At 37.8% G+C, this 69,523-nt stretch overlaps 9 protein-coding genes and 1 long non-coding RNA gene across 20 annotated transcripts in view; 7 read left to right on the top strand and 3 right to left on the bottom strand.

The window, feature by feature from the left end:
* The first annotated feature begins 21,908 nt into the window (after nt 1–21,908).
* Nucleotides 21,909–23,221, top strand: spn-D (spindle D). Of its 2 annotated transcripts, none has more exons than XM_002058303.4 (5): nt 21,909–22,128; nt 22,184–22,290; nt 22,356–22,516; nt 22,588–22,716; nt 22,983–23,221. In XM_002058303.4, the coding sequence occupies exons 1-5, from the start codon at nt 21,974–21,976 to the stop codon at nt 23,166–23,168; spliced, it is 738 nt and encodes a 245-aa protein (XP_002058339.1). In that variant the 5' UTR covers nt 21,909–21,973; the 3' UTR covers nt 23,169–23,221. The 2 variants fall into 2 exon arrangements, with proteins under 2 accessions (XP_002058339.1, XP_015025122.1); XM_015169636.3 differs by having other exon boundaries at nt 21,975–22,106.
* A 182-nt stretch (nt 23,222–23,403) lies between these two features.
* On the top strand, nt 23,404–27,662 carry dor (vacuolar protein sorting-associated protein 18 dor). Of its 2 annotated transcripts, XM_015169638.3 has the most exons (6): nt 23,404–23,780; nt 23,845–24,485; nt 25,405–26,824; nt 26,892–27,043; nt 27,113–27,265; nt 27,329–27,662. In XM_015169638.3, exons 1-6 carry the CDS (start codon nt 23,507–23,509, stop codon nt 27,575–27,577), a joined length of 2,889 nt encoding a protein of 962 aa, XP_015025124.1. In that variant the 5' UTR covers nt 23,404–23,506; the 3' UTR covers nt 27,578–27,662. The 2 variants fall into 2 exon arrangements, with proteins under 2 accessions (XP_015025124.1, XP_070067299.1); XM_070211198.1 differs by having other exon boundaries at nt 23,405–23,780; nt 27,113–27,662.
* A 432-nt stretch (nt 27,663–28,094) lies between these two features.
* LOC6634688 (protein Nazo) lies at nt 28,095–29,010 on the bottom strand. The gene is made up of 3 exons (XM_015169509.3): nt 28,844–29,010; nt 28,552–28,775; nt 28,095–28,496 (listed from the first exon to the last, which is right to left on the bottom strand). The coding sequence occupies exons 2-3, from the start codon at nt 28,751–28,753 to the stop codon at nt 28,276–28,278; spliced, it is 423 nt and encodes a 140-aa protein (XP_015024995.1). The 5' UTR covers nt 28,754–28,775; nt 28,844–29,010; the 3' UTR covers nt 28,095–28,275.
* Nucleotides 29,011–29,248: 238 nt separating this feature from the next.
* On the top strand, nt 29,249–33,438 carry hfw (leucine-rich repeat domain-containing protein hfw). Of its 2 annotated transcripts, none has more exons than XM_032433342.2 (4): nt 29,249–29,329; nt 30,664–31,556; nt 31,949–32,459; nt 32,519–33,438. In XM_032433342.2, exons 1-4 carry the CDS (start codon nt 29,264–29,266, stop codon nt 32,909–32,911), a joined length of 1,863 nt encoding a protein of 620 aa, XP_032289233.1. In that variant the 5' UTR covers nt 29,249–29,263; the 3' UTR covers nt 32,912–33,438. The 2 variants fall into 2 exon arrangements, with proteins under 2 accessions (XP_032289233.1, XP_002058342.2); XM_002058306.4 differs by having other exon boundaries at nt 29,323–29,588.
* Nucleotides 32,547–61,703, bottom strand: LOC6634690 (coiled-coil domain-containing protein CG32809). 6 transcript variants are annotated; one of them, XM_070211197.1, is made up of 18 exons: nt 61,348–61,703; nt 60,250–60,432; nt 59,882–59,935; nt 59,658–59,797; nt 58,985–59,593; nt 51,801–51,891; nt 47,838–47,930; nt 47,412–47,526; nt 46,816–46,914; nt 45,652–45,815; nt 45,316–45,381; nt 45,173–45,256; nt 44,775–44,837; nt 44,134–44,593; nt 43,886–44,068; nt 42,663–42,756; nt 37,099–37,254; nt 32,547–36,787 (listed from the first exon to the last, which is right to left on the bottom strand). In XM_070211197.1, the coding sequence occupies exons 2-18, from the start codon at nt 60,353–60,355 to the stop codon at nt 35,735–35,737; spliced, it is 3,630 nt and encodes a 1,209-aa protein (XP_070067298.1). In that variant the 5' UTR covers nt 60,356–60,432; nt 61,348–61,703; the 3' UTR covers nt 32,547–35,734. The 6 variants fall into 6 exon arrangements, 5 of the variants coding, with proteins under 5 accessions (XP_070067298.1, XP_032289229.1, XP_032289230.1 ...); XR_011417416.1 differs by lacking the exon at nt 47,838–47,930 and adding an exon at nt 40,791–40,834 and having other exon boundaries at nt 36,649–36,787; XM_032433338.2 differs by lacking the exon at nt 47,838–47,930.
* LOC138911775 (uncharacterized) lies at nt 46,215–46,830 on the top strand. The gene is made up of 2 exons (XM_070211200.1): nt 46,215–46,384; nt 46,440–46,830. The coding sequence occupies exons 1-2, from the start codon at nt 46,272–46,274 to the stop codon at nt 46,828–46,830; spliced, it is 504 nt and encodes a 167-aa protein (XP_070067301.1). The 5' UTR covers nt 46,215–46,271.
* Nucleotides 48,286–51,336, top strand: LOC138911773 (uncharacterized). Its single transcript, XM_070211199.1, has 2 exons — nt 48,286–48,377; nt 48,453–51,336. The coding sequence occupies exon 2, from the start codon at nt 48,578–48,580 to the stop codon at nt 51,149–51,151; it is 2,574 nt and encodes an 857-aa protein (XP_070067300.1). The 5' UTR covers nt 48,286–48,377; nt 48,453–48,577; the 3' UTR covers nt 51,152–51,336.
* b6 (pentraxin-related protein b6) lies at nt 53,696–58,601 on the top strand. The gene is made up of 5 exons (XM_002058308.4): nt 53,696–54,364; nt 55,632–55,725; nt 55,841–55,961; nt 57,241–57,462; nt 57,527–58,601. The coding sequence occupies exons 1-5, from the start codon at nt 53,821–53,823 to the stop codon at nt 58,271–58,273; spliced, it is 1,728 nt and encodes a 575-aa protein (XP_002058344.1). The 5' UTR covers nt 53,696–53,820; the 3' UTR covers nt 58,274–58,601.
* Nucleotides 61,704–62,774: 1,071 nt separating the features above from the next.
* Nucleotides 62,775–64,908, bottom strand: a6. Of its 2 annotated transcripts, none has more exons than XM_032433345.2 (2): nt 64,793–64,908; nt 62,775–64,508 (listed from the first exon to the last, which is right to left on the bottom strand). In XM_032433345.2, the coding sequence occupies exon 2, from the start codon at nt 64,504–64,506 to the stop codon at nt 63,250–63,252; it is 1,257 nt and encodes a 418-aa protein (XP_032289236.1). In that variant the 5' UTR covers nt 64,507–64,508; nt 64,793–64,908; the 3' UTR covers nt 62,775–63,249. The 2 variants fall into 2 exon arrangements, with proteins under 2 accessions (XP_032289236.1, XP_002058345.1); XM_002058309.4 differs by having other exon boundaries at nt 64,585–64,906.
* A 2,552-nt stretch (nt 64,909–67,460) lies between these two features.
* The window catches only part of LOC138911779 (uncharacterized), a 103,073-nt gene continuing 101,010 nt past the window's right edge, over nt 67,461–69,523 (top strand). Inside the window, exon 1 of one of the 2 annotated variants that reach the window (XR_011417420.1) lies at nt 67,461–67,907. This is a non-coding gene — a long non-coding RNA (uncharacterized lncRNA). The remainder of the gene's footprint in view (nt 67,908–69,523) is intronic. The other variant, XR_011417421.1, reaches the window with a different exon arrangement.

Raw genomic sequence — 69,523 nt, 5'->3', positions numbered from 1 at the left:
ATTTCATTTTTTTGATGCCAATCGATAGAACTGATCTTTACGAGTCAAAATTTTTATAAAATTCCAAAATCAGACAGTATTTGACGAAAATATTCCAAAAAATCATCAAAAAGATGGAATTTACGAACGAATGGGTTTTTAGTCAGCAACATTTTTTAACCCATCGATGATTCATTTGTTTGAATGCCAATTGATGGTAGGGATCCGTACGCATTCAAAAAGGTAAAACATTTTAAAATCAGACATTATTTACCCGAGATATTAAAAAAAAATCATCGAAAAAGTTTCGATATTCGCACCGACCTCGATCTTGAAAAAAATCGTGATAATTTGGATGGTTTCTGCGAGGAGTTATGTCTTTTCGGAACGTCATATCTAATTTCGATTTTCGCACCGACCTCGATTTTGAAAAAAAAACGTGTCGATTTTTTTTTGTCGATTTGGGTCAAAATTTTCGATTTCATTTTTTTGATGCCAATCGATAGAACTGATCTTTACGAGTCAAAATTTTTATAAAATTCCAAAATCAGACAGTATTTGACGAAAATATTCCAAAAAATCATCAAAAAGATGGAATTTACGAACGAATGGGTTTTTTGTCAGCAACATTTTTTAACCCATCGATGATTCATTTGTTTGAATGCCAATTGATGGTAGGGATCCGTACGCATTCAAAAAGGTGAAACATTTTAAAATCAGACATTATTTACCCGAGATATTAAAAATAAATTATCGAAAAAGTTTCGATATTCGCACCGACCTCGATCTTGAAAAAAATCGTGATGATTTGGATGGTCTCCGCGCGGAGTTATGTCGTTTTGGAACGTCATATCTTCTTTCGATTTCGCATCGTTTTGGAACGTCATATCTTCGCGCGGAGCTATGTTGTTTTAGAACGTCATATCTCCGCGCGGAGCTATGTCGTTTTGGAACGTCATATCTCCGCGCGGAGTTATGTCGTTTTGGAACGTCATATCTCCGCGCGGAGTTATGTCGTTTTGGAACGTCATATCTCCGCGCGGAGTTATGTCGTTTTGGAACGTCATATCTCCGCGCGGAGTTATGTCGATTTAGAACGTCATATCTCCGCGCGGAGTTATGTCGTTTTGGAACGTCATATCTCCGCGGGGAGTTATGTCGTTTTGGAACGTCATATCTCCGCGGGGAGTTATGTCGTTTTGGAACGTCATATCTCCCCGCGGAGCTATTACCCGAGATATTAAAAAAAAAACATCGAAAAGTTTCGATGTTACCCCTTGTCATTTTTTCGATTTGGGTCAAAATTTTGGAAAATCATCAAAAGAGGTTGATTTTGAAAACGAATCAGTTTTTTGTCAATCATTTTTTGTAGCCCATCGATATTGAATTTCTTTGAATGCCATTTTATATTACGCATCCGTACGAATTTAAAAAGGTATAACATTTCAAAATCAGACGATTTTTACGGGAGATATTCAATAAAAATCATCGAAAAAGTTTTGATTTTTGAACCGACCCTGATTTTGAAAAAAAAACGTGATGATTTGGAACGTCATATCTCCGCGCGGAGTTATGTCGTTTTGGAACGTCATATCTCCGCGCGGAGCTATGTCGTTTTGGAACGTCATATCTCCGCGCGGAGTTATGTCGTTTTTGGAACGTCATATCTCCCCGCGGAGCTATTACCCGAGATATTAAAAAAAAGACATCGAAAAGTTTCGATTTTCGCACCGACCTCTATTTTTTAAAAAAAGCGTGATGTTACCCCTTGTCATTTTGTCGATTTGGGTCAAAATTTTGGAAAATCATCCAAAAAGGTTGATTTTGAAAACGAATCAGTTTTTTGTCAACAATTTTTGTAGCCCATCGATATTGAATTTCTTTGAATGCCATTTTATAGTAGGGATTTGTACGAATTTAAAAAGGTATAACATTTCAAAATCAGACGATTTTTACGGGAGATATTCAATAAAAATCTTCGAAAAAGTTTCGATTTTCGCACCGACCTCGATCTTGAAAAAAATCGTGATGATTTGGATGGTTTCCGCGAGGAGTTATGGCTTTTCGGAACGTCATATCTTCTTTCGATTTTCGCACCGACCTCGATTTTGAAAAAAAAAGTGTCGTTTTTTTTTTGTCGATTTGGGTCGATTTGGGTCAAAATTTTCGATTTCATTTTTTTGATGCCAATCGATAGAACTGATCTTTACGAGTCAAAATTTTTATAAAATTCCAAAATCAGACAGTATTTGACGAAAATATTCCAAAAAATCATCAAAAAGATGGAATTTACGAACGAATGGGTTTTTAGTCAGCAACATTTTTTAACCCATCGATGATTCATTTGTTTGAATGCCAATTGATGGTAGGGTACGCATACGCATTCAAAAAGGTAAAACATTTTAAAATCAGACATTATTTACCCGAGATATTAAAAAAAAATCATCGAAAAAGTTTCGATATTCGCACCGACCTCGATCTTGAAAAAAATCGTGATAATTTGGATGGTTTCTGCGAGGAGTTATGTCTTTTCGGAACGTCATATCTAATTTCGATTTTCGCACCGACCTCGATTTTGAAAAAAAAACGTGTCGATTTTTTTTTGTCGATTTGGGTCGATTTGGGTCAAAATTTTCGATTTCATTTTTTTGATGCCAATCGATAGAACTGATCTTTACGAGTCAAAATTTTTATAAAATTCCAAAATCAGACAGTATTTGACGAAAATATTCCAAAAAATCATCAAAAAGATGGAATTTACGAACGAATGGGTTTTTTGTCAGCAACATTTTTTAACCCATCGATGATTCATTTGTTTGAATGCCAATTGATGGTAGGGATCCGTACGCATTCAAAAAGGTGAAACATTTTAAAATCAGACATTATTTACCCGAGATATTAAAAATAAATTATCGAAAAAGTTTCGATATTCGCACCGACCTCGATCTTGAAAAAAATCGTGATGATTTGGATGGTCTCCGCGCGGAGTTATGTCGTTTTGGAACGTCATATCTTCTTTCGATTTTCGCATCGACCCCGATTTTGAAAAAAATCGTGATGAAGGTCATATCTCCGCGGAGAGTTCTGTCGTTTTGAAACGTCATATCTCCACGCGGAGTTATGTCGTTTTGAAACGTCATATCTCCAGGAAAAAGTTTCGATTTTCGCACCGACTTCGATTTTGAAAAAAATCGTGATGAAGGTCATATTTCCGCGGGGAGTTCTGTCGTTTTGAAACGTCATATCTCCTCGAAAAAGTTTCGATTTTCGCACCAACCCCGATTTTGAAAAAATCGTGATAAAGGTCATATCTCCGCGGGGAGTTATGTCGTTTTGAAACGTCATATCTCCAGGAAAAAGTTTCGATTTTCGCACCGACCTCGATTTTGAAAAAAATCGTGATGAAGGTCATATCTCCGCGGGAAGTTCTGTCGTTTTGAAACGTCATATCTCCGCTCGGAGTTATGTCGTTTTACAACGTCATATTCCCAGGAAAAAGTTTCGATTTTCGCACCGACCCCGATTTTGAAAAAAATCGTGATGAAGGTCATATCTCCGCGGGGCGTTCTGTCGTTTTGGAACGTAATATCTCCAGGAAAAAAATTCGATTTACGCACCGACCTCGATCTTGAAAAAAATCGTGATGATTTGGATGGTCTCCGCGCGGAGTTATGTCGTTTTGAAACGTCATATCTTCTTTTGATTTTCGCACCGACCCCGATTTTGAAAAAAATCGTGATGAAGGTCATATCTCCGCGGGGCGTTCTGTCGTTTTGGAACGTCATATCTCCAGGAAAAAAATTCGATTTTCGCACCGACCTCTATTTTTTGTAACCCATCAATTTTGAATTTCTTTGAATGCCAATTGATGGTAGGGATCCGTACGCATTTAAAAAGGTATAACATTTCAAAATCAGACGATTTTTACGGGAGATATTTAATAAAAATCATCGAAAAAGTTTTGATTTCCGCGCGGAGCTATGTCGTTTTGGAACGTCATATCTTCGCGCGGAGCTATGTCGTTTTAGAACGTCATATCTCCGCGCGGAGCTATGTCGTTTTGGAACGTCATATCTCCGCGTGGAGTTATGTCGTTTTGGAACGTCATATCTCCGCGCGGAGTTATGTCGTTTTGGAACGTCATATCTCCGCGCGGAGTTATGTCGTTTTGGAACGTCATATCTCCGCGCGGAGTTATGTCGTTGTGGAACGTTATATCTCCGCGCGGAGTTATGTCGTTTTGGAACGTCATATCTCCGCGGGGAGTTATGTCGTTTTGGAACGTCATATCTCCGCGGGGAGTTATGTCGTTTTGGAACGTCATATCTCCCCGCGGAGCTATTACCCGAGATATTAAAAAAAAAACATCGAAAAGTTTCGATGTTACCCCTTGTCATTTTTTCGATTTGGGTCAAAATTTTGGAAAATCATCAAAAGAGGTTGATTTTGAAAACGAATCAGTTTTTTGTCAATCATTTTTTGTAGCCCATCGATATTGAATTTCTTTGAATGCCATTTTATATTACGCATCCGTACGAATTTAAAAAGGTATAACATTTCAAAATCAGACGATTTTTACGGGAGATATTCAATAAAAATCATCGAAAAAGTTTTGATTTTTGAACCGACCCTGATTTTGAAAAAAAAACGTGATGATTTGGAACGTCATATCTCCGCGCGGAGTTATGTCGTTTTGGAACGTCATATCTCCGCGCGGAGCTATGTCGTTTTGGAACGTCATATCTCCGCGCGGAGTTATGTCGTTTTTGGAACGTCATATCTCCCCGCGGAGCTATTACCCGAGATATTAAAAAAAAGACATCGAAAAGTTTCGATTTTCGCACCGACCTCTATTTTTTAAAAAAAGCGTGATGTTACCCCTTGTCATTTTGTCGATTTGGGTCAAAATTTTGGAAAATCATCCAAAAAGGTTGATTTTGAAAACGAATCAGTTTTTTGTCAACAATTTTTGTAGCCCATCGATATTGAATTTCTTTGAATGCCATTTTATAGTAGGGATTTGTACGAATTTAAAAAGGTATAACATTTCAAAATCAGACGATTTTTACGGGAGATATTCAATAAAAATCTTCGAAAAAGTTTCGATTTTCGCACCGACCTCGATCTTGAAAAAAATCGTGATGATTTGGATGGTTTCCGCGAGGAGTTATGGCTTTTCGGAACGTCATATCTTCTTTCGATTTTCGCACCGACCTCGATTTTGAAAAAAAAACGTGTCGTTTTTTTTTTGTCGATTTGGGTCGATTTGGGTCAAAATTTTCGATTTCATTTTTTTGATGCCAATCGATAGAACTGATCTTTACGAGTCAAAATTTTTATAAAATTCCAAAATCAGACAGTATTTGACGAAAATATTCCAAAAAATCATCAAAAAGATGGAATTTACGAACGAATGGGTTTTTAGTCAGCAACATTTTTTAACCCATCGATGATTCATTTGTTTGAATGCCAATTGATGGTAGGGTACGCATACGCATTCAAAAAGGTAAAACATTTTAAAATCAGACATTATTTACCCGAGATATTAAAAAAAAATCATCGAAAAAGTTTCGATATTCGCACCGACCTCGATCTTGAAAAAAATCGTGATAATTTGGATGGTTTCTGCGAGGAGTTATGTCTTTTCGGAACGTCATATCTAATTTCGATTTTCGCACCGACCTCGATTTTGAAAAAAAAACGTGTCGATTTTTTTTTGTCGATTTGGGTCGATTTGGGTCAAAATTTTCGATTTCATTTTTTTGATGCCAATCGATAGAACTGATCTTTACGAGTCAAAATTTTTATAAAATTCCAAAATCAGACAGTATTTGACGAAAATATTCCAAAAAATCATCAAAAAGATGGAATTTACGAACGAATGGGTTTTTTGTCAGCAACATTTTTTAACCCATCGATGATTCATTTGTTTGAATGCCAATTGATGGTAGGGATCCGTACGCATTCAAAAAGGTGAAACATTTTAAAATCAGACATTATTTACCCGAGATATTAAAAATAAATTATCGAAAAAGTTTCGATATTCGCACCGACCTCGATCTTGAAAAAAATCGTGATGATTTGGATGGTCTCCGCGCGGAGTTATGTCGTTTTGGAACGTCATATCTTCTTTCGATTTTCGCATCGACCCCGATTTTGAAAAAAATCGTGATGAAGGTCATATCTCCGCGGAGAGTTCTGTCGTTTTGAAACGTCATATCTCCACGCGGAGTTATGTCGTTTTGAAACGTCATATCTCCAGGAAAAAGTTTCGATTTTCGCACCGACTTCGATTTTGAAAAAAATCGTGATGAAGGTCATATTTCCGCGGGGAGTTCTGTCGTTTTGAAACGTCATATCTCCTCGAAAAAGTTTCGATTTTCGCACCAACCCCGATTTTGAAAAAATCGTGATAAAGGTCATATCTCCGCGGGGAGTTATGTCGTTTTGAAACGTCATATCTCCAGGAAAAAGTTTCGATTTTCGCACCGACCTCGATTTTGAAAAAAATCGTGATGAAGGTCATATCTCCGCGGGAAGTTCTGTCGTTTTGAAACGTCATATCTCCGCGCGGAGTTATGTCGTTTTAAAACGTCATATTCCCAGGAAAAAGTTTCGATTTTCGCACCGACCCCGATTTTGAAAAAAATCGTGATGAAGGTCATATCTCCGCGGGGCGTTCTGTCGTTTTGGAACGTAATATCTCCAGGAAAAAAATTCGATTTACGCACCGACCTCGATCTTGAAAAAAATCGTGATGATTTGGATGGTCTCCGCGCGGAGTTATGTCGTTTTGAAACGTCATATCTTCTTTTGATTTTCGCACCGACCCCGATTTTGAAAAAAATCGTGATGAAGGTCATATCTCCGCGGGGCGTTCTGTCGTTTTGGAACGTCATATCTCCAGGAAAAAAATTCGATTTTCGCACCGACCTCTATTTTTTGTAACCCATCAATTTTGAATTTCTTTGAATGCCAATTGATGGTAGGGATCCGTACGCATTTAGAAAGGTATAACATTTCAAAATCAGACGATTTTTACGGGAGATATTTAATAAAAATCATCGAAAAAGTTTTGATTTCCGCGCGGAGCTATGTCGTTTTGGAACGTCATATCTTCGCGCGGAGCTATGTCGTTTTAGAACGTCATATCTCCGCGCGGAGCTATGTCGTTTTGGAACGTCATATCTCCGCGCGGAGTTATGTCGTTTTGGAACGTCATATCTCCGCGCGGAGTTATGTCGTTTTGGAACGTCATATCTCCGCGCGGAGTTATGTCGTTGTGGAACGTCATATCTCCGCGCGGAGTTATGTCGATTTAGAACGTCATATCTCCGCGCGGAGTTATGTCGTTTTGGAACGTCATATCTCCGCGCGGAGTTATGTCGTTTTGGAACGTCATATCTCCGCGGGGAGTTATGTCGTTTTGGAACGTCATATCTCCGCGGGGAGTTATGTCGTTTTGGAACGTCATATCTCCCCGCGGAGCTATTACCCGAGATATTAAAAAAAAAACATCGAAAAGTTTCGATGTTACCCCTTGTCATTTTTTCGATTTGGGTCAAAATTTTGGAAAATCATCAAAAGAGGTTGATTTTGAAAACGAATCAGTTTTTTGTCAATCATTTTTTGTAGCCCATCGATATTGAATTTCTTTGAATGCCATTTTATAGTACGCATCCGTACGAATTTAAAAAGGTATAACATTTCAAAATCAGACGATTTTTACGGGAGATATTCAATAAAAATCATCGAAAAAGTTTTGATTTTTGAACCGACCCTGATTTTGAAAAAAAAACGTGATGATTTGGAACGTCATATCTCCGCGCAGAGCTATGTCGTTTTGGAACGTCATATCTCCGCGCGGAGTTATGTCGTTTTTGGAACGTCATATCTCCCCGCGGAGCTATTACCCGAGATATTAAAAAAAAGACATCGAAAAGTTTCGATTTTCGCACCGACCTCTATTTTTTAAAAAAAAGCGGGATGTTACCCCTTGTCATTTTGTCGATTTGGGTCAAAATTTTGGAAAATCATCCAAAAAGGTTGATTTTGAAAGCAACGTCGTTTTGGAACGTCATATCTCCGCGCGGAGCTATGTCGTTTTGGAACGTCATATCTCCGCGCGGAGTTATGTCGTTTTTGGAACGTCATATCTCCCCGCGGAGCTATTACCCGAGATATTAAAAAAAAGACATCGAAAAGTTTCGATTTTCGCACCGACCTCTATTTTTTAAAAAAAAGCGGGATGTTACCCCTTGTCATTTTGTCGATTTGGGTCAAAATTTTGGAAAATCATCCAAAAAGGTTGATTTTGAAAACGAATCAGTTTTTTGTCAACAATTTTTGTAGCCCATCGATATTGAATTTCTTTGAATGCCATTTTATAGTACGCATCCGTACGAATTTAAAAAGGTATAACATTTCAAAATCAGACGATTTTTACGGGAGATATTCAATAAAAATCATCGAAAAAGTTTTGATTTTTGAACCGACCCTGATTTTGAAAAAAAAACGTGATGATTTGGAACGTCATATCTCCGCGCGGAGTTATGTCGTTTTGGAACGTCATATCTCCGCGGGGAGTTATGTCGTTTTGGAACGTCATATCTCCGCGGGGAGTTATGTCGTTTTGGAACGTCATATCTCCCCGCGGAGCTATTACCCGAGATATTAAAAAAAAAACATCGAAAAGTTTCGATGTTACCCCTTGTCATTTTTTCGATTTGGGTCAAAATTTTGGAAAATCATCAAAAGAGGTTGATTTTGAAAACGAATCAGTTTTTTGTCAATCATTTTTTGTAGCCCATCGATATTGAATTTCTTTGAATGCCATTTTATAGTACGCATCCGTACGAATTTAAAAAGGTATAACATTTCAAAATCAGACGATTTTTACGGGAGATATTCAATAAAAATCTTCGAAAAAGTTTCGATTTTCGCACCGACCTCGATCTTGAAAAAAATCGTGATGATTTGGATGGTTTCCGCGAGGAGTTATGTCTTTTCGGAACGTCATATCTTCTTTCGATTTTCCCACCGACCTCGATTTTGAAAAAAAAACGTGTCGATTTTTTTTTGTCGATTTGGGTCAAAATTTTCGATTTCATTTTTTTGATGCCAATCGATAGAACTGATCTTTACGAGTCAAAATTTTTATAAAATTCCAAAATCAGACAGTATTTGACGAAAATATTCCAAAAAATCATCAAAAAGATGGAATTTACGAACGAATGGGTTTTTTGTCAGCAACATTTTTTAACCCATCGATGATTCATTTGTTTGAATGCCAATTGATGGTAGGGATCCGTACGCATTCAAAAAGGTGAAACATTTTAAAATCAGACATTATTTACCCGAGATATTAAAAATAAATTATCGAAAAAGTTTCGATATTCGCACCGACCTCGATCTTGAAAAAAATCGTGATGATTTGGATGGTCTCCGCGCGGAGTTATGTCGTTTTGGAACGTCATATCTTCTTTCGATTTCGCATCGTTTTGGAACGTCATATCTTCGCGCGGAGCTATGTCGTTTTAGAACGTCATATCTCCGCGCGGAGCTATGTCGTTTTGGAACGTCATATCTCCGCGCGGAGTTATGTCGTTTTGGAACGTCATATCTCCGCGCGGAGTTATGTCGTTTTGGAACGTCATATCTCCGCGCGGAGTTATGTCGTTTTGGAACGTCATATCTCCGCGCGGAGTTATGTCGATTTAGAACGTCATATCTCCGCGCGGAGTTATGTCGTTTTGGAACGTCATATCTCCGCGGGGAGTTATGTCGTTTTGGAACGTCATATCTCCGCGGGGAGTTATGTCGTTTTGGAACGTCATATCTCCCCGCGGAGCTATTACCCGAGATATTAAAAAAAAAACATCGAAAAGTTTCGATGTTACCCCTTGTCATTTTTTCGATTTGGGTCAAAATTTTGGAAAATCATCAAAAGAGGTTGATTTTGAAAACGAATCAGTTTTTTGTCAATCATTTTTTGTAGCCCATCAATATTGAATTTCTTTGAATGCCATTTTATAGTACGCATCCGTACGAATTTAAAAAGGTATAACATTTCAAAATCAGACGATTTTTACGGGAGATATTCAATAAAAATCATCGAAAAAGTTTTGATTTTTGAACCGACCCTGATTTTGAAAAAAAAACGTGATGATTTGGAACGTCATATCTCCGCGCGGAGTTATGTCGTTTTGGAACGTCATATCTCCGCGCGGAGTTATGTCGTTTTTGGAACGTCATATCTCCCCGCGGAGCTATTACCCGAGATATTAAAAAAAAGACATCGAAAAGTTTCGATTTTCGCACCGACCTCTATTTTTTAAAAAAAGCGTGATGTTACCCCTTGTCATTTTGTCGATTTGGGTCAAAATTTTGGAAAATCATCCAAAAAGGTTGATTTTGAAAACGAATCAGTTTTTTGTCAACAATTTTTGTAGCCCATCGATATTGAATTTCTTTGAATGCCATTTTATAGTAGGGATTTGTACGAATTTAAAAAGGTATAACATTTCAAAATCAGACGATTTTTACGGGAGATATTCAATAAAAATCTTCGAAAAAGTTTCGATTTTCGCACCGACCTCGATCTTGAAAAAAATCGTGATGATTTGGATGGTTTCCGCGAGGAGTTATGTCTTTTCGGAACGTCATATCTTCTTTCGATTTTCGCACCGACCTCGATTTTGAAAAAAAAACGTGTCGATTTTTTTTGTCGATTTGGGTCGATTTGGGTCAAAATTTTCGATTTCATTTTTTTGATGCCAATCGATAGAACTGATCTTTACGAGTCAAAATTTTTATAAAATTCCAAAATCAGACAGTATTTGACGAAAATATTCCAAAAAATTATCAAAAAGATGGAATTTACGAACGAATGGGTTTTTAGTCAGCAACATTTTTTAACCCATCGATGATTCATTTGTTTGAATGCCAATTGATGGTAGGGATCCGTACGCATTCAAAAAGGTAAAACATTTTAAAATCAGACATTATTTACCCGAGATATTAAAAAAAAATCATCGAAAAAGTTTCGATATTCGCACCGACCTCGATCTTGAAAAAAATCGTGATGATTTGGATGGTTTCTGCGAGGAGTTATGTCTTTTCGGAACGTCATATCTAATTTCGATTTTCGCACCGACCTCGATTTTGAAAAAAAAACGTGTCGATTTTTTTTTGTCGATTTGGGTCGATTTGGGTCAAAATTTTCGATTTCATTTTTTTGATGCCAATCGATAGAACTGATCTTTACGAGTCAAAATTTTTATAAAATTCCAAAATCAGACAGTATTTGACGAAAATATTCCAAAAAATCATCAAAAAGATGGAATTTACGAACGAATGGGTTTTTTGTCAGCAACATTTTTTAACCCATCGATGATTCATTTGTTTGAATGCCAATTGATGGTAGGGATCCGTACGCATTCAAAAAGGTGAAACATTTTAAAATCAGACATTATTTACCCGAGATATTAAAAATAAATTATCGAAAAAGTTTCGATATTCGCACCGACCTCGATCTTGAAAAAAATCGTGATGATTTGGATGGTCTCCGCGCGGAGTTATGTCGTTTTGGAACGTCATATCTTCTTTCGATTTTCGCATCGACCCCGATTTTGAAAAAAATCGTGATGAAGGTCATATCTCCGCGGAGAGTTCTGTCGTTTTGAAACGTCATATCTCCACGCGGAGTTATGTCGTTTTGAAACGTCATATCTCCAGGAAAAAGTTTCGATTTTCGCACCGACTTCGATTTTGAAAAAAATCGTGATGAAGGTCATATTTCCGCGGGGAGTTCTGTCGTTTTGAAACGTCATATCTCCTCGAAAAAGTTTCGATTTTCGCACCAACCCCGATTTTGAAAAAAATCGTGATAAAGGTCATATCTCCGCGGGGAGTTATGTCGTTTTGAAACGTCATATCTCCAGGAAAAAGTTTCGATTTTCGCACCGACTTCGATTTTGAAAAAAATCGTGATGAAGGTCATATCTCCGCGGGGAGTTCTGTCGTTTTGAAACGTCATATCTCCACGCGGAGTTATGTCGTTTTGAAACGTCATATCTCCAGGAAAAAGTTTCGATTTTCGCACCGACTTCGATTTTGAAAAAAATCGTGATGAAGGTCATATCTCCGCGGGGAGTTATGTCGTTTTGAAACGTCATATCTCCAGGAAAAAGTTTCGATTTTCGCACCGACCTCGGTTTTGAAAAAAATCGTGATGAAGTTCATATCTTCGCGGGAAGTTCTGTCGTTTTGAAACGTCATATCTCCACGCGGAGTTATGTCGTTTTGAAACGTCATATCTCCAGGAAAAAGTTTCGATTTTCGCACCGACTTCGATTTTGAAAAAAATCGTGATGAAGGTCATATTTCCGCGGGGAGTTCTGTCTTTTTGAAACGTCATATCTCCTCGAAAAAGTTTCGATTTTCGCACCGACCCCGATTTTGAAAAAAACGTGATAAAGGTCATATCTCCGCGGGGAGTTATGTCGTTTTGAAACGTCATATCTCCAGGAAAAAGTTTCGATTTTCGCACCGACCTCGATTTTGAAAACAATCGTGATGAAGGTCATATCTCCGCGGGAAGTTCTGTCGTTTTGAAACGTCATATCTCCGCGCAGAGTTATGTCGTTTTAAAACGTCATATCCCCAGGAAAAAGTTTCGATTTTCGCACCGACCCCGATTTTGAAATAAATCGTGATGAAGGTCATATCTCCGCGGGGCGTTCTGTCGTTTTGGAACGTCATATCTCCAGGAAAAAAATTCGATTTACGCACCGACCTCGATCTTGAAAAAAATCGTGATGATTTGGATGGTCTCCGCGCGGAGTTATGTCGTTTTGAAACGTCATATCTTCTTTTGATTTTCGCACCGACCCCGATTTTGAAAAAAATCGTGATGAAGGTCATATCTCCGCGGGGAGTTCTGTCGTTTTGAAACGTCATATCTCCACGCGGAGTTATGTTGTTTTGAAACGTCATATCTCCAGAAAAAAGTTTCGATTTTCGCACCGACTTCGATTTTGAAAAAAATCGTGATGAAGGTCATATTTCCGCGGGGAGTTCTGTCGTTTTGAAACGTCATATCTCCTCGAAAAAGTTTCGATTTTCGCACCGACCCCGATTTTGAAAAAAATCGTGATAAAGGTCATATCTCCGCGGGGAGTTATGTCGTTTTGAAACGTCATATCTCCAGGAAAAAGTTTCGATTTTCGCACCGACCTCGATTTTGAAAAAAATCGTGATGAAGGTCATATCTCCGCGGGAAGTTCTGTCGTTTTGAAACGTCATATCTCCGCGCGGAGTTATGTCGTTTTGAAACGTCATATCCCCAGGAAAAAGTTTCGATTTTCGCACCGACCCCGATTTTGAAAAAAATCGTGATGAAGGTCATATCTCCGCGGGGCGTTCTGTCGTTTTGGAACGTCATATCTCCAGGAAAAAAATTCGATTTTCGCACCGACCTCTATTTTGAAAAAAAAAAGCGTGATGTAACCCCTTGCCATTTTGTCGATTTGGGTCAAATTTTTTGATTTTCATTTTTTTGATGCCAATCGTTAGAACTGATCCTTTCGAGTCACAAATGGTATGAAATTGCAAAATCGGACATTATTTGACGGAAATATTCCAAAAAATCATGAAAAAGGTTGAATTTACGAACGAATCGGTTTTTTGTCAACAATATTTTTCAACCCATCGATGATTAATTTGTTTGAATGCCAATTGATGGTAGGGATCCGTACGCATTCGAAAAGGTATAACATATTAAAATCAGACATTATTTACCCGAGATATTAAAAAAAAATCATCGAAAAAGTTTCGATAATCGCACCGTCCCCGATTTTGAAAAAAATCGTGATGATTTGGATGATTTCCGCGCGGAGTTATGTCGTTTTGGAACGTCATATCTTCTTTCGATTTTCGCACCGACCTCGATTTTGAAAAAAAAAACGTGTCGATTTTTTTTTGTCGATTTGGGTCGATTTGGGTCAAAATTTTCGATTTCATTTTTTTGATGCCAATCGATAGAACTGATCCTTACCAGTCAAAATTTTTATAAAATTCCAAAATCAGACAGTATTTGATGGAAATATTCCAAAAAATCATCAAAAAGATGGAATTTACGAACGAATGGGTTTTTTGTCAACAACATTTTTTAACCCATCGATGATTCATTTGTTTGAATGCCAATTGATGATAGGGATCCGTACGCATTCAAAAAGGTAAAACATTTTAAAATCAGACATTATTTACCCGAGATATTAAAAAAAAATCATCGAAAAAGTTTCGATATTCGCACCGAACTCGATCTTGAAAAAAATCGTGATGATTTGGATGGTTTCCGCGAGGAGTTATGTCTTTTCGGAACGTCATATCTTCTTTCGATTTTCGCACCGACCTCGATTTTGAAAAAAAAACGTGTCGATTTTTTTTTGTCGATTTGGGTCGATTTGGGTCAAAATTTTCGATTTCATTTTTTTGATGCCAATCGATAGAACTGATCTTTACGAGTCAAAATTTTTATAAAATTCCAAAATCAGACAGTATTTGACGAAAATATTCCAAAAAATCATCAAAAAGTTGGAATTTACGAACGAATGGGTTTTTTGTCAGCAACATTTTTTAACCCATCGATGATTCATTTGTTTGAATGCCAATTGATGATAGGGATCCGTACGCATTCAAAAAGGTAAAACATTTTAAAATCAGACATTATTTACCCGAGATATTAAAAAAAAATCATCGAAAAAGTTTCGATATTCGCACCGACCTCGATCTTGAAAAAAATCGTGATGATTTGGATGGTCTCCGCGCGGAGTTATGTCGTTTTAGAACGTCCTATCTTCTTTCGATTTTCGCACCGACCCCGATTTTGAAAAAAATCGTGATGAAGGTCATATCTCCGCGGGAAGTTCTGTAGTTTTGAAACGTCATATCTCCACGCGGAGTTATGTCGTTTTGAAACGTCATATCTCCAGGAAAAAGTTTCGATTTTCGCACCGACTTCGATTTTGAAAAAAATCGTGATGAAGGTCATATTTCCGCGGGGAGTTCTGTCGTTTTGAAACGTCATATCTCCTCGAAAAAGTTTCGATTTTCGCACCGACCCCGATTTTGAAAAAAATCGTGATAAAGGTCATATCTCCGCGGGGAGTTCTGTCGTTTTGAAACGTCATATCTCCGCGCGGAGTTATGTCGTTTTGAAACGTCATATCCCCAGGAAAAAGTTTCGATTTTCGCACCGACCCCGATTTTGAAAAAAATCGTGATGAAGGTCATATCTCCGCGGGGCGTTCTGTCGTTTTGGAACGTCATATCTCCAGGAAAAAAATTCGATTTACGCACCGACCTCGATCTTGAAAAAAATCGTGATGTTTTGGATGGTCTCCGCGCGGAGTTATGTCGTTTTGAAACGTCATATCTTCTTTTGATTTTCGCACCGACCCCGATTTTGAAAAAAATCGTGATGAAGGTCATATCTCCGCGGGGAGTTCTGTCGTTTTGAAACGTCATATCTCCACGCGGAGTTATGTCGTTTTGAAACGTCATATCTCCAGGAAAAAGTTTCGATTTTCGCACCGACTTCGATTTTGAAAAAAATCGTGATGAAGGTCATATTTCCGCGGGGAGTTCTGTCGTTTTGAAACGTCATATCTCCTCGAAAAAGTTTCGATTTTCGCACCGACCCCGATTTTGAAAAAAACGTGATAAAGGTCATATCTCCGCGGGGAGTTATGTCGTTTTGAAACGTCATATCTCCAGGAAAAAGTTTCGATTTTCGCACCGACCTCGATTTTGAAAAAAATCGTGATGAAGGTCATATCTCCGCGGGAAGTTCTGTCGTTTTGAAACGTCATATCTCCGCGCGGAGTTATGTCGTTTTGAAACGTCATATCCCCAGGAAAAAGTTTCGATTTTCGCACCGACCCCGATTATGAAAAAAATTCGTGATGAAGGTCATATCTCCGCGGGGCGTTCTGTCGTTTTGGAACGTCATATCTCCAGGAAAAAAATTCGATTTACGCACCGACCTCTATTTTGAAAAAAAAAAGCGTGATGTAACCCCTTGCCATTTTGTCGATTTGGGTCAAATTTTTTGATTTTCATTTTTTTGATGCCAATCGTTAGAACTGATCCTTTCGAGTCACAAATGGTATGAAATTGCAAAATCGGACATTATTTGACGGAAATATTCCAAAAAATCATGAAAAAGGTTGAATTTACGAACGAATCGGTTTTTTGTCAACAATATTTTTCAACCCATCAATGATTAATTTGTTTGAATGCCAATTGATAGTAGGGATCCGTACGCATTCGAAAAGGTATAACATATTAAAATCAGACATTATTTACCCGAGATATTAAAAAAAAATCATCGAAAAAGTTTCGATATTCGCACCGACCTCGATCTTGAAAAAAATCGTGATGATTTGGATGGTTTCCGCGAGGAGTTATGTCTTTTCGGAACGTCATATCTTCTTTCGATTTTCGCACCGACCTCGATTTTGAAAAAAAAAACGTGATGTAACCCCTTGCCATTGTGTCGATTTGGGTCAAAATTTTGGATTTCATTTTTTTGATGCCAATCGATAGAACTGATCCTTACGAGTCAAAAATTGTATAAAATCGAAACTTTTTCGAGGAGATATGACGTTTCAAAACGACAGAACTCCCCGCGGAAATATGACTTTCATCACGATTTTTTTCAAAATCGAAGTCGGTGCGAAAATCGAAACTTTTTCCTGGAGATATGACGTTTCAGAACGACATAACTCCGCGTGGAGATATGACGTTTCAAACCGACAGAACTCCCCGCGGAGATATGACCTTCATCACGATTTTTTTCAAAATCGGGGTCGGTGCGAAAATCAAAAGAAGATATGACGTTTCAAAACGACATAACTCCGCGCGGAGACCATCAAAATCATCACGATTTTTTTCAAGATCGAGGTCGGTGCGTAAATCGAATTTTTTTCCTGGAGATATGACGTTCCAAAACGACAGAACGTCCCGCGGAGAGAAATCGTGATGATTTGGATGGTCTCCGCGCGGAGTTATGTCGTTTTGAAACGTCATATCTTCTTTTGATTTTCGCACCGACCCCGATTTTGAAAAAATTCGTGATGAAGGTCATATCTCCGCGGGGAGTTCTGTCGTTTTGAAACGTCATATCTCCACGCGGAGTTATGTCGTTTTGAAACGTCATATCTCCAGGAAAAAGTTTCGATTTTCGCACCGACCCCGATTTTGAAAAAAATCGTGATGAAGGTCATATCTCCGCGGGGCGTTCTGTCGTTTTGGAACGTCATATCTCCAGGAAAAAAATTCGATTTTCGCACCGACCTCTATTTTGAAAAAAAAAGCGTGATGTAACCCCTTGCCATTTTGTCGATTTGGGTCAAATTTTCATTTTTTTGATGCCAATCGTTAGAACTGATCCTTTCGAGTCACAAATGGTATGAAATTGCAAAATCGGACATTATTTGACGGAAATATTCCAAAAAATCATGAAAAACGAACGAATCGGTTTTTTGTCAACAATATTTTTCAACCCATCGATGATTCATTTGTTTGAATGCCAATTGATGGTAGGGATCCGTACGCATTCGAAAAGGTATAACATATTAAAATCAGACATTATTTACCCGAGATATTAAAAAAAAAATCGTCGAAAAAGTTTCGATAATCGCACCGACCTCGATCTTGAAAAAAATCGTGATGATTTGGATGGTTTCCGCGAGGAGTTATGTCTTTTCGGAACGTCATATCTTCTTTCGATTTTCGCACCGACCTCGATTTTGAAAAAAAAACGTGATGTAACCCCTTGCCATTGTGTCGATTTGGGTCTAAATTTTGGATTTCATTTTTTTGATGCCAATCGATAGAACTGATCCTTACGAGTCAAAATTTTTATAAAATTCCAAAATCAGACAGTATTTGACGAAAATATTCCAAAAAATCATCAAAAAGATGAAATTTACGAACGAATGGGTTTTTTGTCAGCAACATTTTTTAACCCATCGATGATTCATTTGTTTGAATGCCAATTGATGGTAGGGATCCGTACGCATTCAAAAAGGTAAAACATTTTAAAATCAGACATTATTTACCAAGAGATATTAAAAAAAATCATCGAAAAAGTTTCGATATTCGCACCGACCTCGATCTTGAAAAAAATCGTGATGATTTGGATGGTTTCCGCGAGGAGTTATGTCTTTTCGGAACGTCATATCTTCTTTCGATTTTCGCACCGACCTCGATTTTGAAAAAAAAACGTGATGTAACCCCTTGCCATTGTGTCGATTTGGGTCAAAATTTTGGATTTCATTTTTTTGATGCCAATCGATAGAACTGATCCTTACGAGTCAAAAATTGTATAAAATTCCAAAATCGGACATTATTTGACGGAAATATTCCAAAAAATCATGAAATATATGGAATTTACGAACGAATGGGTTTTTTGTCAACAGTATTTTTCAACCCATCGATGATTCATTTGTTTGAATGCCAATTGATGGTAGGGATCCGTACGCATTCAAAAAGGTATAACATTTTAAAATCAGACATTATTTACTCGAGATATTAATAAAAAGTAATCGAAAAAGTTTCGATATTCGCACCGACCTCGATCTTGAAAAAAATCATGATGATTTGGATGGTCTCCGCGCGGAGTTATGTCGTTTTGGAACGTCATATCTTCTTTCGATTTTCGCACCGACCCCGATTTTGTAAAAAATCGTGATGAAGGTCATATCTCCGCGGGGAGTTCTGTCGTTTTGAAACGTCATATCTCCACGCGGAGTTATGTCGTTTTGAAACGTCATATCTCCAGGAAAAAGTTTCGATTTTCGCACCGACTTCGATTTTGAAAAAAATCGTGATGAAGGTCATATTTCCGCGGGGAGTTCTGTCGTTTTGAAACGTCATATCTCCTCGAAAAAGTTTCGATTTTCGCACCGACCCCGATTTTGAAAAAAATCGTGATAAAGGTCATATCTCCGCGGGGAGTTATGTCGTTTTGAAACGTCATATCTCCAGGAAAAAGTTTCGATTTTCGCACCGACCTCGATCTTGAAAAAAATCGTGATGATTTGGATGGTTTCCGCGAGGAGTTATGTCTTTTCGGAACGTCATATCATCTTTCGATTTTCGCACCGACCTCGATTTTGAAAAAAAAACGTGATGTAACCCCTTGCCATTGTGTCGATTTGGGTCAAAATTTTGGATTTCATTTTTTTGATGCCAATCGATAGAACTGATCCTTACGAGTCAAAATTTTTATAAAATTCCAAAATCAGACAGTATTTGACGAAAATATTCCAAAAAATCATCAAAAAGATGAAATTTACGAACGAATGGGTTTTTTGTCAGCAACATTTTTTAACCCATCGATGATTCATTTGTTTGAATGCCAATTGATGGTAGGGATCCGTACGCATTCAAAAAGGTGAAACATTTTAAAATCAGACATTATTTACCCGAGATATTAAAAAAAAATCATCGAAAAAGTTTCGATATTCGCACCGACCTCGATCTTGAAAAAAATCGTGATGATTTGGATGGTCTCCGCGCGAAGTTATGTCGTTTTGGAACGTCACATATCTTCTTTCGATTTTCGCACCGACCCCGATTTTGAAAAAAATCGTGATGAAGGTCATATCTCCGCGGGGGGTTCTGTCGTTTTGAAACGTCATATCTCCACGCGGAGTTATGTCGTTTTGAAACGTCATATCTCCAGGAAAAAGTTTCGATTTTCGCACCGACTTCGATTTTGAAAAAAATCGTGATGAAGGTCATATTTCCGCGGGGAGTTCTGTCGTTTTGAAACGTCATATCTCCTCGAAAAAGTTTCGATTTTCGCACCGACCCCGATTTTGAAAAAAATCGTGATAAAGGTCATATCTCCGCGGGGAGTTATGTCGTTTTGAAACGTCATATCTCCAGGAAAAAGTTTCGATTTTCGCACCGATCTCGATTTTGAAAAAAATCGTGATGAAGGTCATATCTCCGCGGGGATTCTGTCGTTTTGAAACGTCATATCTCAGCGCGGAGCTATGTCGTTTTGAAACGTCATATCCCCAGGAAAAAGTTTCGATTTTCGCACCGACCCCGATTTTGAAATAAATCGTGATGAAGGTCATATCTCCGCGGGGCGTTCTGTCGTTTTGGAACGTCATATCTCCAGGAAAAAAATTCGATTTTCGCACCGACCTCTATTTTGAAGGTCATATCTCCGCGGGGCGTTCTGTCGTTTTGGAACGTCATATCTCTAGGAAAAAAATTCGATTTTCGCACCGACCTCTATTTTGAAAAACAACGTGATGTAACCCCTTGCCATTTTGTCGATTTGGGTCAAATTTTTTGATTTTCATTTTTTTGATGCCAATCGTTAGAACTGATCGTTTCGAGTCACAAATGGTATGAAATTGCAAAATCGGACATTATTTGACGGAAATATTCCAAAAAATCATGAAAAAGGTTGAATTTACGAACGAATGGGTTTTTTGTCAGCAACATTTTTTAACCCATCGATGATTCATTTGTTTGAATGCCAATTGATGGTAGGGATCCGTACGCATTCAAAAAGGTAAAACATTTTAAAATCAGACATTATTTACCCGAGACATTAAAAAAAAATCATCGAAAAAGTTTCGATATTCGCACCGACCTCGATCTTGAAAAAAATCGTGATGATTTGGATGGTCTCCGCGCGGAGCTATGTCGTTTTGGAACGTCATATATTCTTTCGATTTTCGCGCCGACCTCGATTTTAAAAAAAAAAACGTGATGTAACCCCTTGCCATTGTGTCGATTTGGGTCAAAATTTTGGATTTTAATTTTTTGATGCCAATCGATAGAACTGATCCTTACGAGTCAAAAATTGTATAAAATTCCAAAATCGGACATTAATTGACGGAAATATTCCAAAAAATCATCAAAAAGATGGAATTTACGAACGAATGGGTTTTCTGTCAACAACATTTTTCAACCCATCGATGATTCATTTGTTTGAATGCCAATTGATGGTAGGGATCCGTACGCATTCAAAAAGGTAAAACATTTTAAAATCATACATTATTTACCCGAGATATTAAAAAAAATCATCGAGAAAGTTTCGATTTTCGCACCGACCGCGATTTTGAAAAAAACCGTGATGTAACCCCATGCCATTTTGTCGATTTTTGTCAAAATTTGGACTTCCTTTTTTGATGGCAATCGATAAAACTGATCCTTACGAGTCAAAAATGGTATGAAATGGGAAAATCTGACATTATTTGACGGAAATATTCCAAAATATCATCAAAGGGGTTGACTTTACGAACTTATGGTTTTTTTGTCTTTAACATTTTCGAACCCATCGATGGTTTATTTGTTTGAATGCCAATTGATGGTAGGGATTCGTACGCATTCAAAAAGGTATAACATTTTAAAATCAGACATTATTTACCCGAGATATTGAAAAAAAAATCATCGAAAAAGATTCGATTTTCGCACCGACCTCGATTTTGAAAAAAAACCTGATGTATCGATTCCTTTCCATTTTGTCGATTTGTGTCAAAATTTTGGATTTCATTTTTTTAATGCCAATCGATAGAACTGATCCTTACGAGTCAAAAATTGTATAAAATTCCAATATCTGACATTATTTGACTGAAATATTCCAAAAAATCATCAAAAAGATGACTCGGCTATTGATGCTGATCAAGAATATATATACTTTATGGGGTCGGAGGTGCTTCCTTCTGCCTGTTACATACATTTGGATTTTGCACAAATACAATATACCCTCATACCCATTTTTAATGGGTTCAGGGTATAAAAACCGTGAACCTGAGGAAACAAGTCTGTTTTTAATGTATTTGTCGGTAGTTTGCAGAACAGCTGACAACTTATCGATATTTGCTGTTAATTTGATAGCACACCAGAGAACTCAAAGATATGGCCGATGCTGAAACGCGTTCATTAAACGCAAATCCAAATGGAATATAAAACTGCAAAAAATCTTAAGGCCGAGAAATCTCCGACGATTACAACTGGTATAACAGCGCTCGATAAATGTCTGCGAGGTGGCATTAGACCAGGCAAAGTATACGAATTGGTCGGCAAACCAGGTACAGGAAAGACCCAATTGTGGCAAGTAACAACAAATGCTTTTTTTAAAACATTCAATAAGCAATCGATATTCTAGTATGAAGCTCTGCTTAAATGTTCAAATACCCAGGTATGCTTGTGGTTTAGCGAGCAAAGCATTATATTTTGATACCCGTAAGGATTTTAATCCAGCTAGACTAAAAGGTTTGTGATAAGGTGTTTTACAGCCATTGATCAAATATTTAATCTACCCTATTTCATGCATACAGAGTTAGCCGACGATCTTGCTGCGCGTCTCAGATGCACATCTATATCAGCACCCACAGCAACCCAAATGTTACAGAATGTGTATTATGTAGACTGCCGCAATACTGCTCAGCTTGTGGCTGGCTTACTGAATTGCCATAAGTACCTAGAGAAGGAGCCCAATGCACGCACACCAGTGGATGCTCGTCTATTAGTAAATAAGATTGCTAAAGAAAACCTTTTTTTCCCTTGCAGATAAAACTGATCATAGTTGATTCAATATCGTTTGCAATTCGTATGGTAAATAACGTCTCCGATCGCACTGAACTCCTGATGGAAGTACACGATGGTATGCGAAAACTGCAGCTGATGCATGATTTGGCCGTAAGTCCTGATATTTCAACCAGTGTTGCCAATTCAGCTATTGTCGAGCTAAATTTTTCTATTTTTAAAAAGTTAGCCAGAAAGAACTGTTTATTAAGTTCGTCTTTTTTAAAGAAATTATAATAATTGGCAATTTATGATCTTAGTTAACTTTTCTTACACTATATATATTATTATTAGATTCGGCATATTTTTTGAAGTGACAATTGGCAACACTGATTCCGATCTTCATATCATAGATTTGATAACTGATTACTTCTTCGCAGTTCGTCATAACTAACAATCAAGGATATCGACGGCGAATGAGTCAGTTTCAATTAGAGGCCGTCCTAGGTCGAAAGCATTCGCAATTGATAAATAAACGCATCTGGCTTACAGAAAACGAATGTTTTGTAGGAAAAAGGGCGAAAACAAAAAGATTAATTTGCAAATTACTGAAATACACATTATAATCAGGGGTCTTAAATAAAAAGTCTAATTGGGTTAGCTTGCATACTATTAAAAGGTACATAAATCTTGTTTTTTATTTTTTAATTATTTATTAAATATAAGTACATGATTATTTGAATTCGTACGAATTTCTGTTCAAACGAAAAAAAAACAGCATATTAGTATATTTACGTAAAGTCGGAGACTAAACTTTTTGGTATTTTTTTGCACATTCCCATCGGTCACACGAAATAGGGCGTTTATTGGAAAATAACAAGTAACAGTTAGACAAAGATTAAAAACAAAACCCATAGCGAAGCCTTTTATCGAAAATTTTACAAACCAGATCTACACTGTGAAAATGGCACAGGCGAAGACGTCGCAGCCAAAATTCTTGCCCCGTATCGAAAAGAGCTCCAATACTCACGTTGCCACTGCCGGCGGAAACCCATTCGATGAGGCAGAAGATGAAGAAATATTCAGTAAGCGCAGGATGACACTTAATCTACCCAGCAACTGCAGCGGGGAGTTGATGCATTTGATCGTCGCAAACAACTGGCTGTTTTGTTTACTATCAGCAGAAGGGCGGTTGACACTGCTGCGATTCTTTCTACCTCGCGCAATTCCACCAGGCCGTGAGCTAAGCCGTTTAATATCGGTTGCTTATCTTAAAAATAATAATTCTGCACTTGCTTACAGAAACTGCTTTAGAAAAATATCTTGCTGGCTATAAAATAACAAATATTTTTCTTGATACTACCGGCCATCACCTCATTGTTTCACTGGTGCCCAAATCACCAGGTGTCTCGGCCGATTTTCTCTATATACACAGCACGGAATCGCCCCAAGGACAACAGCTCAAAGTGCGTCGAATCGAGAAGCTAAAAGATCACGAAATCACATCGGTTGCTTTCAACACATACCACGGTGACAAATCCACGACAAGCTATATACTAATGGGCACCAGTCGCGGGCTTATTTTTGAAACAGAACTGGGACCAGCCAGCGACACGCAGAGAAAACAGCTCTACGACCTGGGTCTGGGTCTTAGCAAATATCCCATTAACGGGCTGGAGGTACTGCGTGTGCCTAATAGCAATCGTTGGATAGTTGTTGCCAACACACCGGACAGTATTTACACATTCTACGAAACGCTAAAGCCGGACGAACGTTCCCTGCAGCCCATTTTTGCGAGCTATGTAAATGGCGAGCGGGAACTATCCCAAAAACAACAAAAAACCGATTTGAGTTACTCAACGCTTCGGTTTTTTGCTCCTCCCAATAGCAAGTATCCAAAACAATGGGCCTGGCTATGCGGCGCTGGCATACGCATTGGTGAGGTAAGTGCTACTGTCATACAATCGCTATATCCAATAGAGAAAAACGGCTGTCATCGGTAAGCCGAAGATTATAAACCCATGTTATCATGTGGCTCTCAGTTTTGTACATATGTAAGGGCTTTAGTGATTGCTGAGTTTGCTTTAGATATTGGGAAAAACAACACTTTTTCATACAAAAACTTATTTCTCGACTGACCATTCCTCTGGGCTATTCAAAAGGTTATGCTATATTATTTTATTATCAATGATATAATAAGGCACGTCAAATAGTAATAGTCAGTAAGCTATTCAAAAAACTATGATATATAATTTTATTATCAATGAGATAATAAGGCTCGTCAGATAGTAAATAGTAAGATAATAGTAAGTCGATCGATCTGGCGGGTTCCGACATGTACTGCCTGTGACGGACATATGCAAGATTTCATGACTAAACAAGTAAGAGGTTCTAGTCGGGAGCGATTAGGGGATACCCTGAACCCTCTTTTTCGAACATCAAATGCATACATTTATTCTATTTTAGAAGCTATATTTCAAGTTTGGTGACTCTAGCTCCTTTTATTTATCAAAATTGCCCAACTAACACGATACCGATATCGATTTTTATCAATTACTTGGAAACGGAGTAAGAAACAAACTCGATCTGCTCCTAGTGCCTACCTACATCTAATTTCAAGTGTCTAGCTCTTATAGGTTCTGAGATCCTTGCGTTCATACATACGGACGGACAGATAGACATACAGACGGACATGGCTAGATCGACTTGGCTATTGATGCTGATCAAGAATATATATACTTTATGGGGTTGGAGATGCTTCCTTCTGCCTGTTACATACATTTGTATTATTATTATTACTGTTACTGTTACTGTTACTGTTATTTACATTTATTATTAAAAACCGTTTGTTTTTGATTATAGCTTTCAATAGATCCTAAGAGTAGTGAACCGCTGATGGGCGACACGTTGATCAATTTGGATTTGGAAAAAGGCAAACATTTGTCTTATGACGAACGACGTATACATGTGCCCAAATCCTTCGTGTTAACGGAGTATCATGCCGTGCTACTTTACGCGGACTACATAAAAGCCATATGTTTGCTTAACCAGGAGTTAGTGTACCATGACTCATTCGATGAGGCCAGAGTTGGAAAGCTTTTAAATATGGAACGGGACCCTGTGACAGGTGCCATATACGTTTATACAGACAAAGCGGTCTTTACGCTTAAAATTACCCACGAGGAGCGAAACATATGGCGTATATATTTAAATAGGGGCCAATACGAACTGGCAACGGCGCATGCCGCCGGAGTGCCCGAGAATCTACAGCTGGTATTGGCGCAGCGTGCAGAGGCTGCATTTAAAGAAGGCGCTTATGAGGCTGCCGCAAATTATTATGCAGAAACCAATGAGACATTTGAAAAGGTGTGCTTAAAATTCATGGTGCTGCCCGATAAAAGACCAATAGTTAACTACGTTAAGAAGCGACTCACTAAGCTGACCATGATGAATGTGGAAGAACGGGCCGAGCATCAAGCTGATGCCATCAAGGCCCTAATCATCTGGCTGATCGATCTCTATCTAACGCAAATTAACACGCCCGGCAACGACGAAGCCTTGCGCGAAGAATGGCAGGCGGAGTACGATGAGTTCATGCGTGAGCCACCTGTTTTAGCATGCACAAATGAGCAACGCATTGCTGTGCGACAGCTCATTGCAGAGCATGCGGATCCGCACAACTTAACGCAATTCGCAATCTCTATAGACGACTACGAGGAGGTGATCGGACAACAGCTGAAAGCAGACAGGCATCCTGAAGCGCTGCAAACGCTGTGTAAACAGCGAGATTTGACGCTCTACTACAAGTATGCTCCTCAGCTAATGGAACGTCTACCAAAGCAAACGATCGATGCCCTGATGGCACAAGGCGCCAAATTAGAGATTGAGAAAGTAGTGCCTACCCTTATAATAATAGATACGCAGGAACAGCGGGAGCAGGTCATACGCTATCTCGAGTTTGCCGTCTATAAGCTAAATACCTCAAACGATGCCATACATAATTTCCTCCTGCATCTATATGCGCAATACGATAGAAAGCAGCTAATGAAATACCTGGAAATACAGGGCCGGGATGAAACATTGGTAAATTACGACATTCACTTCGCATTGAAGGTGTGCACCGAATTGGATGTGAAGGTGGCCTGTGTGTTCCTGCAGTGTATGCTGTGCATGTGGACAACTGCTGTCGACTTGGCGCTACAATTCGACATGAAATTAGCCAAAGAGACGGCAGTAAGGCCACAGGACAGTGAGACACGCCGCAAACTGTGGCTACGCATAGGTAAATATATTTATTGCAGGCGTGACAACCCCAATAAAATGATCCATGATTCTTAATAATCTTGTAGCCTACCATGAAATTAAGGGTACGAACGATGTAAAAAAGGCCCTGAGCCTGCTAAATGAAAGCGAGCTGTTGCGGATTGAGGATCTGCTGCCATTCTTTTCAGATTTTGAAAAGATTGACAATTTTAAAGAGGCTATTTGTGATGCTCTAAAGGTAAGCTTGACGTATACAGTAAATCATATATATATATATATATATATATTCCATTCTTCCTTCTTGCAGAAATACAACGAGCGCATACAGGTCTTGCAGAAGGACATGGCTGAAACAAGGAAGCAGTCGCAACTTGTGTGCAAGGAACTGCGTCAACTGAAACAACACAGCATTCGAATGGAGGCGCAAGACGTGTGCGACATCTGTGATCTTATACTGCTGGTAAAGCCGTTTTTTGTGTTTATTTGTGGGCATAAATTCCATAGCGACTGCCTAGAAAAACAGGTTTTACCAATGCTCAGTAAGGAACGCAGTCGCCGACTTACGATGTTGAAGCAACAAATGGAAAATTTAATGGCACAAACAATAGGCTCGACCAATCACACAACCGAGCAACAGGCGAAACGCGTTGATCTCAAAACAGAAATCGAGGACATACTTGCGTCCGATTGCCTCTACTGTGGCCTGTTGATTGAGACCATAGACCAGCCTTTCTTCGACGATTGGGATCAGGTGAACGTCGAGTGGGAATAGCAGAGCCTTAGTTATTGCAACGGATACATGTATATACTAGAATAAACTACCCGAATCGCACTTTCTGGTTCCAATGTTAAAAATACGAGTGGTGCCGAAATTTGTTGTTATTCGTGCCAACTGCAGGCAGATAAAAGTTCCATGTGAGGGAAAATATTTTTATACCCTGTACCCATTAAAATGGGTATAAGGGTATATTGTATTTGTGCAAAATCCAAATGTATGTAACAGGCAGATGGAAGCATCTCCGGCCCCATACAGTATATTATCTCGATCAGCAGCAATAGCCGAGTCGATCTAGCCATGGCCGTCTGTCTAGAGACTTGAAATTTTAGATGTAGGTGCTCCTAGTGCCTGCGCAGATCGAGTTTGTTTCCGATAATAGATAACTTACTCCGTTTCCAAGCAATCGATAAAAATCGATGTCGGTAACCTGGTTTTTGGGCAATTTCGGTATATAATAAGAGCTAGTTACCAAACTTGACATATAGCTTCTAAAATAGAATAAATATATGCATTTGATGTTGGAAGCAGAGGGTTCAGGGTATCCCCTAGTCGGGAGCTCCCGAATATAACCTCTAGTTCATTTATATATTATATATATATAGTATCTAAGGAAATTATTATTAAAATTATATTTTCATATGTACATCAGTAAAATCGGTAATTGGACCAGGGCGCATTTACAAATCAGCTTATCAGTCAACAATCTGCATGCGCAGTTCATTGGTAACAAACGACATAATTGTACTGAGCACAGCCTGTTGAACGGAGGCATTCTGCGTTATCAACGGAAGCAGCATTACCAAATCTGTGGGGTGTACCTCGGCGACGGCTTTTGTCACATGTTGCACTAGCTGCTCGCGCTGCATGTCTGTCAAATCGTTTAATATTACCTCTCCCAGCGGCTTAAATGTGCCTGTTAACGTCAACAATTAATTAAATACAGCACGAATCTCGATCAACACACTCACCACTGGTCACTTTGTAGGCGGCAATTCCTCCCGCAGCGCCACCAACAGCTAGGCCCACTGGACCCATCAGTAGGCCACCTGCAAAGCAGCAGGCAGCACAGATCGCTGTGCCCTTTGCAGATTGTTTTACAGCTACACGTATATTCTGCTCATCAGCAACAATTGCAATAGCTTCCATTAGCTCGCGCGTATCAATCGGCATTTTGATTATCTATTTTCTATTACTGTTAAAATAATAGATGATGAAATAGTTTTGGTTTGGCACAATGTATGGCTTAAATAATCTGAGTACTTCTTTGGCTACGATATTGTTGGTATTGCTTGCGATTTATTTATATTACGCGATATTCCCTCAGACAACATCTGCTGTCGCGTCATGGTACAAAGAACAGTTTTTATATTGCTATTCCTGCGAAAAGACCTTTTTACAGAAATAGACCGATATATAGTGCTGGTAAAACCGATAGTTTTAATATTCATAAAAAAAACAACGTAGCATTACTCATTCCCAGAATATTAGGAACACAGAAGCGATAGTGTCATCGAGATTCTAACATCTCTAATGATACCTATTCAAATATGATGAGATTGCGAAAAGAAATTTAGTATTTCAACACATTTAGAGCAATGTATAGATCTAAGAGCAAAAATGCCAAAAAAATACTGGCTTTCTCGATTATATTAATTATTACCATGTTTAGTATTTTAGTACATGAAAATCGCGCTTACTACGCTGGCAGCCCTAAAACACACTTGCGTGCGTTTTGTTGTCGATAACGTACGCTGTTTCTTGATTTTGTTTAATATTAAATTTATTTAAAAAAATATAACAATTTGCTTTTTTAACATAAAATTCATTGACTGATATGACTGAAAGTTTTTCTGTAGTGTCGTAGTTTTTAGTATACGCCAACAATATAAGAGATTACAAATTTTTAAAATATGATCATGTTTTTTTTTTAAAACATACAAATGCTGATTTATCAAATCGCAGTTGTCATCGCGCTCCAATAAAGGCAATGGTTGATTGTAAAGTTGTAAGTCAATCACGCATACGCAATATATGCAATGTATATATTATATGTAAATGACGTATGTACTGGCAGACATATATGCATGTATATTTATGTTTGCTTGTATATGTCAACATTTGTGTGTCTTTAAGCTTTATCTGCAGTTGCATGCACATAAAATGTACTTCTAGAATATAATTTAACAGCGATTAAAACTTATTGCATATTTATTTGTTTGTATATCGACCATTTTAATGTGAGGATCATATTGTAACTGGTAAATTTTGAGAAAAAATATTCGTCAAAATATTTATTTGTATAATGCGTACAAACATACATATTTTTAATATATGTGCGTACATACATACGCGAATTCTCGCAGAATTAACGTAAATATGGCTATATTAGCAAACATCCATTTGTGCTCGCATTAACATAAAGAAATAATTCAATCTGCGGTAATACGTTAGTAAATTAAAGAATAAGAAACCCGGCGTTATGTATAATTTACTAGAACTACTAAAATACGCTGAACAGATTGTATATATTTATATGTACATACATATGTATGTGCGTGTTTTTATCTATGCATCTTTCTCGTAAGGAAAAAGTACATGTACGTTTACGTACATTTTTCCGGACTTCGTATGTACATATATCACATATTAAATGTGTATGTGTATGTACATACCTAATTACTTTTTGTTGATATAGCCTACTGTGTCTGAGGCACGCCTTCAACTCGCTCGATATCCAGTCGACTCCGTCTATCACCAGTGTTGCTTTACATTGCTGAATTGACTTTATTAGCAGAACTTGCCAAGAGAATGCTATAAAACGCTAACTGTTTCTGTAACACGGCCACTGTAAGTAGCCTGTAGCTAGAAAATAGGTCAATTGGCATCATCACCAGCAACACTCAAGTTAATTGCCACAACCGCGGGCCAAGCCTTGTTCTTATCGAATTACATGTGCGCTAATTAATTGTGTAAACATCCCGCTTGCTGGGCTAAGCGCCGTATTATTATTTGGATATCCGTTTTGTGCCTATCAATAGACAATTTCAATAAAACTCGCGCCCCTTGTCCTGTCCTTGCAGCTGGTATTATTGTTAATGCTGCTGGCCTACGCATGCGCGCATCCCGAGCAGCAGGTGACGGTGCCGCCGCAGTCTCTGGCAGCGACTCCATCAGAACCGGCGCCCCCGTTGGTAACCCAATCGATAGAGGTGGCAATGGTCTCGCCGCCATCGCCTACATCGGCACCTAATCGACATCGTGTGAACGAAGCAGACAACGCAGATTCATTGTCAGCTATAACACCGATGACCAGTACGACAACTGCTACACCATCAGCCGCAGTGTCTTCCGAATTGCCAGAATATCTGAGAAATTGTTTTTACGCGGAAGAGGAGCTGTGCCTCAACTGGCGCCGCCACAACGCTAGTGGCGATGATTCACAAATATCTGACCGAGCGGATATTCTGCTAGATACTGGTGCCGAAAACATAACTGCAGATAATATGACTGCGTACAGTGGACAAAATGGCAGCCTGTCGCAGGTTCACGGTCAGCAGAGTCCTGGAGAGCGTGATTCCAATAGCTGTCAGTGCCGTGAGCATCCGACGCATGCCAACTCTTGGTACTGCTGCAACATTACCCATATTTCCATGGTCTCCAGTTGCAGCAACATTTCGAAATGGACAAACCTGCATGTACGCAATCTTACCGTGCAGGCTATGAACCTCTCCAATCCAATATATCGATCGCTGCAGTCGCTCGCCGTCACGGATGGAAATATAATGCAACTGACGAATGCGTTCCCGCGACACTCCAAGCTAAAGTGCCTTAATATATCGAATAATAACATTTCGGAAATCGCATCACGGGCTGTCAAGGATGTGCCCCACCTAGAATTTCTGGGCATATCGAATAATCTGCTTTCCCGTGTGCCAAATCGAAACCAGAACAAGAACATTGCCTTGGACATTAGGTAAGTGTTGTTTGTCCTAGCCTTGTGTAGAGTATTTTAACTTTGTCATGAAATGTGTAACGCAAAGGGGTCGTCTCCGAACACCTAAAATATATATATTTTCCTGATCACTATCAACAAGCGAGCCCAAATAGGAATTCTATGGAAACTCGTGCTTTTCTAAATGTAGCCTTACTCTGGGGGCCAATCCGGGTGGGAGCACTTTTTCATATAGCTTCCATAGGCAAGTAAAGATATTGGTAAAATATCTTGACCAAATCTGAGAAGGGAAGATTCGTAATCAGGACTATACTAGTATTTGATAGCTACCAATCACCTAGATGCCAGATTAATTCAAACAGGGCAACTAATAAGAATTATTCGTGTACATATAATATTATCATATCTTACAGTGGGAACATGCGTTTGCTCTGTGAGCCCCTCAGCGAGATCATCTATATCGACTCATTCAACATTGTTAATCCGGAACACTCCTTTTGTTTGTATAACGCGACACATAAGTGGTTTAATTCCACGGATCTGGTTTCCGTTAAACAACTCGAAAGCATTAAGAAATGTGGTACGAAGTGTCCAAGTATACCGAATTATGGCAACTGTTCCTGCAATATATACAGTATCATGATAATACAGGGCGATCAATCCAGGACCGTGTGTAATGTCGATTGTTCTAACCTTGGCTTGGTTGAGCTACCATCCCAGTTACCGGACAACACGTTTACGTTAAACATAAGCAACAACAAAATAAGCAGCTTGGGAGATCATTTCCATACAAATCCCACCTATTACAATATTGTAAAACTGGTCGCCGATAATAATCATATATCTTCTATATACGAATTTGAGGGCACCAAGTTCATTGAGCAATTTCAACGGCTCTACATGCGGAACAATTCGTTGAGTAAAGTGAGCAAACGAAAAGATTCCAACTTAACATGGATATATTGCTGTTTGCTTTCTTTTAGATTCCCGAATATTTTTTGAACAATGCTCTTATGGATACGGGCATTGGACGGCGCATTTATCTGGCTGAGAACAGACTGCAATGTGACTGCAACTCGGCAAAAACGTTGCAAAACTGGCTTAAGGAACGCAGTACCGATATACCCGACTACATGGACATAAGATGCCGCAATTTACCTCAAAGCGTTATTGAGCTGCAGGAAACAAAGCTGTGCCAGTCACCGCCCGACTGGACGGACTACATATACTATTTAATAGCAGCAGAAATAATTCTCCTGCTAGCTCTGATCACAAAGGTTTCCTACGACTACTGGGTTTTCAAGACAGCCGGTTACTTGCCCTGGCCAGCAAGCAAAATGCCGAAACTGCCCTGCGACTGGCTGTGCGAGTCCTAGATTAACTAACCGATAAATAGCCAGACTGAACGTGGACATAGCATATCCGCTTAACACTTCACCATGAGCGACTATAACGAATATCGATTTTGATGTGCCTTCTTACATATGCCTATATATACATATTTATTTATATAACAATAGATCTATCTATTTGCTGCAATGAAATGTTGTGTATAAGCTAAACGATATGTACCTATATATATACCAATAGCCCGACTGGACGTCTCCATGACACACTATGACGGATATCAATTTCAATGTGCCTTACACTTTCTAGTTTTTAAATAACCCCTTATAATGAAATGGTTTGAATATTTGTTGTCAATTATTGTAAGTGAATTTGCGTATTGTCGTGAAATATCTAGAATTTACTGCGCTATATAAAGAAATTATGAATATCCAAAAACATATAGTCTTAGTTACTTAGTAAGGTTTTGCAGGATTCGCTTTTGTGTATGTACATGTAAGTACGCCTTCTAAAAATTCTATTAAAATTAGTACCGATGGCTACTTTGCGTATGATATTTATTGTTGTGGTTTCTTGCAATTTAAATATGTATTACAATAAATTTAAGAAAAAAATGCGATTTTTTATGTCCACATCTATGCATGATGATTTTGTATAGTTTTTTTTTTATATTTTTATTATTGTTATTAATCTTTATAGTACCTACTTTATGCCATGTTACTAGACGTACTGCCACGCATGTTTGCAGTTGATTGTGTAAATGTGTGTGCCTAATAGGAAAAACATTTACGTATACATACATACATACATTTAATACCATTGATTTTGTGGTGTTTTTGCATAACTATATTTTAAAATATGTTTAATAAGTTTTACCATTATTATGTTTGCCGCTTTATAGTATTTAAATACTTTCACATATGTAGTTTCGTACTTCTTATCGCTGTAATCAATTCTTTTGAATGTATTTTCGTTGCGTAACGTTTTTTCGTATTTGTCAAAATGTGAAAATAAATTTAAAAAAGTGCTTTCATTATTGAAAATATGTATTAATAATGTATAAATATTTTGAGCGTATCTTTTTGTATTCGTTATATTTGTATATATGAATTAAAAGTCAATTAGTTAATTCGTATTGTGATGTGTAATTTAACTATACTAAACAATTATCAGTATTCGTCGATTCTGACGTAGCTCAATTTAGAAAGTCGAGTTACGTAAAATCAAGGAAAATTTTGTTTGTATAATTATCTTTTCCTGAACTATGAAACATACAAATAACGATTTTTACAAAATGTGCTTATTAACTGAAAAATGTGTATCATTGGCAGAGCCAGTGGACTAAGTAAATTTAGGAATAGTTACATGTAACCGTCGTATATATACATATAAAGGCATAAATACGTAAAATTACATCCAAAAACTGGGAAATGCATTTTAAATTTATATAAAAATCTGGTACAAGTGCAACACATTTTTAATTGTATATATGAATATGTACATTTAATACCCTTATGGTACGTGTATTATATATACTAAATGTATAATACAACATTTTATGTATGTTTGTAAGTATGTATGTACATATGTATGTCAGTGTATATATACTTTATATTTCAAATATGCCTTTTTATCAATAAATGAAGAGCATTTTAATTCATTATAACATGTAAAAACCTAAAAGTATTTAAAAATAGCTATGAAGAGCTGTGCTATGAAATATATTAAATATACAACTTGAAAAAAACTGAGTGCTTGAATATATGATAATTTGTAAAAGCCTTGATTAGGTGCACTAACAAATAAATGGGCGGACCGACATGGCTCCAATGTGATGCACATTCGTACAAATTAATAAATATTCCCATTTAATGGGAGTACGGTATAAGCAATAACATTTCTTTTCGGTATTCCGAAGAAATTGACTCTTCCCAAAAACGTAATGCACCTTAAAAACCATATTATTGGTTTTCAAGGAAACGCTTTTTGCGAATTGCTTTAGGCTGTCTTCGAATAAAAATTAGCTAGTTTTATTTTCTAAGAAATATAACCGTATCTATTGATTATTTGAGTAATTATTCATTACTTTTTGATGACCTAGATATATAGAACTATCAGTCTCACGTCCCATACCAAAAAAAAAAAAAAAAAAAAAAAAAAAAAAAAAAATAATAAATATCTTAACGTAAATATTTAAGGATCAAAATGTTTTTAAGTAAAGTTTTCCTTGACATTGTGGTCTGCCTATTTAAGGACCTATTGCAAGGACCAACTATTTATCAGAACCAGGTTATAAATATTTCTAATGTATAATGGATTCATGCGTTAGGGTTCTTTTATATTCTACTCATGCTTGTTATGGATATTATCCAAAATCTTTTGAATATGGACATATATAAGATGTACTTATGTGCATACATACATACAGCTATGTGCCGCTATGTTGGGTGCATGTTTCAAAGTTTTTGATTTTCATTTGGCATTGGGTACATACATACAATAGCATATAAACGTAGATGAATTTATATTCATTATATATATATATATATATATATATATATATATGTATGTACGACATTTAGATGTAACCCGTATAATTACGAGTTTAGTTACTTAACATTTCTTAACAATTCTATTATTCATGTATTAATGATATTACAGAGTCCGAAGGCCTGTCTAAGTCTTCGTATGTTAATGATGTCTGTTAACAAGAGTGACAAAGATAGTGATATACGGATAGAGCTGAAACTCGTGCAAATGACAGAGATAGACATATAATGCTTCAATTAACCGGGCGCTACAACAGATTAAATATCAATTTTGGTTTCGCTCCATGCCAATTTCCAGTTGTGTTAAAGTATTTCCGTCTCATATACCTGCTTAGTGGTCATTGAAGCTGTTTGTAATTGTGTGTTTGCAGCAGCAGCAGCAGCTTCTGTACCAACCGTCCCAACAACAACACCACCGCCACCAACAACGCCGCCGACCACACCACCCGTAGCATCACTGATCAACACACCATTTGCACCCACAGTAGTCTCAGCCGCCGCAGCGTCGACACCACTGCCGAACTCACAGGCCAGGTTCAATGCGGCGATTTTTTGCTGTATATTTGATTCGCTGCCCAAGTGTTTGAGCATTGTGTTCGCGTTGCCACCGCTGGCTGGGTCTTGTGAGGGGCAGGATATGTCCACAGAGGGTATCTTGCTCATTTGTTGCAAACGCTGGTATTGTTCCTGCAATAGCTTCTGCTTCTTCAATAGTTCCTGGTGCCGCATTTCAAGTGCAACCTGGCGCTGGGCATGATCATTGCCGGACTCATTGCCGCTGGAGTTGTCGCCACTGGAGGTGTCGCCACCACCGATAACGACAGTTTCGATGCTGATGATATTGTCACCAATGTTGTTGGCAGCAGCTGCGGCAACTATGTTCTGTGGCACATTTGGGCTTGTCGGACTGGCCAGTGGACTGCGTGAGCTGGTACGCGGCGGCGGTGGTGGCGGTATGCGTTTGTGACCCACTTTAGTTATTAAATCGGCGTTACGCTCAGGGAGTGGTGGTTTGATGATGCTGCTGCCACCACCATTAGCGAGACTGTCACGCGGACCAGTGGCTGGGAATTCGTTCTCCGATTCGCTGGGGAAGGAGTGCAGGCGACGTAAACTGCCCATATGGGTGTGCACCATTAGCTGCTGCTGCTGGGACTGGGACTGCTGATGGCTCAATGGGCCACGTGAAAGTTGTATAGCACCTGTTGCCACAGCAATGACCATGCTGTTAGTGTTAGCCTGTTGCATATTTACGTTGGATTCAGTGAAAAGGCGAGCCTGGGATATTTGCGTGGTGACGGTACTCTGTATAGCAGCCTGGGCGCTCTCATCGGATGCCGAATCTTCGGGGCGTACCTTTGTCAATTGACTCGATAGAGGTTAATAAGTCTATATATAATATGTCAAGCTAACGAGCCTGCATAAGATTTCGATTCTTGATTTCGCATGTACTCTGACTCGATTTACTTTTGCTGCTTCTAATTCTGACTGAGGTTAAATTGATTTTAAACAGGTTGATTGGTTTGTTAACCCAAATCATTTTTACTCAGGCAACACTTTGGAACACGATAGATTCGAATGGAATTTATGTAAGGAACACCAAATCATTATGATTCCAAAATCTTTGATCAGAATCGAAATCTAAAATAGTCCCGTAAATCACTTACCTCGAATTGTTGTTTTTGTTGTTGTTGTTGCTGTTGTTGTTGTTGGGCAATCGGCTTTGAAAATGTCTTCAGCTCGTCTAGCAGAGCATCGAGTGCGTTTTCGGGTGCGAATCCCCCGCTGACAGTGAACGACCCCATCCTGGGTGTTGGGATTGGCTACAAAAATATATAATTGAACAATTGTGAATGCATAAATTATGGCCGAAAATTGAATGAAAATTGAAGTTTAAAAACATTTATACATAGGTATTGTATGTATATACTTCATGTGGTAAAGTATCGATAAATAAATACATTTTGTACAACTTTTAAACACCCATCAAGATAGTGGCTAAAAGAAAAATGACCAAGCCAAGGTGCCTCAATTTACAGGTTGCATACAAATGAATCATGCTGTGCACAAGGACAATATTTAGTATAGGACAAAAATCAGTGACCAAACTAAATCTTAGGTTCGGTTGAGATTTTATGTAACGATTTTTTTGTATTGATTTAATTTACAGCTTTCATGTCATGCAAAAAATCAAATAAATAAATGTGCTCCAAGGCTTTCCATACTATGATTAAAACTCGATTTTTTTTGCTTTAAACAATAACGTTGTCAGCAAATAGGCTATTGTTTGTAACTTCGGATAGATGTGGCTGAAAATATGTATGAATATTTTTTAAGGTTTGAAATTAGCCCAGTTTCATGCAGCAATATACATTCTTATTATTTTCAGTACAACAAATTGTATTTATAAAGTACACAGAGTATGCGTAAGCAAACAAAACAAGCTCGAACATTTGTGATTAACAAGTTTTCAAAAAAATTAGAATGGGAGGAGGTTGGCGTTAATTAGGGCTCAGCGCTCAAGATCTGTGGTATTAGACTATGTGAGGTTAAACAGAAATACATAAGCGACATGAAGTATATAAGATGTACATTAAACATAGCTCCAAATGAAGTCTTCACCGATTAAATATTTGGGTAAGTTTTGAATCAACTGTTAATTATTAAAAAAATAAGCTAAAGTTTATATTGACTTAAGATTTATAAATTGTTTTTTTTTTTTTTTTTTTTTTTTGGACAGTTGTTGAAAATAAATATATGTATATATTAAGGCATCGATGACTGAGTGTACGATGATGGGAAAATAGATGGTTAAAACTTCAAAGACAACAATCGATGAGTGAGAACATAAGTGACTGACTGCTTGCATACATAAATTTTTAAAAACTTGGCCTTTTACTTGTTTTGATTTGGTTATTTTGATAATGAAATATTGACTGTACGCTGTTAAATGATTTGTGTATGCATAAACATAGGTACATGTAAGTTGTTACGAATCTTTATAAAGACATACACATTTTTCAACTACAACATTAATATACAGATATTATTTTCTTAACTCTGTTTGCTTACTAGCTTATGGCTTATAAAAAATATTGAAAGCAAATTTTTGAAAGCAAAAAACATTCTATGAATATGTTTGCATATATGAAGTCTTCGGAACACCGAATCATACTCTTTCCAAAAGTTGCACAATGTTATTTAAATATTTTAGCCAATCAGAAAGGCAAAGACAGTTTGTTTTGAATTTTTTCTTTCTAGTTTTTTAGGACACGTACGAAATCATAAATTAACGTTATGAATGTATGATGAAAAAGAAAATCTAAATTGCCATCATCCTTTATCTTTTTAACGAGTGAGTAGAAAGTGAAGGCTGGAGAGGGCCCCACATACATACATGCATGCACACAAGTTAATGAATTTGTTTCAGTTATGGTAAACTTTTTGCGAAAGAGATTTTTACATAAATAATTGACAGAAACACAACAGAGGATTTGAAGAAGAAACAGATGTAAGTATTTTTTAAAGAATATGAAAGTTGTCTCGAATTGTCAAGGAACTGCAAAACGTTACTGTTGACATTTACTAATCATTTCAGAACTAATACATATCACCTTTTTGTAAATAATAATAACCGAACCAATGCATTTATAAACAAAAGACGTACTTTCTTATTATAAAGCATTAGTGTCGACAAATGAACAAGATAGCTGGATTTGGCTTAGCAGGAGCTTTATCGCAACACGTACTACAATTCGTCTTCTTAGCCTGAATAATGTCATCTCTTTTACTATTTAAAATATATGAAAATAAATAAACCTATATTGGAACATAATTACCAAAAAACCATACAGATAGAGATACATAAAGAGCTCACTGTACCTATACACATCAGAGCATAATATTTCTATAGCCAAATTGAAGATGGAATATTGCAAATTATAACTCAGCATACAACATATTTAATCCCCTTTTAGCGGATATTATGACAAGAAATGCGTAACGTATAGAAGGAGACATCTCCCAGCCCATAAAGTATATATTCTTGATATGTATCAACAATTCTCATAGGCATTAAACTCTAGTATTTCTTTCAGAACTAACGTCGGAATTTGCCGATTCGGACGATTTTATCATATAACTTCCGTTGGAAAGATCTGTCGGAAATTAATTTCTTGGTTATCCAGATATCTTGAATATAACCGGCATTTATAAGTTGTATTATGCTGTTTACTTATGAAAAATATTAGCATTGGCTGACTACATCATATAGGAATGAGGTTTTTAAAGTCCTTTTTGTGATATTTTTTATTTTTTGATATCATTTCTATTCCCTTCGCATATTTCCTAAGCCTTAAGTCATGTTCCTACAATGCGTCTTCTTCCTAGATTTAAATGTTTATGTTTTATTTTGCTTGCAAATAAATATGTATAAGTTTTTTAAATCATTTTTTTGATAGTTTTACAATCCAGACTGTATAGAAATAGTAAGATGTGTAGAGGGGTGCACGAGCAGACCACAGACGAAAGCAATGAAAACAATTATTTAAAATATGAATATCTGAGCACACAAGGAGGTCTTTAGGAGCACATTTGAATTTATGTTATTTTTATTTATAGGGACATCTGGGATTTAGTATTTAATGGAACTGGGGGATAAAAACGGTTTTTCTACCACAGAGGTTAGAGCTGTTAAGTCTTTCAAAACATGTATAAAAAAATTGTGTCAATTCCATTTACCTTTCATTTTTTTGTTTGTTTGTCATTGCCTACGTTCAAGCATTGATTTTGATAAATTTTGACTATAAAATTGGCGATCTATAATTATATTTAGGTACTTTGATCCGTAGCTTTTTTAACATTGTTAAGTGTTCATATAATTTGTAATTTGTAATTCCTTTAGCGCTGAATATATAAAGGAATTGTAGCCCAGAAGTGTGCACACACACACACATACACAAACACACACATTCAAGGTGTATTATTTTGCCTAGGATAAACCCCTTTTGGAAAGCACATTACGCACACACATTCATATGTATACATATGTTATATATTTTATATGTAACTAATGATTATTGCAGTTGTTAAGTGTGTGTGTTTTGGGCTTATATGTAGCTTTTTATGTAAGTTTTAAAAAGGTTTTTGAGTTTAGTATTAATTAGAAGTTTATAGCAGTAGTAAGTAGTATACAAAAATATAAACTAGTTATGTTTAATGCGGAGCAAATAATGTTTAGCTAAAATAAAATGGACATAGTTTTATGGGTTCATCATTTTAGAAATGGTTTTTAGTAATTTTAGTTTTTTTGTTTTGGTTTTTTGTGTATTTTTTTAATATTTGTATTTTCAGTCATTACTCAGTAATTGCCTCTTTGAAGTTAGAACTCCATCGCCAGTTAAACTATGTGGTTGTAGTTGTTGTTGTATACGATATCAAAATTGTTAGTTCCAAAAAAGGCAAGAAGAAGAAAATGAAATCACTAGGTAAACCTCATTTGATAAGACTTTTAGCTTTGATTGGTGTTTTGTCATCATATCAATATGAATAGGGTGTTCAATACGTAAAACGTTTTTTCGCTTTTATTAAAATAAACTTTGAATTTTGTTTGTAATGGTTCCCCCTTTTATGGAGATGAAGAAAACATCGGTGAAGCTTCGGTATGGTGCACAAAACTGCACTTCGCCTTTTAAAAAAAACTTGTGGGATTTGGAGTTAACTATATAATCAATAAAGCATAAAGAAGTTGTCGCAGTATGAACAAAAAACTACTTATTAACAGCCAATTGCAACTTGTTCATAGTAATCTGCGCAAAACAAAAAAAAAAAAAAATATATAAACAAAAAACATTACGAAAACGATAGAAAAAAAAGTATACGAACCAAGTAGTAAATAAAAGAAGATGATTTATTTACTAGACTAAATAGCTTGCTTATTGGACCCTTACAAATTTTCCAATTTGAATTAAAAATAACCGTTTATAGTCGATGCGCACTATTAAAGATGAAATTAGATTAAAATAAGTTTCACATTCCCTTCATATATACACACAAAAATAGGTAACTATATATTTTTTGAATATTCCAAAAGATTACAATGTCTGCACTTTACTTTGCACAACGGCAATATCTGATGGTAAACATGACATTTACTTGAGGAGTAATCATTTTAAGTGTTAGTCTTCTACAACAATTGCCTCAGAAAAAATATTTGAGATTCGCAACTAATGCGGATGATATGAGACGCACAAGTGAAACACATTCAATTGCTGATGTTAAAGTTAATTTAGCCTATTTACTTTTAATGTACATAGAAGATGTGTTTTATATAATTTGAATACCTTTCATGAATTGGGTTATAGACAATAATTTTAATGAAAATAAGGTTTGAGTATTTGAATTTTTCCTTTTTTAATTAATTGTAAGCATTTATTCATATGTTGGAAAATAAACATGATTTAATGCTAAAATTTTAACCATGTAATCTACTATGATTGAATATTTGTATATACTATTGTGAACGTAAGCATGTATATAAAAAATATACAATTCATTTACCAAATTTAAATGTAATTAAAATAGGGTTTAACAGTTATTGCTGAATATGATGAAATATGTTAGATTTTGCTAGATTTGCTTTGTTTGTTTCTCATGTAAATATTCACTTACCTAGTTCAAAGGCAAGATTACCTATTCTTTTACAAACAATAATATTAAAAGGATTATTATAATGTAATCAGCAATTGAATTGTTAAATAATTTAATTTTCATCTAACAATGTTTTTCGTTTTGCAGACAGACTTTATGACCAAACCAAAGTCAAAGGTAATGTTGTTTTACGTTTCATCATTTGTATTAAGTGAAATCTCGAAAATATCCCAAATTTTGCAAGCAAAGTTACCTCTTAAATACTCTATGTATATTGATCACATATTTAGTCTGCGGGTATTACGATATTTAGCAAGGTTACTAGTGTGCAAAAGAAAAGTTCATCTTTAAAAATTAAACTTGGCCAATGCATACTTCTTTCGGTCAAAAGCAACTAGTTTTTGTCATCGAAAAATTACAAAGAATATTTTTAAACAAGTATATATATTTTAATATGTATGACACGGTGTTTTATGCGCAAAAATAGCATTGGCAGTACAGCCCTAGGTGTTTTGTTTATAACTATTTTAGTGTACTTGTTTTTCAAGAATATATTTCTATGGGCATCTATGGAGGGACTCACCTTGTCAGGCACCGAAATATCGGCGGAACGTAAAGACTCTTCATTTACTGACGGCTCATTGGGTGGTAATCGTTGTTCCTGTACGCTGGCCAAACTGTTCGGGGAGGTGTATATTAGCAATAAATAAACATCTTTGAAAGTAAAGTCTAGCATCGGTTAATTAATGTTTCAATTTCGGATAGACAACTTGAGAGAATAATAAGTAAGAGCTTCCGACTAGGGGTTACCCTGAACCCTCTTCTTCCAACATCAAATGCATATGTATATTCTATTTTAGAAGCAACATATCATGTTTCACGACTCTAGCTCATCTTATTGTATCATAGAATATATGTGTATACTGAAAAAGTCAATTACATTTTAATTTTGGCTTAATTTGGTTGGCAATAAAAGTTGGGTTATCAACTTGATTTATAGCTCTGGGGTGGTAGCGGAGAGGTGGCGATAGGTATTAAATGAAAGATACTTAACAAATATATAATATTTTAGAAGCAACATATGTTTCGTGACTCCACCTCTTGTTATTTACCAAAATTGCCCAAAAAACGGGATATCGATATCGATTTTTATAGATTGCTTGGAAAGTAAGTTATCGATGATCGGAAACAAACTCGATCTGCGCAGGCACCAGGAGCACCTACATCTAAAATTTCAAGTCTATAGCATTTAGCATTTAGTTCTGAGACCCTTGCGTTCATACATACGGACGGACGGACGGACGAACGGACAGACAGACGGACATGGCTAGATCGACTCGGCTATTGAGGCTGATCAAGAATATATGTACTTTATGGGGTCGGAGATGATTCCTTCTGCCTGTTACATACATTTGGATTTTGCACAAATACAATATACCCTTATACCCATTTTTAATGGGTTCAGGGTATAATCATCGAAAAAGTTTCGGTTTTCGCACCGACCTCGATTTTGAAAAAAAAAAAGTGATGTAACCCCTTGCGGGTTTGTCGATTTGGGTCAAAATTTTGAATTAAGCTTAATAAGCTAAGCTTAATAAGCTAATTCTTAGAGATGCTGCTCTATTCAATTGCGCAGTTGCATATAACTTTGTTTTTTTTTTAACCGATCTTTATGAAATTTTCTACACTTAGCTCTAGCTCAAGCAGGTCGAGCTACAAAATTTGACTCTTGACCTGTTTGAGCGAATCAATTTTTCAAGTATACGAAATGCATTCGATGCACTGCTCTTTTTGAAATTTACAAACCGTTTAAGTGTCACTAACGTGCCCGTAAGCTTTTTGCAGCGTCGCAAGGCCGACTCCAGGCGGTCGGGCTCTTCTTTTAGGAACTTTTCTTCACGTACCACCTTCTCCATCTCGTTAGATAATATGCACCGCAAGCCATTTGATAGTGTCGGAAATTTGAGCTTCAGTTCAGCAACAGTTTTGCTACAATACGCCAGTAGTAAGATCAGAGTTGGTTGCGTTTTTTAACGTTAACTTATTGCACATACCTTGCACGACTTAGTACCAGCGCCATGTCCTCGACAGCTGTCATATTGACGCGCGTACGTCGATTGATTACCTCGCCACGTAAGTTCTCCACTGAAGCTTCCAAATCGCTTAGATCCTTTTCAAGACGTATGACCTCCTGTTTGTATAGTTCTTCTTCCCTCGAGATTCGCGTGGTGTCCTGGTCGATTTGCCCCCAAAAGTTGCCACTGCTGGCCAACAATGTGGCACGTATGCGCATAAAGGTGCTCTTGATATCTTCTCGTACGGCTACGGACTGGGCCTGAGATAACCGCCTCAAAGTTCGCACTTCCATGCGCAGGTCCTTTGCCTTTTTTTGCAGGCCACGCAAATGATTATAGACCTCTGGTGCGAGTGCAATGTCCGCGCGGTAGCTAGGATGGGAGGTCTGGGCCAACACAATGGGTTTTGGCGGTGGAGGGGGCTTTAGGCGATCGCGCTCTGCGGGTTGTTTTAATTGTAAGTGAACGAACAGCAACTTAAATCATTTATGAATTTGATTATTTGTAAAAAGTATATTTTACGTGATTTTCGTTTTATGCATGCGTGATTGTTGTATGTCTTTTAAAGTATCCCTGCGTTTAAGAAATGATTCCCTTCGGTTCTTTTATAGGGCTCTTACCTTGAGACGATGTACGTGGCAAGGTAGACGACTTGATTGCTGGCTTTGTTGGTTTCGTATCAGCTTTGGGTCCGGTGCAGAATAATTTTTTTGAATAAGGATGAGTATTAATATAATAGCATCAAGTTTGGAACTGTAATCTTTGGTTCTACTCAAAGGGTATATCAACTTTACTACTATTGTCTAACTGATTTATGATATATATATCTGAATGATATATAAACAAACCAAAGTCAGGGAATGCAAAGTCAATGTGCACATCATTGAAATTCTTAGACATCGTTTAACATAATTCACGTGATATTTCAACAAAAACCAAATGTAGCAAAAAAGCGAAAATAAAGAATGATGTATAAAATTGTGATGATAAGTAATTTCTTGGATTTATTTTTATTTACCGGCATGTATAGGACTATGAGACTTGGGTATTCCCTGTATATCGTCGCTAAATGAAACAGATTTCTCAAATGATACGGATTTTTCTGAAAAGTAGAGCATGTCTAGGACACTGATGTATGTGCAAAAGTTGGACTATACTTACGACAGGAGTTCTTTCCCAGTTTGGGTGCCTTTTCTCTTATATATAGTTCATCAGCGGAACCATTAGCTAAATAATAGTAAAAAGTAGAGATTAAAGATCAAAAATCATTACAATTGTATATATGAAAGTATATACTTTTATGTGTTTGAATAAACGGTCAACCAAACTCGAAAGTATTCAAACAAATCAAGTCCTACCCGTTCGAGTCGCATGTTTGGTCAAGTCCTTTTGGTTGCAACTTGAACAGCTTGAACCGAAAAATGTAGTCTTAACTAGCTTGAGCATTATTCGAGTTCACGATTGGGTTACCTTAGAATCATGAACATAACGACTTACCTTGCATTTGTGATGGCACAACGAGATAGTTGGAATCTAATGTGGGCACAGCCATTGGAGCGATTTGGGGATTTTGATTGACTAAAGCCTTCTGGACCAATCCAGTCAGGTTAGCCAATTGACGCTCCATATGCTCAACGCGTATGCGATGTAAGTCTTCAGGTCTGTAAAGATAAATAAGAACATTCGACACGCTTTTGAACAGATACTGTTTATGATTTACACACAAGTTTGGCCCACAGTTGTGACAAGCATATTCAGTCGCATTTCCGCCGCGAGACCAGTTCTAATTGAGCAACCAAGCCTAAAGCCATACGTCGGATTTTAAGCTTGAAAGTCGAAATAATTTACTCAGGCAAGCGTTACAAAGACGGCTACACAAATCGTACTCCAAACGCATTCATGGCCATTTGTTTACACACAGTCGCTTCTTACAGGCCCAAGTACCAGACAAAACCATGGCCTATTGCAGCGGTAGATATTCACGCGGTTAACCAATAATCTGAATCACTTTACTTTGATCAATAACTTGTTGCTTAATAGTGACCAGCACGCCACAACGCTTTGCAAACTGTTTGTCAAATTTTCAAATACATGATTTGCTTGTGTTGAAGAAATCAATGGAACTCATGACTCACGCCGAGAGTCAGCGCGGAGGCCTTACCGATGATATTGCAAGTTGCACTAATGCGACTGATGAGCCCCAGCGCATGGCTTTAATGGCTGCCGATCGGTAAGTCAGTAAACGCTCTTCTTTTAATCAGATCCTATTCACAATCTTTTCATAGGGGTGACCATGGCATGTCGGGCGGTGGCAACCAACAGCCCTGGCAAAGTGATCCGGCAGCCTCCTGGGTCGAGGAGAAGCCATCCAAGCTGCAGACATTGTTTCAAATAAGCATTACTGCCTTGGCTTTTCTTTCGTTTGGCGGCTATTTGCTTTGCCTCATAGTTCAGGCCATTAAGAGCAAAGGCACAACCTATTTTCATCCGGTAGCCACAGCAACTACAACTAATACAAATGGGAATGTGAAGCGTATAAAAATTTACAGACGCAGTAGACGTCGACGCGGCGTCAATTCAGCTCACATCCCAAATATACTCTTGGCGGACTATGCGACTTATATGGAATCCGTACGAAGCCAGCGTTTGGGCTATGCTCACCTGGTTGGGTCGTAGATCTGATTACCACGATGCGGCAGACGGTTAGGGCCCACTTTAATGCCGTACAACGAATACTGGTCTTCCGCGAGGGCCACATCGCTGTGAAAATAGTATAAAGAGAAAGAGTATACTGTTGAGTGCATGCACATACATTTATGTTTATAGATTAGAATGAACTCCCGGCATCGACCTGGTTACGCAAGGCGCCAACTTAAGGCTGAAAGAATGCCACTCAAGCTCCCGTTCCGCGGCTATGCATATTAAAAACAGATATTTTGTCTACATGGAAGCCTAATCTGCTACTCAATACACTGATTAACTTTATTATTTTTAACTTTCATTCGTTTATTTTCCATTTATTTATAACAAACTATATAATCAGATATAGAAAGTGCTGCTTGGTTGGAACCGATGACCTTTTGCTTATTAGATTGATGCTCACACACCTATTTTGCTTAATGTTTTTCATACTCACTTCAGTCTAAAAGGAAGCTTCAGCAGCTTCCTAGCTCTAACAGAGTCAGTTGTCTGTTGGTCTCCATCAAGTCAGTAAGTCTGGACAGTAGGATAACACATATATATATCTTATAGCTAACCTTTGTTCCTCGTCAATGATGGGAGCCACAACAGCGCCGCGAGTACCGTACTGGCTATAGTATGGTTCCTCATAGTTGCCACGTACGCTTCGTTCTGGAGAGCTGGTATATCCGTCTGCAAAATCAACACAGTTAAAAGTGGTCTATCATTGACGACTTTCGTGTGTAACTTTAATTTTTGTAGTATATATGATATAAACACAAAAATAAACACTATTCATACAAGACAAAAAAAAATATATATATTTACGAATTAGTTCAATATATAAATCTTACTAATTTGTAACTGTCACGCTCAATTTTTGAATCCATAAAAAGCGTAACCAATGCATTGTATACATGAACTTATACTATATATGAATGTACATGGAAAAAAGTTATTTGTTCTTATCGTAAGTAAAGAAAAAGAGGTATATATTCGTGTACCTGGTATACTGTATAATTGATCCGAGGAATATGGAAACAGGGGTTCCATGCTACCCCTTCGATTAATCGATCTGAATGGTTTCACAGGCGTTCCTTTTATATTTTATTTAATTATACATAATATATTTACGCATGGGGGTTTTAAACAAAGCATGTTCAACAATTTGTATGTATAAATATGTATGTATTCTATTATTCATACATGTTTATAAAGATAGTTTATAAAACAAACTCTTTTATTTATACCCAATATTTTGTACAACGTAAATTAACTTATTGAAAATAATTCGAAGGAAACACAAGAAAGAACAATTAATATTTAGGGTGCCGAAGATTAAGTAACCCTTACAGACAAATCATTTACATTCCAACGGAAACTTCATATATAAGTATATATATAATATAATATATATATATATTTTATGTATATATATATATATATATATATATATATATATATATATATACAGACACCTCTTAAACAGTCAAACAACCTCAGTAACAATCTCCACGTCAAAAAGCGCAGACGTGTAAAATAATGTATGTAAAATGTTCGAAATAATGTTTAATTTATTGTATTATAATTGTTAATTGTTTTTTGTATCTTGGTGTTAGTGCCCTGAAGACGGTTTGCCGATGTGCAACCGAAATATATCGGAAGAGAATTGAATAAAATTGTTTTTCATTGTTTGTTTTAACAAACACGGACCTCGAGCCAGCCAACAAATAAATATTGAAATATGGAAAGGTCGCCAGAGCCATCAATAAATATCAACGGAAGGCACGCCGTATGCACAGCAACCAACATGAGCTACGCAAAAATAAAAACTAAATACAAGGATTCGAAAAGAACAATTAATAAATTCCAACTAACACTGGTAAAATTAACTAAACTTAAATCTAGTTTAAAATTTTTGTTAAAATGTAGAAAATCAAATTTAATACCTAACTTCATCAAAAACTTGACACAGCATTTGACCATACTGACCACTGACAATAAAACCCACCCTGACATAACAAGAACATTGACTAGACACACACATTTTTACCATACCAAAATATTAAACTTACTTATAAAACACAAACACAACCTATTACAAGAACAAACAAAACATATGGAAAAAGCAAAAACAAACATAGAACAACTGATGACCACAGATGACGCAAAAGCGTTTTTTGAGAGCGAGAGAAATATAGAAAACAAAATAACAACAACACTCAAGAAAAGACAAGAAACGAAACACGATAAGTTACGAGATCAACGGAACCTAGCCTTAGCGGATAACAACACGCAAAGAGAGTGGTTTGTAAACAAAACAAAAATAGAATTCCCGCCAAACGTCGTAGCGTTACTCGCAAAAGGGCCGAAGTTCGCTCTCCCAATCAGCAAGAGAGATTTTCCTCTCTTGAAATACATCGCAGACGGTGAGGAGCTAGTGCAAACAATAAAAGAAAAGGAAACACAAGAGTCGGCGCGCACAAAATTCTCTTTGTTAGTCAAAGAGCATAAAACCAAGAACAACCAAAACAGTAGGGATCGAGCAATACTGGACACAGTGGAACAGACACGAAAATTACTGAAAGAAAATATAAATATTAAAATTCTATCGTCGGATAAGGGCAACAAAACCGTAGCAATGGATGAGGATGAATATAAAAATAAAATGACAAATATTTTAGACGACTTATGCGCGTATAGAACATTGAGACTGGATCCGACATCAAGACTACAGACAAAGAATAACACCTTCGTAGCACAATTATTCAAGATGGGTCTTATTTCAAAGGACGAAAGAAATAAGATGACTACAACAACAGCGGTACCTCCGAGGATATATGGACTACCAAAAATACACAAGGAAGGAACTCCACTGAGACCAATATGTTCTTCCATAGGATCTCCATCTTACGGGCTGTGCAAATATATAATACAAATATTAAAAAATCTGACAATGGACTCTAGGTACAACATCAAGAACGCGGTAGATTTTAAAGACAGAGTCAACAACTCCCAGATTAGAGAAGAGGAAACATTAGTATCTTTTGACGTAGTATCCTTATTTCCCAGCATACCAATAGAATTAGCACTTGACACAATAAGACAAAAATGGACCAAATTAGAAGAGCACACGAATATACCGAAACAACTATTTATGGACATAGTTAGATTTTGCATACAGGAAAACAGATATTTCAAATACGAAGACAAAATATACACACAACTTAAGGGAATGCCAATGGGATCACCGGCTTCCCCAGTAATCGCAGATATATTAATGGAGGAACTGTTGGACAAGATTACAGATAAATTAAAAATAAAACCAAGACTCTTGACCAAATATGTAGATGACCTTTTTGCCATAACGAACAAAATAGACGTGGAAAATATTCTAAAAGAATTGAATTCCTTCCACAAACAGATAAAATTTACAATGGAATTAGAAAAGGACGGGAAATTACCATTTTTAGACTCTATTGTAAGCAGAATGGACAACACACTCAAAATAAAGTGGTATAGGAAACCCATAGCCTCCGGACGAATACTCAACTTCAATTCAAACCACCCAAAGAGTATGATAATCAATACAGCACTAGGCTGTATGAATAGAATGATGAAAATATCGGACACAATATACCACAAAGAAATTGAACATGAAATCAAAGAACTTTTGACCAAAAATGACTTCCCCCCAAATATAATCAAAACATTATTAAAAAGACGACAAATCGAAAGAAAAAAGCCAACAGAACCTGCTAAAATATACAAATCACTAATATATGTACCACGACTATCAGAACGCCTCACAAACTCAGACTGTTATAACAAACAAGATATAAAAGTAGCACACAAACCGACGAATACATTACAAAAATTCTTCAACAAGATAAAGTCGAAAATCCCGATGATCGAAAAAAGCAACGTCGTTTACCAAATACCATGTGGCGGGGATAACAACAACAAGTGCAATAGTGTCTACATAGGTACAACAAAATCGAAGCTAAAAACAAGGATTAGTCAACATAAATCGGACTTCAAACTAAGACATCAAAATAATATACAGAAAACAGCACTTATGACCCATTGTATAAGAAGCAACCACACACCAAATTTTGATGAAACAACAATCTTACAACAAGAACAACACTATAACAAGCGACACACATTGGAAATGCTACACATAATTAACACACCAACCTACAAACGACTAAACTACAAGACAGACACAGAAAATTGCGCTCACTTGTACAGACACCTCTTAAACAGTCAAACAACCTCAGTAACAATCTCCACGTCAAAAAGCGCAGACGTGTAAAATAATGTATGTAAAATGTTCGAAATAATGTTTAATTTATTGTATTATAATTGTTAATTGTTTTTTGTATCTTGGTGTTAGTGCCCTGAAGACGGTTTGCCGATGTGCAACCGAAATATATCGGAAGAGAATTGAATAAAATTGTTTTTCATTGTTTGTTTTAACAAACACGGACCTCGAGCCAGCCAACAAATAAATATTATATATATATATATATATATATATATATATATATATATATATATATATACGTATATATATATATATATATATATAACTTCATATATAATTACATCATATTATATTTTAGATTTGGTCAAACTCATTTAAACAGACAAACGGACTTGTCTTTATCAAGATTGGTATTCTGTACAAATGAATATGTGCTTTAAAGGGTTAAGGAATGTTAACAACAGTTTCAAAGGACTTGTTTATTTACAAATATTTAATGCATTACACACACATACACACATATCTATTTAAAAGTACGTATGTGCGCATGTACACAGCCCTTCGTGGTACTGAAATAAGCATAACCTATTGAAAAGGCAAAACTATTAAATAATACAAAATATAAATAATACTTAACTGATGAATGAAAAACAGCTGTAGTTTTAAGCTTACACTAATAAATAACTTATTTACGCACCCATCGAGACTTTGGTACGTTCTGAGGCGTACATGCCACGTGGCAGCGTCTGTGAGGAGCCAACATAATATGGAGCTGGTTGTTTGCCAACCTGAAAAAAAAAAACAATAATATGAACATGAATAATTAAGTCATCCAATTGTAATTTATAAATATATAAAGACACTTACTTACTTACTTACTTAAACGGGTTATGAATCGCAGCCTTATGTGTTCTGCAACGAACCCGTTGGAATTTTAAATTTCTTTACTATTTTCTATATATAAAATGGCCCGAATCAAAAAACAAATCAGTTCCCAAAAAGCAGCTGAGCTCAAACAAAACAATTTTAAAAGCTGGATTGGCTAAAAATAAAGAACTTCTAAGGGCTACTCAACCCCAGATCTCCAGTCAGCCGGAACCCGGTTCAAACTGTAAGTCGAACCCCTGATTATGAATGAAAATATATTAATGCATGTAGATAAATAGTTTGCAACCAGAAGTGAAGAACAAATTATTATGATTTACAGCCTTGACAATTTCATACGGGCCTTCATTCGGGTGGCAAAAATGTGAAAAAGTTTCACTTCAATTTCAGGTCAATTGTTTAGGTTAACTATACTCACACATCAATGTTTGGCTTGAAATTCCAGAGGGCTGGGCCAACAAGACAAAACCTAATCGATGCACACATGTTGTAACAAAATAACACACCCATTTAATCAAACTCTTTGCCAATTATTGACGTGTCTGCTCGTTCAGCAGCTTATATTGCTTGATAAGCTTTCTCTTGTCCGAGACCTTTGTTTTCTATTTCAATCACAGGGAATTATAAGAATAGTATATTACATGAAAGTTATAGAATGTTAGGGTATTCGATAACAAATCGAAGGATCCACAAGCTACAGAAAAGTTATTTTACTTTACGCACAAGAAAATACATTAAGCAACAAACGAATATATTTCATTCTTTCAGCTTAGATGTATATTTAATTTAATAAAAGGTATACATTTTGAACTGAAAGCTTATATCTAATCTAATATATATTTTATATTTTGTATTATTTAATATATTTTATTATGTTTTATTTTACATGAAAGGCATAACAGCAATAAATGTAAATGGCTGAATCGAATCACTATATCTTTAGTGGTCATACGAGCGATCGGTGGAAAATTAAATCTCAATAAAGTCTTTTTTATAATTTTGTCGTATCTACGAGGAAATCTATTTTTTTTTTTTTTTTTTTTGTATATTTATAATGTATATAATCATAGCTTTACCAAACTCCGCATTTATGACTTTTCAGGACTCCACGGAATCTTGGTAAAACATAATTTTGTTTAAAAATATCCTACGTCAGCAAATACAAATTTGTTTTTTGCGAACTCCCTTCAAATATATAATTAAAATTCTAGAAGACATTAGTAGATACCTCCTACGAGGTAATCTAATTTGCGGCGCAATAAAGGCAACTGTTCTCTTTAGATCAATTTTCTTAGCAGTAGCATTTAATATTTGTCAATCGGATGTTGACTGATTTATGAATGATGAAAGGAAACCGCTAGAGTGATTATAACACAAGCAGAGTGGAGACCGTTGGCTTATAATAATTCGCATTCAACTGGTTGTGAGGGGCAGCAGGTGGGCAGCTGTGTCAGTGCATACTTACATAAATGTGAGCACACACATACGTGGTTCATTCGTTGCAGTCGGACAAAAAGCTCGGCTCTGGAGAAGACAAAAACAAAACGCCAACCAGTTTCAATTTCAATACAATTTTACAATTTGTTACAACTGGCCGAGAGACGTACTCGCACAATCTTCGGGGATTACTACGGGCTCTCGGTGTTGTATGCGGTTGTAGTTGTTTTTATTTTTATTTTTCTTTACCGCTCCGCTCGACATAGCTTCGGCGCATGCGTAAACGGCCAGTAAAGTGCGAGACAGCGCCGCAGACGGACGTAGAAACGGTATAAGTTGAATCCAAAAAAAATTCCAAAAGCCAAAACCAAAGGTACTTCCCGGCAATAAGTAATATGGTTAGGCTGCACAACCGATTATTTTGGCCAACAGGCTGTGGAGCGGGATTGCTGCTCATCACATTGCTCGGCGGTGTGCGCGTTTCCTTCGCCTGGAAGCCTATTGCTTCCGGCAGCCCCATAACATCCTACAGCCTCAAGCAATCGCATCCAGGTGAGGCCAGCAGCAGCCACGAGCTGACCACAAGCTATGGCCAATTTGGTGGCGATCAAAAGGAGGAGGACGATCTATTGCTGGCGCGCGCCGCTGTCGTGAATGGCGTGGAAACTGGCATCACGCACCCCATCACATTGGCGGACGATCACGAAAACCATTACGAGTCGTACAGCTTAAAGGATGATGTTGTTGAGGAACCTTCTCTCAGCTTTCCCCGTTCTCCACTCTATGTCGCCGATCGCTGCAGTGTCAAGAAATTCGCATTCAATCAGGACGGCGCGGTGGAGTACGGCAACGAGTTGCCCGAGCTGGATCAGTTCACGTTATGTTTCTGGATGCGTTTTACCAATCATAGCGGCGACCATGTCATGTTGACCTACCAAGGTGAGTGTGGGGGGTTATGCCGTCTACAGAAGAGGTAGGTTCATCTGAGGAATTATTAATTTTTGCTGACGAAATAATTATGTATACAAAAAAGAAGGGCCTGTTGAAGATACTTTCTTTAATCAAGCACGACCGCCCTTTTACATAAGCGAACGTTAATTGTTTCGATGCCCCTGTCAGTCAAGTTGAGAGACCTTCGCTTTGTGCGACCTGTGACCAAACTAAATTTGTGTGGACCACGATCCAGCATTCGAACCTGGCCCCAAAAAGTGAAAGGGATCCAACTCCCTGATGCCAACCGCACCGAATAGACAGAGTGAATGTTTTTGATCTCATGCAGCAGACGGTTTGTGATCATGTTGATGTTATTGTCTGATATGATTTGAGAGATAAATGAGTGACAGCAGGGCTTAACACATTTTTTGATGGTCAACACAGACGCAGATACGGGTCGACAATGACGCGAAATAACGACCATTTATTTTATTATGCCAAGTATCTTAGAGATGATTTGTCTACTCTTCGCCTTTTATCTTCCAACTATTTCCAACTTCCCCACAACGACGGCATCGTCGCTTGAGATACATTACATAAGCGCTAAATTTACCTGTTTGCAGTAAGCGGCTGCTGCTACCGCCTGCTTTTGTTATTTTAACTGTTTGAGATTATTTTAAATATGCAATTTGAGCTGCGTGAAAAGCTTCCGGGACCTGGACAGATGCCGTCTTGACCCGAGACAACATCTTCCACTAAACCTGCACACCTGCACAAATTCAGTCTGCAAGGCTGAGCCAACAAAACTGGTCGACGATAGTCTACTCTGCCACAAGATATTGCATATCTCTTATGTTAACATGATTTCTCCATATTTCCCGCTTAATACTCTGGCATCATAGGCGAGTGGCAAAAGAAAGAAAGATATTTAGCTGGTCAGCACAGGGATAAATCTGACTGACATACAATAAATTTAAATTTAATTAAATTTATTTTGTTGAATTATTTTTTCCTTGAAAATATGTAGCTTTGGCCTGCATCCGCCTGAAGTTAGTGCAAATCCAAACAGTTTCGGTACCTTAACATTATTTGTATAAAAATCTCAGACTAGACTTCATAAATGAAAAGGAAGATTCTCGTGCACTATTCAAATATCAAGTATCTTTCACTTTTTGGATATCAGTTAATTGCTGAGCTCGTGTTGCAACAGAGCAGCATCACGCAATTTGCTCTGATTTCATAACAGCCAATTAACTCTGTTTTACGTCTACAGTGAAAAAAGAACCACGCGAAATACAAATCTGGGTCGCCAATGCGCAAAATTCCAGTTTCCTATCGATGGCCATAAAGGGTCAGCAAATGTACAGGTACGTTTCATTTCATTTCAATCATTCAAACTGCATATCTTTCCATTCAAGAGTGGGTTTATAATATTGCGCTGTTCTCTTTTTTTTCTGTGGGGTCCACCTGATTTTGGTTTAGATTAAATTACCCGCTGCGTATGCGGCAATGGCATCACATGTGCAGCTCGTGGAATGGAAAGACCGGCGAGTGGCAAGTCTGGCTTAAGGCAGAACGTATTGGGCGTGGCTTCCACAATTCGGTGAGTAACGAGTCCAGCTCAAACTGGGTGCCACTTTTAAATTACGCTTTTAATTCGAGCATCGGAAACAGTATTAACCAAGCCAACGACAACTGCCTACAGATGGCGACACAAATTGCGGTAATTGGTTACCAGCCATATTTGAATTATGCTATTGCTGAGATATTAAATATCAGTTTTCTCACAATATGCAGCGTGCCCATATATACATAAACACTAATATCTCAAAGCTGCCTACTAATGGCAAATAAAAAAAAAAGTAAGAGGTTCGAGTCGGGAGCTCCTGACTAGGGAATACCCTGAACTCCCTATTCCAACACCAAATAAATTTAAAAAAAAAGTTCCCTTGGCAGGGTTCGAACTCTAGCTCTTATATGTTCTGAGATCCTTGCGTTCATACATACGGACAGACGGACATGGCTAGATCGACTCGCTTATTTACGCTGATCAGGCTTTATGGGGTCGGCGATGCTTCCTTCTGCCTGTTACATACATTCGCATACATTCGCATTTTGCACAAATACAATATACCCTTTTTCTCATTTTTAAAGGGTTCAGGGTATAATTATGTTCTTTGGTAAGTGGTCATTCGCAGCTTGTTTGGTGCGAATATAATGTATCTGTATGAATCGTCGAAAATTATTCGAGGAAAACCGAAATTTTTGTATTAACCAATTCAAAATTCATTTCAACCAGAGTTTAAACTTGCTCGTAGGAAGTAGAGTTAGCTTTAGTTTAACATTTGCGCAAGTTATGGTAAATATACGATATAATCTTGAAAAACATTCCTTTAGCAGCTGTTTTATATATTGTTCCGATGTAAATGAAATTTGACATAAATGTAGAAAACATAGTGAAATCTCTAAATTTCGAGTTTAGTCAAAAAAGATTTCCATACAACAACTTTATTTCGACCGATCGTTCCTATTTCAGCTATATGATATAGTGGTTGGATTTTTATATAATTTTGCATATATATGAGAATCATAGTAAAACTACTAAATGCAGAGTTTGGTCAAGATATATAGATTAACAAAAAAGTTTGTCATACAATAACCTACTTTTCGACCGATCGTTCCTATGGCAGCTATATGATATAGTTTTCCGATGCAGCCGACCCCGACATATGTACTGCGTGCAACAGAAAGAGGCACTTCTCAGTCAAGTAAGGTTGCAGTTTAGCAGCATTAAAAAGCATACAGCTGCTGCATGTAATTATGTTTAAAATAATATGTAATATTTCAAAATCGAATTATGTAGAGTGTCAATCATTTTACAGCTAGTGGGCCATAAAATACCCGCAAAAGGAAAACTGAGATCAGGCGGCAGCTCAGTTACCGGTGAAGTGAGCCACGGTCTGCATTTCGAGGTTACCCTCGTGCAAATTTATCGCGTAGCCTTGAGCGCAGGAAAGGCACATCGGGATCACAAACACCACCATGTGCACCATGTCGACCACGATGGTCAGGAGGTGTCCAGCACAGCGCGTGCGCCGCCAATGGTTAGTATTTAATGGTCGTGCTCCCCTATTGGACGACGTCTAATACTTTCGTGATTAAATTCAGATTAATCGACCTCAGCCCATGCACTCGCTACTCGCCAGCGGGCAAATCCCCACCAGAGTGCGCATCAATCTGGCCGGATCAGGGCCAACGCAGAAACCGCCCAACGGCGGCGCCAACGGTGCTGAATTCCCACCCCAACAACAAGCAATAACCGTCAACACGAATTTTGTCAACGGTCAGATTAACGCTGGTTCTCGATTGGTGGCTCAGCAGTTGCTTGGTATTTTGCCCATAGCCCAAAGCCGACCTGGCTCGCCACCCCTGCTTGCAAGTGAGGCAGGTCGGTTCCAGATGCTCAGCAACTCGGCCAATGTGCAGTTCATAGATGAGACAGAGACGCATATACAGTTCAAGCGACACGCGGCGAATACGGATGCGACAACGCTGAGAACTGCAACTAATGATAAGAAGCTGCGGAAACGAGGCCTGGTGCTACTGGACGATGGTTCTGTTGTGGATGATGGTTTGGGCACCAGCAGCGAGGCATTTAGCAAATACAACGGTCTTGCCGACTTTGGAGGTCAACAATTCAAACAGGATTTGACGTTGAAAATGACACTTGAGGAGGAAATCAGTTCACACGACCGCGAGCCTGCCGAAGAGGAAGTCAAGGCGGTTATGAGCATCTGCAGCAACTGCGACCCAGAGCCTTTTCAGGGTGCAATTGTGTTCAGCTGGAAGAACGTGGAGGAACACATGAACAACACGCTCAAGGGTCTCAGTGTGGGCACCTGCGGCAACTTCTAGCTGCCTCTACCAGTCATAAACTAGCCCGAGAGCTAAATATATTTAAGCAGCAAGGAGCAAGGTGGTGCATATAACGCTTATTGTACATAATTACATATATTATTTTGTTTTTTTTTTTTTTTTTTGGGATTGAATGTATGTAAGTGCACATAAGTAAATAAGTATCCACGTATGTATGTACGTATATAGACATATTAATGGATAGACAGATGTATATACATACGTACTAAAGTTGGGCAACCGACTTTATAACAAAATCCTCACCTCTATGTATATATGCACATATTTATATAAATATATATCACGGTGGGTCTCCACGGTCTTGAAATAGTTGTTCATAAAACCGACGAAAAGCCATTGGCAAATAAAACTGGCAACAATCTTTCTCTTATAATTTAATCGGGGATACTAGCCCCCAAAAGTAAAAAATGTTTTTAGTTTCGAACCCGCTTTCCCTATCAATAAACCCTTGACTACCCAAAACTAATGAAAATATTCAAATTTAGATTTAGAATTACTTTTTCTCCTAAAATCAATACATGTGACACACACTATATAAATGTAAACTCTATCGAATATCGGCATTTACAAAATACGGTCAGATATATCCAATGATTGGAGCTCGAACCTTATCGGTTCATATGGCTCTAATTAAATGGAGCTAATTTGGTTTTAAATAGGTCTTAGGCCTTAATTTGAAAATCGGTTTACCTTAGATTTGTGAATGTGCTGGTGCTTGAAGTCCGAATCGAATTCTGGCTCACTAAAGTAGCTCTGATCCTGATCCCAGCTAGATGGTGCCTGGGGCAGCGGCTGTGGTATACCGGGACCACCTGGCAAAATCTGAGGCGGAGCGGCTACCTCTGTGGACTCAAAGAGACGCAGCACCGAGCGATCACGTATTTCGCGCAAGTGCGAACGCACATCTTCCAATTCATAGAACATGTCCTTGCTGGCATCATGAATGTAGATCTTAACGTTCGGTCCTTCCAAGTACGACATGGTCAACTGACGGGGAAACGAGCGCACAAACAACGCCCTCACCGTGTCTATCGACGTGATTTCATTTGGGAGTAGTGCTCGCTTTGTTTCTGATCGGTATTGTAAGAATACAAGCCCCAACGGTCGCTCCAGTGTCTTGGAGGGTGTGCGCACTACTGGCAAAGATGAGCGCTGTTTACCGCCGCGCCGAAAGCCAGTGCTAGCAGTTTCCACCTCGGACATAATGCCGGGGTCATCGTCGAACAACGGACCCTGATTAACGGGTGCATAGCCGCGCATTGGCTGATTCTTCTTGTTCTTTTGCGCTCGAGTACTCATCTGCAACAAAAAGTACGAAAAGTGTTGCAATTGGATTTTGTCTGGATGCTGGTTTCTTGCTTACTTCCAGGTCCATGGCACGTTGCTGCTGTGGCATTTGATGTGCGTGAGGATGTTGAGAACTTCCATAGACTAAAATGTCGCCACCAAGTGTGTGGCGCCGTGGATCGTCGCGGCGCATTGCGCGTCTGCGCTCGTCGCCTCCTGTAAATGTATACGGAAAAACCAGTAAGAGCATGCATCAAATAATGGTGTTGCCGATGTATTCATGTTTAGGTTATTATATACCTTGATCGTTAGTCGGTAAGCGGCCCGGTTTGTTCTCATTTTGCCAGTCTTCTTCTGAAAATGTAGCCAAAAGTGCGTTAATAATACGGCAAGATAATAAGCAATTGAGCGCAGTCGTTATCGATAGTTGATAGTTGATATCGATTATTGCAATGCCTGCAATTTCCAATGTATGTACATATTTTGACAGACTGTTTTTTTTAATGGCATGCATTTAAATATGTATATATGTTAAGTATACACATATATACATATTTTTATATATATGAGCTTATATGTTATATTTGCATGATCATTTGCATTTGTATGTGCAATTATTTTGCTTGCGACTCTTTTATTTTATATTATTGGCAATTCATTGCAATTACCTCCTTCTCGTCCTTTGCGTTTCTTTTTCGACGATGAGCTGCTGTTCGCGCTGCCACTTTGATTAGTTGATGCACTTTTATCTTTGCTCTTCCAACGAATTAACATTTTGCCGCTTTAGAAGCTGTTTGTGTTATAGTCAATTGTATTTGGCTTATAAATTATAACGCACAAGATTTGTGCACCTTAACAAGACAAGACAAGAAAAAGTCAAAATACGTATTATTCACATACATTTATATACGTGAAAAGTAATATGGATACATAAATACATATGTACAATTGTGTGTGTAAAAATACAATAAGAATCTTGAATTTATAAATACTAATATATAAAGCGAGTTAAATAAGTATATGTATGTGTGCGTTTGTATTTGTTGTTTATGTATTCCATTAAAATTGCACTGCAATTATGTGCGCACCTACGAAGGTGTATACATACATACATATGTATGTCAAAAGCATCGATGACTGTAGATAAAGCGGCTTAATTTTAACTTTGTTTACATATTGTGCCGGCACGAATTATCACAAGCATACAAAATGTATATGTTCGTATGCATCTACGTAGATATGTGAATTTGTGTAATAATCTTATATCTGCTTGGAATTACATACACACATCGCATCGAACATAACCATATACATACATACATATTTGACACTACCTATAAATGCAAAAGCACTTCTGAGCAAACATATGTAAGTATTTAGTGTAAATATGTATGCATGTGTAGAGTATGTGGGTGTGGTGGAAAATGAAAAGCATCAATAACTGCCAAGTAAGTACGAAAACTTTGTATTCCTTTCGGGGTCTACATACATACATACATGCATACACATGTTCACATGTATGTGCATACATATATACGTACATGCAAGCTTCAAAGTGAATATTTCGGAAATACCGCACAGTATTTACATAAATGAGTTTGGATATCAAAACATCTTAGTGTAGTGGCATTTGAAAGGACATTGGAGCTGTATTTACAAATGAATATGCATAGATGCTTACATACATACGTCTGAACCAAAGGTATAAAGATATATATGTATGTATTTATGCACAAATATGTATGTATACGAATGACAGTATTTACCATCTAAAAAATGTTTGATGCTGACTGCATTATGTAGATACGTATTTAATTATGTTTAACAATTATAATTCTCATACGATGCTTTATTCATCCGAATAAGGACAAGGAAATTGATGTATAAGTACATACATATGAATGTACTGCTGTGAGCCAGATGCGAGTAAATGAAAAATATGTTGTACCAGTAGCATGGCCGGGCCTGTTTGTTGCTTAACGTATAATTGATAATTATGCACTTTGTCAGTAAGATCTCGTGATTTAAGGATGTTTTAATTCGTCTTGCGCTAATCGCAGCCGTCGTAATTGACCGCGTTTAAAACCCGTTCGATACGTTTTAACACTCAACAGCAAAATTATTTCTGGTATATCAGAATACGTTTCCGCCCTAAAAGATACGCGGGATAATTTTATGGCGCATGCGTTGGCCAATCGCGCCGGTGTGGCCAATTTGCAAAAAGGAATTCAAAGCTTCCAACGAAAAGCGCAGGCAAAAAGCAATCAGCGAGCAAATAAATAAGCGAATTCCCACTAAAATGTAAAACTTGACAGGAAAAATAAATATTAACTTAATAAAACAGTCTGTTTTATATTTGCTAAAGAACTTTATATATATAAATATATATACATTTTGCAAATCAGCATCTAATTTTGCCTTTTCTATTGAAATATTAATAACACAATGCGATCGCAGCTTAAATTATACGAATTCGGTATACATTTTTAACATTTTGGGCTTAAGGCTTTAAGGAATAAATACAACCCGTGAATATAAATTTGCAAAATATTGTTTTATCCCAAAATAAAAAAACAGGTTTTAAACATAAGAGCCACTTCTTATAATATCAAGCACATAAACAGAGATTTTTTGATTCTATTGATTAATTTATATAATAATTAAAATAGAATATGCGTTCTTCAACCGCCTACTTAGATTTTAACTTTAGTATATGGCTTTAACAATTCAATTTGTGGTTTTTTTGCAGCAGTATGACTTTTAAAACATAAATTGATTAATTAATAAAATCAATTAATTAAAAAAATATAAATAAATAAATTTATGTTGTTTTCCATGAGACTTTTCTGGTCAAAAGCATCAGCATAAAATGCGGCTACGAACCGGGTTGAGAAAGCCTAACAATAGAGTTCAGAGCGAAAATGATAGCAGCCACGCATTCAATATTTTTAAATAAGCATAAAATAAGTTTAGTCTTGAGGACCCTATATGTTGGTCACATTGAAAATACATCATAAATATTTTCAAGATCACACGCAAATATTATTCTCTGTACAAAATGTAATGTTGTTCGCTTACAACCCTGAAAACTTCATATCAATAGCATTTTATAGTATTCACATAGAGAGGATAAGAACATCGAGATCCGGGGTGTCTTTCTATTAAAAAATGTAGACAAGTAGCACAATGGCAATTGATATATTTAATATGTACATAAAACTGTCCAAACGAATACAAATTGTATAGATAACAGTTGTATAGTTTTCGTATACAAATATAATTCTACTTTTTGTCTATAATTATATTACATAAATATTGTGTATCCCGTTTGCATAAATATATTTCCATTATTCTTTATAAGTTTACTGTTTTTTCTAAGCTTTGCAGACTTTTTCTGCCTGATTTTGTACGTTCAAAAAGGCTTAAAGTATGAGAGAGATGAGAGATGGCAGACACAAGCGAGTACGAAAGAGAAACACAATCGGCACCATGCTCGGAACTGCTGAAACTGTAAAGAATCGGAACTACATATCTATGTAAATATGTTATATATTTGCACTAGAGGCTAGTAAGAGAAAAATTCTGGACCGCTACATTTCTTTTGTATGTGGGGGGTTGGTGATGCAAGTTTTCGGGTCGGGGAATGATCTTGTGGCGTTCCAAGAACTTTAACCTAGTTTGCGACGCCTGGTCGACTGTGGCCCTGTCAAAGTCGGTGGCGCTACGACCGGCAGAGCTACGGGTGAGCCATGGCCGGGATACTGTAGATGCTGCACAACAGACAATTGTGGCTGTTGCTGTTTCAGCAGCTTGGCGGCAGCATGTGCCTCGGCCGCTACCACGGGATGCAGCACATCTATGCTCTTGGAACCGCCGCCGCCGCCAGCATTTCCACCATCACAATCGTCGTCGTCTGAGATCAGTGATATGCTTAGGTCGCTGGAAAGTTTAAGCGAAATGGGCGCCGGAGGCGACGGTGCAACCATTGGCGCTACCTTGGCACGCATCGCCGGCGACAGCTTCTGCAGCTGTTCCGGCAGCAGATCATGTGCGTATTCCGGCACGCCACTGGAAGCGAGTCCTTCACGCAGCTTGCTTAGCGACAGCTCGTAGATGCGATTGGCGATGACCGTGTGCACTGTGGTTTCATCCGGTAGTGAAGCTGTCATATCACTGCCCACATCCACATTTAGGTAACCATTGAAGTGGTTTGTGTCGTTGCTGGGCGTGCTGCAACTGTTTGGTTGACTAAACGATGCGTCTCGTGGCTGACGGCGTCTCTGGCGCGCTTGACAGTTGGCAGTAGTTGAAGTCCGGGGAACCAACGACACAGTAACCTCTTCCATGTTATTGGAAAATGTGAGCGGCGCCAATGGCGGCGGCGAGCGCATCAATTGACGGCTACCGTAGTTCAGCGTGCCGTTCTCGTCGTCACTGGTGAGCACAACGCTGTCGGTAAATGTGGTTGCCGTTGTGGAGGTGACATCTGCATTACGTTTTCGAGGCCCATACAATTTGTTATCACCACAACTTCTAGCAGCTGGCATCAGCAACATGGTAGAGCTTTGTGCCGGCGCCAACTCGACCGGCACAAGGCTTATGTTCGGCATCGTCGATAGTTGCAAGCTGCCGGGCATAGGCCTAGATGTTAGATGATGTCCATTGGCCACTGACAAGTCAGGCGCTTCATCGTTATCATCATCATCATCCGACAGCAGATCAATTGTGATGTCCGCGGGCAGTGCAGCAGCAACGTGACGTCGTGATAACATTAGCTTGCAACGTTCAGTCTTGGAGGCAGGTGCCATGTAGAGCTGATGCCGTTCCTGCAGGTGTTCCATCCATTTGCCCAGGCGGCGCTTAAGGCGCCTGTTGTCAAACAAACTGGATGAGATATAGAATGGTTCGGAATGTTTGGTATTCATTGCTGTGAATTCGAAAGAAATTCAGTCAGAGCTTAATTCAGAATATTGAATTCGGATTATTTAGACAGTTTTACTCACAGCTGCTGATTCGACTGTGATTTTTAAAACTTCAAAGCGCTTAGCATCGCCGATTTGTGGAGTCTCTGCGCAACCACCACAACAGGAGGCCTACCACCAAGTACAGTTAGATGTTGCCGCAGTTGCAACTTGCATAATTGCGTCAGATCCACAAAAGATTTGCTCGAATTGTTGCCAATTGTTAGTAAATTTATTTTTTTCTAATTACCATTTTATATTCGTATTTTACGCAAATATAGAATTTGTTGTTGTCGCAGTTTATCGCTTTCAGTTTGTGTTGCCTTTTGTTTTTGTTGTAGTTTTTTTCGTGCTGTTTATTTTTGCGTAGGGATGTAAGAAAGTGCATCGATGGCAATGTTATCGATATGTCGGAAAGCAGCATTGCGCTTGGGTGTAAAAATGTCACCCCGCTAAATGATTGTTGTCCCTGCTAATCAGCTGCTGTACCTAAACGGCGGGTGTATTCAAAATGTTGATATTTGCTATTTCCCAGGAATATTTAAAAATAACTTTGCTTAGCAATGGCGTAGTCGAAATGCTTAAAGTATCTGCTGATCAAGATTTATTTCTGCCAAAAATATTTAAGTGCTTTGTAGCAGATTGTGGTAAAATTAAATAAAAATTACCAAGTCCGTCATTTTTATCATTGCCCTCAATCGGAGTTTCGGCTAGGTACTGATTTGTCAGTTCGGTTGTAAGACGAACGCCGCTGAATGTCGACCCGAAGCCCGATTGGAGTTGGGGCGACAATTACCAAGGGAAACCTACCGGCACGACAGCCAGTACGAACGAAAGTTAATAATAAAAAAAATGTTGAGCAGAAATTGGCGCCACCCACAAATTTTGAGCTGCTCGTACAATTGGGCACATGCGCCATGGCTTTGAGTGGTATTTCGAGAGCTTTCACTCAAAACAGCTAAGAGCTTTTAGCATATTTGTGTTCCGATAACTGTTAAGATACGGCCAGTCGGCGTTTAGCCGTTAACGTTGTTGTGCATCGGCTTCTGTTGCTTTTAATTTATTTTACACATTGGGGAAATTTGAATGGAGCTGTTAAATGTTTTTATAATATTATCATGCATTGCCTTGTGCATTTACTTTTGGGAATGTATTGAATGAATGAATGATCTAGCTTTCTGTTTAGAAATTTTTCGCTTATGGTTAGTAAACATTTGGACACTTTCCAACACTTTTATAGCGATCACGATCGTGATCACGTATATCGACACAGGAGAGTAATGTATGTTCCGAAATTACAATTGATAAATAATCGGTGTTTCCTACAATCTATTCTAAAGGCAGCATAAATTACTTAGGGGCAGTCATGAATACATACATATATTCATCTATGTGTTAATTCAAATTTAAGCCATACTCATTCCGTTAAGTGCGATTTTAAAGGGGCCCTTTAATTCAAATCTGCGAGTTAGCTAATGTCTACTTTAAATATTGCAAACGAAAGACTCGGTCGCGGCGAAATCTAAAAATTGGGCGCAGGGTGGCGAAAGCAGCGTAAAGACAAAAGACAGAAACCACAACAAAAATTATAGACTCAACTTGGGTTGACTTGCCACTTGGCCGCCCACAGTCTCCAGCTCCAGCGCTAGCTCCAATTGCAGCAATGCGCTTTGGCCGCTTAAATTCAACAAGCGCGGAGAATAAAGCATTTGCCACGTTTAGGCGCACGCAGACCTCGACACCGGCTCCGGCTACGACTCCGATTCCGAGTCCGACCCGGCCACGACCCCACTGGCAATGGTTTCCTGTCTCAGAAACTGCTTGGGCCGCCTGTGCCGGCTGTGCATTAAAATGAATTTCTTTTGTATGCGTTGTGCTTCGAAACGGTGAGACTCGAGCTGGAGTCGATTTGAATGAATGCACGTCCTTGTTGTTTTTGTAGCGGAGCTCAGGCCAAGGCTCAGCAGCTCCGAGCGCCGAACTCCGTTTCTGTCTCCGTCTCTATCTGCGCGTCCCTCCTCGTCATCACCCTCATCAGTGCTGAAGTGCTGGCGCATCGATATTGCCTGCGTCCTTGTCGACCACGTCGGGTTTGCTTCTTGACGTCGTCGTTGGCAGGACGTCTTTTAAGTGTTTGCATTTTTCAGGTGTTGAATTTTCATTGTACTTGTCTTTGCTTTTGCCGCACTTGTATTTTGCTTTGCTTTCTTTCCCTTCCCATTATTTTTTCTATCTTTTTTTTTTTGAATTTTTTTTTTTTATTTTTGGCATTACGCCAAATGTGCAAAGCCAACAAAATACCAAAAGATTGCACATTGCACCTGTCTTTTGGACGGCATTTTGGTTTACGGCTTCAGTCTGTTCAGCTTTTGTGTACGTGGCTGAATTTGTGTGTGTGTGTGTGTGTGTGTGTGTGTGTGTGGGTGGGCGTGTGGATGGCTGCCTTAGGGTAATTCTCTGACATGTCCTTGCTGCTGTTTGCTCTTATAGTTGTTGTTGTTTTATGGATGCTTCTGGTTAAAGCTGCCGCTGTCATCGGCGGCCAAACACTACTTATACCCTGCACCGCTAAATGAGTATAAAAGGAGGTTGTAATACGTTTAATATGTCAATCTTAAATTTTAATAACCTTGGTAGTGGATTGTTGGGCATACTGTAATTATCGATTAGTTCGATTTATAAGTATACACTTGAGCCTTGCTTTGGCATGATTTAGATATCGCCTATCTTCTGTTCACAGCTCATTAATACAAAATTTGTACGACGGCTTGATTTAGATTTAAATTTGTTTTCGCATACCAGTTCTCTCCCAAGAAACTTAAGCAGTCGAGTTTTTATGATTTAATAGTAATGTATTTCAATGACATGTACTAGCAACCCTGTTTATTGACCTTTTTTAAAAGCGGCAGCTGGCCACACTAACGCTTCAGTTTTGCGCGTCGACTGCGAATATATTTAATAAGATAATGTAGAAATTCTTAGTAAATGACAAGTCTACAAGGTAACTGCAAGTTAAATACGCCATAAAACAACATTACACTTAGTTATAGTTGTTGCTTGTGTTTGTGAGGATAATAATGCCGTTAACATGAGCAACATCTTCCGTCGCCACTATTGAGATTATACATATACAAGATTCTAGCTACATACACATATGCATACATACATAGCTGATACTTGACCAAGCTTTAACCAAGTTCAATCGGTGTTGAATAAAGCACGCATTAATATCATTTTTGAGATGGGCCGTGGAATGAGATCTGGCTGTGGTGAAATATAATAACTACATGATGGGCATCTGCAGCTGGACCTGCACCTGTACCTGTGCGTCTGCAGCAGGGGGCAAGTGCCCTGCAATGGTAACGGTAAGTAGAAATTTGCGTCAATAGGATTGTTAAAGAGGCTTAAGTTAAATGGGAAAACTTCCGAATCAATGAACCGCAAATTGCATGCGAAATGCCAAAACGAAAATGTCGCCGACCAACTGTTCTAGCAACCTGCTATGTGTATACATATGTATGCGTGCGTGTGTGCATACATGTATATATCTGGACTGAAAATGAAAGCGATCCGCTCGGTTCCAAACCGAACTGAAATCAAAGCCGAATATCTTGAGAGCGGCTTAGTAATCCATATAATTCTAATAACACTGAGCAACTTATGTATGAACACACACGCCTGCATATGCTCAGGTGCGTAGTCCGGCGGGGGATTGCCCATACACGAGTAAGAAATGTTTGGGAGGACCCGACAGAGAAATACCCTTCCGAGTGCACACATGCTGCGTACTTGTGCAGCGGCTGTACTTTTTCTTCACACGATGGGAAATAATTACTATATCTTCTTCGTTTTTTATACCCTGGTAGACGGTATTATTATTTTGTGGAGAAATGTGTAACGCAAAGAAGGAGTCGTCTCTGAATACATAAAGCCTATACATTCTTGATAAGTATCAACCAGCGAGTCGAAAAACTCATGTCTGTCTGTCTGTTTCTATGCGAACTAGTTTTAAAGCCATCGTTATGAAACTTTGCACGCAGTAAATATGTCGGATATATGGATCAGAACACTTTATCATATAGCTGCCATAGGAACGATCGGTCGAAAAGTATATTATTGTATGAAAAACATTTTTGTTTATCCTGATATCTTATATCATCCCTGTATTTATGCAAAGTCTTATTTACATGGAAAAACTTTATCATATAGTTGCCATAGGAATGATCGGTCGAAAACTAAAACTTTTTTAATTAAAGCATGTCTTCTTAGGTGAGTTACATATATATTTGTCCAAAACCATTATACCCTTTTACTTATATTCTAAGTGTTAAGGGTATTTGAATAAAACCGATCTGAGTTTTGTTTTTATTTTTTTTATTTTTGTTGTATACAAAACGTGCAAACTTCAGAGGTGGCTTTCCTTGGAGACAAATGGCAGATAGAACAAGTATTAAAGGCACCTTAGTGAATAAGTGAGAAGAAATGGCAAATGTTGATTGATATACTCGTATTGCAATGAAACTTAATAAGTATATATCTAGACCAGGTATTGTAATCACAATCGAACGTCTACTTATGTTGTTGTAAGGGATGTATGTTTTTATAGGGTATTTGGCAATATGGCACTCTTCTGGTTTTTACTGACGAGTACTTACTCGCCTTTAATGGCAATTTCATTTCCTTCAACAAGTTATAAAACATGTGTGTGTGTGTGTGCGAATGTAAGGGATGAGGGTTGCGATGACAGGGAATTCAATTTCGCGTATTTTCTTAACTTAATCCTTTTGGCAAGCCATTGACACTGTGGGCGCGTATGTACATACAGCATATTGATGCAAGGACACATCCTATTTATTTATGAACAGCAAACAGACATAAATACATCCATATAAAACGGCATTAGTATATAAATGCGTTCATCCCTTGATCATAGACGAACTCATATTTTGTATAAAGCCAGCGATTGTTGCACAAGTTGTCG

The sequence above is a fragment of the Drosophila virilis genome, chromosome X (genome assembly GCF_030788295.1).
Source record: "Drosophila virilis strain 15010-1051.87 chromosome X, Dvir_AGI_RSII-ME, whole genome shotgun sequence".
In the NCBI taxonomy this organism is placed as follows: Eukaryota; Metazoa; Arthropoda; class Insecta; order Diptera; family Drosophilidae; genus Drosophila; species Drosophila virilis.
Note: the sequence above shows the minus strand (reverse complement) of the source record. Positions and strands in the feature narration are given on the sequence as shown.

What these genes read in the sequence shown, in the direction of transcription:
- a6 (XM_032433345.2), bottom strand. Translation starts at nt 64,506, where the DNA reads ATGAATACCAAACATTCCGAACCATTCTATATCTCATCCAGTTTGTTT.
- b6 (XM_002058308.4), top strand. Translation starts at nt 53,821, where the DNA reads ATGGTTAGGCTGCACAACCGATTATTTTGGCCAACAGGCTGTGGAGCG. An exon ending in TGTCATGTTGACCTACCAAG is followed by an intron (nt 54,365 to 55,631) that starts GTGAGTGTGGGG and finishes TTACGTCTACAG; the next exon opens with TGAAAAAAGAACCACGCGAA. An exon ending in CAGCGCGTGCGCCGCCAATG is followed by an intron (nt 57,463 to 57,526) that starts GTTAGTATTTAA and finishes GATTAAATTCAG; the next exon opens with ATTAATCGACCTCAGCCCAT.
- spn-D (XM_002058303.4), top strand. Translation starts at nt 21,974, where the DNA reads ATGGAATATAAAACTGCAAAAAATCTTAAGGCCGAGAAATCTCCGACG. An exon ending in TAATCCAGCTAGACTAAAAG is followed by an intron (nt 22,291 to 22,355) that starts GTTTGTGATAAG and finishes TCATGCATACAG; the next exon opens with AGTTAGCCGACGATCTTGCT. An exon ending in AGCTGATGCATGATTTGGCC is followed by an intron (nt 22,717 to 22,982) that starts GTAAGTCCTGAT and finishes ACTTCTTCGCAG; the next exon opens with TTCGTCATAACTAACAATCA.
- LOC138911775 (XM_070211200.1), top strand. Translation starts at nt 46,272, where the DNA reads ATGGAACTCATGACTCACGCCGAGAGTCAGCGCGGAGGCCTTACCGAT. An exon ending in GCTTTAATGGCTGCCGATCG is followed by an intron (nt 46,385 to 46,439) that starts GTAAGTCAGTAA and finishes ATCTTTTCATAG; the next exon opens with GGGTGACCATGGCATGTCGG.
- hfw (XM_032433342.2), top strand. Translation starts at nt 29,264, where the DNA reads ATGAAAATCGCGCTTACTACGCTGGCAGCCCTAAAACACACTTGCGTG. An exon ending in AACATTGCCTTGGACATTAG is followed by an intron (nt 31,557 to 31,948) that starts GTAAGTGTTGTT and finishes CATATCTTACAG; the next exon opens with TGGGAACATGCGTTTGCTCT. An exon ending in GGAACAATTCGTTGAGTAAA is followed by an intron (nt 32,460 to 32,518) that starts GTGAGCAAACGA and finishes GCTTTCTTTTAG; the next exon opens with ATTCCCGAATATTTTTTGAA.
- dor (XM_070211198.1), top strand. Translation starts at nt 23,507, where the DNA reads ATGGCACAGGCGAAGACGTCGCAGCCAAAATTCTTGCCCCGTATCGAA. An exon ending in TCGCGCAATTCCACCAGGCC is followed by an intron (nt 23,781 to 23,844) that starts GTGAGCTAAGCC and finishes ACTTGCTTACAG; the next exon opens with AAACTGCTTTAGAAAAATAT. An exon ending in CTATTTGTGATGCTCTAAAG is followed by an intron (nt 27,044 to 27,112) that starts GTAAGCTTGACG and finishes TCCTTCTTGCAG; the next exon opens with AAATACAACGAGCGCATACA.
- LOC6634688 (XM_015169509.3), bottom strand. Translation starts at nt 28,753, where the DNA reads ATGCCGATTGATACGCGCGAGCTAATGGAAGCTATTGCAATTGTTGCT. An exon ending in CGCCTACAAAGTGACCAGTG is followed by an intron (nt 28,497 to 28,551) that starts GTGAGTGTGTTG and finishes TGACGTTAACAG; the next exon opens with GCACATTTAAGCCGCTGGGA.
- LOC138911773 (XM_070211199.1), top strand. Translation starts at nt 48,578, where the DNA reads ATGGAAAGGTCGCCAGAGCCATCAATAAATATCAACGGAAGGCACGCC.
- LOC6634690 (XM_070211197.1), bottom strand. Translation starts at nt 60,355, where the DNA reads ATGTTAATTCGTTGGAAGAGCAAAGATAAAAGTGCATCAACTAATCAA. An exon ending in ATCATTGACGAGGAACAAAG is followed by an intron (nt 46,915 to 47,411) that starts GTTAGCTATAAG and finishes CTATTTTCACAG; the next exon opens with CGATGTGGCCCTCGCGGAAG. An exon ending in TCATAGTCCTATACATGCCG is followed by an intron (nt 44,838 to 45,172) that starts GTAAATAAAAAT and finishes CCGGACCCAAAG; the next exon opens with CTGATACGAAACCAACAAAG.